Source organism: Leucopleurus acutus (assembly GCF_964270905.1).
Source record: "Leucopleurus acutus genome assembly, chromosome: 6".
In the NCBI taxonomy this organism is placed as follows: Eukaryota; Metazoa; Chordata; class Mammalia; order Artiodactyla; family Delphinidae; genus Leucopleurus; species Leucopleurus acutus.
In genome coordinates this window covers 58,404,787-58,462,808 of record NC_139149.1, presented here as the reverse complement: position 1 = coordinate 58,462,808, position 58,022 = coordinate 58,404,787, and the positions used below count along the sequence as shown (strand labels likewise).

The window sequence follows — 58,022 nt, the reverse complement described above, 5'->3', positions numbered from 1 at the left end:
GTTTCAGAAGGACTCTGAACTGGTTCATTCAATCTGTACAAGTTATGTACATGTATATACTCTTTCAGAAATCAACAAATTTAATCTATATGTAAGCTTCTGAGATGAGATTGCCTGAAACGTTTGCAACACTCTCATTTTAAGGGGATGGTTTAGTGCCATTGGTATGCTGATGGCCACAGCTATTTTGTGTCCAGAGGGTACTAGTCACTGTCCTTCTATGTTTGACAGATTGTACTGATGGAAGGCTGATCCAAGGATAAGACAGTGCTTGTCCAAGTTGGGATTTTGCCTTGAGCATTGAACACGTCAGATTTTAAAAGTAAAGTTCAACTTACATCTCATTTTTGATGTTATACAATACGTGGCTTACTGGCACACATTAAAAAATCAAGTTTTTCCTTTTTTTTTTTTTTTTGCGGTACGCGGGCCTCTCACTGTTGTGGCCTCTCCCGTTGCGGAGCACAGGCTCCGGACGCGCAGGCTCAGCGGCCATGGCTCACGGGCCCAGCTGCTCCGCGGCATGTGGGATCCTCCCGGACCGGGGCACAAACCCGTGTCCCCTGCATCGGCAGGCGGACTCTCAACCACTGCGCCACCAGGGAAGCCCAAGTTTTAACTTTTAATGACTGTATCAAGCAACTTATTTAGCTCTACTTCAATAAAATAAAGACTATATTAAGCAATTTATCATTACTTTGTTTTTTTCCTTGTTGGACTTCAACATCTTGGTAACCTTATATCAAATCACAAGATATATATACCTCATTTTACACAAGATATATTTCAACAATGGTGTGTAAACTGGATTTATGAACTGATTTCTATCTTATTATTTATAAAATGTTTATGGTAACTTCCAAATTATCTTCAATTAATATTTGATGCCAAACATTTAGGTTTTAGGCTGTATTTAGTTTCCCTTCTATTACCCGCCCTACTCCCAACAAGTGGTTAATAGTTTATTTAAAACAACTCTACACTAGGAACGTTTCCTACTTAGAAAAATCACAGAGTAAGACCAAGAGTACTAGGAAGACCTTAAAGAAATGTGTTTTAAAGGTGCCAGATGTAAAATCTTAGAAGCAAAGTGTGGGAGGAATTATAGTAAAAGCTTAAAACCTAACGTTTTTTAACAGGACTGAAGAAGTTTATCATAAGTATTTAAGAATCATATCAGTACACATTAACATATCACAACTAAGCATTTATTACACTGTTTAAGAAGGGAAGCAAGTGCAGTGGTATTTTAGAAGCTATATCTTTTTTTAATGTAATATATGCTCATAGACTCTAAACAGTATTTTAAAATATACAATCTCTCCAAAAGAAAATATTTAACTAAAGATAACTTTTAATGTAAGTAAAATGTTACAAGATTTTAAAATTAAAGTCATCATCTGATTTTTCACAACACATGTACAGAAATTTTTAAACTTCCTGTACAGAGAAGTATAACCTCTACTCTTGAGCAAGGCGTTCAATAACACGTCGATAATCTTCCACAAGTTCCTGAAAGCTTTCTTCCAGCTGTTCATGTTGCATGCTTATTTCTATTTGGTTCATCTGGTTTGTCAGTTCTTCTGGTCTGAGACATTTTCTCATTTTAGCAAGATCTCTCTGTTTTTTCTAAGCAACAAACACAATTATTGGTTAGACTAAGAAAGCTAATAAAATTCTAATATAAAGAAATATAAGTCTCCAATGTTAAAAATAATAGTAGAAGGAATATGCCCAAATTTGTCCCATACATTTTTTCTTAAGGAAGCCTAAACATAATGTTAACCGTGAATTATAAACTCTCTAAAAGGAAGGTTCCAGAAGACATGTAATTTGTGTCAATTAATGGTAAATATAGATATGTGACTAACAGCCCCCTCTCCAAAGCATAATAAAGAACTGGCCAGTATAGACACTCAAATACTTCTTTAATAAAAAAAAAATATATTAACTGAAGAAAGACAACTGAGATTAAGTGCTATTATTTCATCTCACTATTTAATCATTAATTACATTAATTTTCATTCCAAACTGGCTTCTGCCACTAGGCTCATTTATGAGTTCCCTTACCCAGAGATGTATTTATGGACCACATGTTAATTTCAACATAAATTGTTGGAAGAGTTTCAGAAAGATGAGCCCAAAACTGTCACTGTCTTTTTTTTTTTTGGCGGTACACGGGCCTCTCACTGTTGTGGCCTCTCCCGTTGTGGAGCACAGGCTCCGGACGTGCAGGCTCAGCGGCCATGGCTCACAGGCCCAGCCACTCTGCGGCATGTGGGATCTTCCCGGACCGGGGCACAAACCCGTGTCCCCTGCATTGGCAGGCGGACCCTCAACCACTGCACCACCAGGGAAGCCCTGTCACATTTTAAAAATCAATATTAACTAGCAATCACTGAGTCTCTACTGTCCAGACATACATTATCTTATTAAACCCTCTCCATTTTACTGAGCAGGAAACCACCATGCTGAGGAGTTTGCACCACACTGAGGGGCTGGTAACAACTTTTAAACAGGACGCTGTATCAGAACAATACTGTTAGTAATGCTGAGGACAGGACTGGGGGACCAGGTCAGCAGCTCCTGCAGCGCTTCAAGTAAGAGATGATGAAAGTCTAGACCAAGTCAGTAGCAGCAGAGATGGAAGGAACAGAACAGATTTAGGGAAGAAAACACTGGGTGATGTGGGGAAAGAAGAATGAAGAAGGACTCCAAGATTCCTGGGTGGGTGGCAACACTGCATTATATAAAACACTGTAATATATGAAACCTTCATACATTTTGGATAAACTGTTCTAGATTATATCAATCCTCTTTTATTAAAGCATATAACGAAGAGCTAACTCTACATAGAGAACAGGAGTCACATATATTAACTCATGTAATCCTAACAACTCTATAAGATAGGCACTATAATTTTCTTCAATTGATAAAGAAAAAAAAGGTGCAGGAGTTAAATAACTTAGAGGTAGCAAGCTGAGAAGCCAGGATTCAGCTCTTAATGATCTGCTTGGAAGTCTGTATTCTGAGTCCCTATATCTAACTGACTTCCAAAGACATTAAAAAAAAAAACCACAAAACCCTAAAAATGATATCTTAAATCCATCCTAAAAATATAAATGTCCCCTTAAAGGAAACCCTAATAATTCTGGAATATAGACATATACAGTGCTTCTCAAACTTAAATGTGCACAAAGATCACCTGGGAACCTTGTTAAAATGCAGATTCTGATTCAGCAGGTCTGGGGTGGGGTGAGATTCTACAGTTCTAACAAGTTCCCAGGTTATGTTAATGTTGCTGATCTCCCCCCCGACCCCTCCCCCGCAGCACGGCTTGGGGGATCTTAGTTCCCCAACCAGGGATCGAACCGGTACCCCCTGCAGTGGAAGCGCAGAGTCTTAACCACTGGATCACCAGGGAATTCCCAATGCTGCTGATCTTCTAACCACACTTTGAATATTCTAGAGAAGTGATGAAAATTCAAATTTATTGCTCCCAAGGCCTGGAAAGACAGTATATTTCTTACTCTTCAATCATGTGGATGATAAATGCTTTGTTTCTGCGGTAAAAGTTATTTTTTCTGCCAAGAGGCACAACTGCCCTATATGAGAACATCTAAGTTAAGGAAACAGCTCAGGAACTAAAGGGTTATGCATCCAAAAATTATTGTGGTATGTGGTAGGAATAAAAGCTATTTTTCTAAACTGCTAACCAGTTATAACATTTATGAAATAATCTAACCATACTACTTGAATATGCCTCCAATCATATTAAATTCTTATATACAACAGAACCATCATATTAATTCTTAAATATTTCTTGACTATCAACTGTTCCAAATAACCTATAGAATGAATCATGTGCCAGTAACATACTGTTTTAAATTATCTTGTTTTTAAATCTCTAAGAGTGCTTGCTTCCCCAATTTATCTCCCCCTTCCTTGCCACCTTCAATTTCTTCATTGTCAGTTTTTTTCAGATGGATGTCACAATCTCTATTATAATTTTTATGGGCATGGCAGTACATCTCTGAATTAAATTTAAGAGTTCTAAGTACCTTGAAATAAAAACTACATGTACTAGCTTTATGGAAAAATGTGAAACTATTATATAGAAGCTCCTCATGAGCATGTAAACTGTGGTTCAATTTTTAAAATAACTTGTTTACTGTTCAGGAATATTAAAATAACTTTAATATTCCTGAAACTATATATACACAACACTTTGTATATGTATGAAATATTACAAATTAATCTTTTAAATAATGTGTTTAAAAAAAATTTAAAAAAATAAACTGGGACTTTTCTGGTGGCGCAGCGGTTAGGAGTCCGCCTGACAATGCAGGAGATGCGGGTTTGACCCCTGGTCCCGGAGGATCCCACATGCCGCGGAGCAACTAAACCCGTGCACCACAACTACTGAGCCTGCGCTCTAGGGCCTGTGTACCACAACTACTGAGCCGACATGCTGCAACTACTGAAGCCCACGTGCCTAGAGCCCGTGCTCCATAACAAGAGACAAGAGAAGCCACTGCAATGAGAAGCCCACACACCACAATGACAAGTAGCCCCTGCTCGCCACAACTAGAGAAAGACCACACACAGCAACGAAGACCCAACACAGCCAAAAAAACCCCCAAAAAACAAAAAACTGATTTGGGGCTTCCCTGGTGGCTCAGTGGTTGAGAGTCGCCTGCCAATGCAGGGGACGCAGGTTCGTGCCCCGGTCCGGGAGGATCCCACATGCCGCAGAGTGGCTGGGCCCGTGAGCCATGGCCGCTGAGCCTGCGCGTCTAGAGCCTATGCTCCGCAACGGGAGAGGCCACAACAGTGAGAGGCCCGCGTACCGCAAAAAACAAAACAAAACAAAAAAAAACTGATTTGGGGAACACCTCTATCCAGCAAAGTGACATACATTGGGAGTACAAATTAAATACTGAAAGACAGAACTCCTTAAGATTGAAATAGACCTCCTGTAGGCTCAGAATAATTCTCACCCTCCAAAAATAAAAGGTTAATTCCTTCATAGATTAGGGCTGTTGCTAATTTTAATTAATGCAGACAAATTAAAGATGGTATTAGTGTCAATTTATTTATGTTAACATTTGGCTTTAACACATGTAATGTGTTAAAGGTCCAGAAAACAATTCTTCCTTCTTGCCTAGTTTTCACAGGTTCCAAGAGGGTTTACAAATATAATCTCAAAAATGCCACCACTTCTAAGGGTTCCTTAATTTCTGTCTGCTGAACTAGTCTCTTTTGTGAACTAAAGAGATAAGGTTCTTTAGTAAGAATTTAAAAATAGTAATGGAGTGGAGGCATTGACGAGTCCTAAGACTTCTCAAAAGATTATCTTTAGGGCTTCCCTGGTGGCGCAGTGGTTTAGAGTCCGCCTGCCGATGCAGGGGACATGGGTTCGTGCCCCGGTCCGGGAAGATCCCACATGCCGCAGAGCACCTGGGCCCGTGAGCCATGGCCGCTGAGCCTGCGCGTCTGGAGCCTATGCCCCGCAACGGGAGAGGCCACAACAGTGAGAGGCCCACGTACCGCCAAAAGAAAAAAAAAAAGATTATCTTTAAAAACATGTACAATGCATTGTATTTCTTTCTCTTCAGTTCCTCACTATGGAGGCATTTCCGTTTTAGAGAAGCCTAATAGCCAGACGTTAATAAGCTGTCGACACACACACAATTAGTAAAAGGTAGAACTAGACCTCAAAATGGAGTTTTCTGATTCCAAATCCAATATTATAAAAATGATTCTAAATTTTATACTTGTAAACCAATTATGAATTAAAATATGCCCATGAGGGCTTCCCTGGTGGCGCAGTGGTTGAGAGTCCACCTGCCGATGCAGGGGACACGGGTTCGTGCCCCGGTCTGGGAGGATCCCACATGCCGCGGAGCGGCTGGGCCCGTGAGCCGTGGCCGCTGGGCCTGCGCATCTGGAGCCTGTGCTCCGCAACGGGAGAGGCCACAACAGTGAGAGGCCCGCGTACCGCAAAAAACAAAACAAAACCAAAAAAAACTGATTTGGGGAACACCTCTATCCAGCAAAGTGACATACATTGGGAGTACAAATTAAATACTGAAAGACAGAACTCCTTAAGATTGAAATAGACCTCCTGTAGGCTCAGAATAATTCTCACCCTCCAAAAATAAAAGGTTAATTCCTTCATAGATTAGGGCTGTTGCTAATTTTAATTAATGCAGACAAATTAAAGATGGTATTAGTGTCAATTTATTTATGTTAACATTTGGCTTTAACACATGTAATGTGTTAAAGGTCCAGAAAACAATTCTTCCTTCTTGCCTAGTTTTCACAGGTTCCAAGAGGGTTTACAAATATAATCTCAAAAATGCCACCACTTCTAAGGGTTCCTTAATTTCTGTCTGCTGAACTAGTCTCTTTTGTGAACTAAAGAGATAAGGTTCTTTAGTAAGAATTTAAAAATAGTAATGGAGTGGAGGCATTGACGAGTCCTAAGACTTCTCAAAAGATTATCTTTAGGGCTTCCCTGGTGGCGCAGTGGTTTAGAGTCCGCCTGCCGATGCAGGGGACATGGGTTCGTGCCCCGGTCCGGGAAGATCCCACATGCCGCAGAGCACCTGGGCCCGTGAGCCATGGCCGCTGAGCCTGCGCGTCTGGAGCCTATGCCCCGCAACGGGAGAGGCCACAACAGTGAGAGGCCCACGTACCGCCAAAAAAAAAAAAAAAAGATTATCTTTAAAAACATGTACAATGCATTGTATTTCTTTCTCTTCAGTTCCTCACTATGGAGGCATTTCCGTTTTAGAGAAGCCTAAAAGCCAGACGTTAATAAGCTGTCGACACACACACAATTAGTAAAAGGTAGAACTAGACCTCAAAATGGAGTTTTCTGATTCCAAATCCAATATTATAAAAATGATTCTAAATTTTATACTTGTAAACCAATTATGAATTAAAATATGCCCATGAGGGCTTCCCTGGTGGCGCAGTGGTTGAGAGTCCACCTGCCGATGCAGGGGACACGGGTTCGTGCCCCGGTCTGGGAGGATCCCACATGCCGCGGAGCGGCTGGGCCCGTGAGCCGTGGCCGCTGGGCCTGCGCATCTGGAGCCTGTGCTCCGCAACGGGAGAGGCCACAACAGTGAGAGGCCCGCGTACCGCAAAAAACAAAACAAAACCAAAAAAAACTGATTTGGGGAACACCTCTATCCAGCAAAGTGACATACATTGGGAGTACAAATTAAATACTGAAAGACAGAACTCCTTAAGATTGAAATAGACCTCCTGTAGGCTCAGAATAATTCTCACCCTCCAAAAATAAAAGGTTAATTCCTTCATAGATTAGGGCTGTTGCTAATTTTAATTAATGCAGACAAATTAAAGATGGTATTAGTGTCAATTTATTTATGTTAACATTTGGCTTTAACACATGTAATGTGTTAAAGGTCCAGAAAACAATTCTTCCTTCTTGCCTAGTTTTCACAGGTTCCAAGAGGGTTTACAAATATAATCTCAAAAATGCCACCACTTCTAAGGGTTCCTTAATTTCTGTCTGCTGAACTAGTCTCTTTTGTGAACTAAAGAGATAAGGTTCTTTAGTAAGAATTTAAAAATAGTAATGGAGTGGAGGCATTGACGAGTCCTAAGACTTCTCAAAAGATTATCTTTAGGGCTTCCCTGGTGGCGCAGTGGTTTAGAGTCCGCCTGCCGATGCAGGGGACATGGGTTCGTGCCCCGGTCCGGGAAGATCCCACATGCCGCAGAGCACCTGGGCCCGTGAGCCATGGCCGCTGAGCCTGCGCGTCTGGAGCCTATGCCCCGCAACGGGAGAGGCCACAACAGTGAGAGGCCCACGTACCGCCAAAAAAAAAAAAAAAAGATTATCTTTAAAAACATGTACAATGCATTGTATTTCTTTCTCTTCAGTTCCTCACTATGGAGGCATTTCCGTTTTAGAGAAGCCTAAAAGCCAGACGTTAATAAGCTGTCGACACACACACAATTAGTAAAAGGTAGAACTAGACCTCAAAATGGAGTTTTCTGATTCCAAATCCAATATTATAAAAATGATTCTAAATTTTATACTTGTAAACCAATTATGAATTAAAATATGCCCATGAGGGCTTCCCTGGTGGCGCAGTGGTTGAGAGTCCACCTGCCGATGCAGGGGACACGGGTTCGTGCCCCGGTCTGGGAGGATCCCACATGCCGCGGAGCGGCTGGGCCCGTGAGCCGTGGCCGCTGGGCCTGCGCATCTGGAGCCTGTGCTCCGCAACGGGAGAGGCCACAACAGTGAGAGGCCCGCGTACCGCAAAAAAAAAAAAAAAAAAAAAGCCCATGAAACACTATAAAAACTTTAATGCTAAAAATCAAGCAGCTGTACCAACTTTTCTTTTTTTTAGCCAAATTGTTCAAATTTATTTTTTGAATACCTGAAAATTACTTCTGTACTAACAGAGTTTCTTTTTGTGCTTTTAAAAAATGATTCTAGTTAATACAGATTATTTTTATCCCTTCTTGGCACTGATACAAATGAATTATCAGTGTTTACAACTTTTAAAGTAAGGTACAACTACTTCTAATAGCTACCCAAAACATTTCTTAGTGGGACAGTGTGATTAAGCTGATACAGAAACTTGAGCCCTCAAATAAAGGCAGCGCAGAACTGGTGGACTTTGCTGTCAGTAAATAATTTCATACCTCAGTAATAACTTACGACAATCTAAATTATAATTTCTTTTCATAAAATGTGTTGAAGTAAAAATGGAAATTCTAAACTCCAAACTTTCCCCATTTGGCATACATTTTAAGACCTAAAAAAATTTGAAACCACACTCAATATTAAGCAATTTTACTTTATTCTTAAATATAATTTTGCATTTGAGAATGCTGTGATAGCACAACAAAGTATATGAGTATCAACTTGGAATGACAAATTGGAGAAAATCACTTGCGTACATTCAACAAAGAAATCTTATAACTCTTCCCATGCCTATAGGGCATTCAACTATTTCTAGGCTTTTACTAAGTTTGTGTTAAGTTTTCAACCACATTGTGGCTATCAACCCAACGTAGGGGAGAGGACCCTCAAGATTTCTTGGTTTTCTCAATGAGAAAGAATACTGGATAACTAAACTCATTAAACTGTGCATACTATAACTAGGGTTTGAGCAAGTATCTGAAGAATTTATAATTCGTGTATGAGCTTTACTGCAAGGATGGTGATACCCCTTTTGGCTGTTAAGAATTTACAGAGTTTAATAACCAGTCTTTGGTTGTCTTTTAGATAAGGTGAACTTACTAGACAGGTGAGGATACTTAATATAAAAAAAAATCATCATTCTTTAAGAGTAGACAATACTTGCTTTTATGAACTACAGAAATTCCCATTGTTTGGCATAACTTCATGACTACTATATATACTTAGAATTCATTCTCTCTCATTTGCTACATCTGCCTATATAAAATATCACAAGTATCTGAGATGCATAATTCAATAAATTACTTTACTAAAACAGTTTTAATACTCTTAAATGTTGTCATAACACCTAATTATATTGTTCTACATGCCTAATTTCATCATAAAGAAATTTTCTAGCTAACAAATTAATATTAAAGATCAAAATCTTTGGAAAGTACCATTTCTACCAATTTTCTGATGTTTCTGAATTGATAAACATAAGGATTGATAAAGAATAAAATGTTACTTCAGACAATTTTTGGGAACAGAGACCATTATAATTTATTACAACCTGTTATATGCAGATGGTAGTTCATAAGACAGAAAATCAATCCATTAAATTGCTTAATAAAATGGCACTATGAAGAAAAAAATATATATGAATTCGAGATACAAGGATTTATAGTCATAGGCAAATAATTATTTTTATATTCAGAATGTGATATGTTTAGAATTACAATAACAAATTAGGAAATACGGTTGCACTGCAAACAAGATGTGATAAAGGAAAAGAGCTGGGATTCAACGAGTAGTACGACCTATATACCATCAACATTCAAAAGACTGGCTCTATAAAGCAGAATCTATGATAAATAAAACTTGGATTAATTTAGAAAAATCAGGGACTTCCCTGGTGGTCCCATGGCTAAGACTCTGCGCTCCAAATGCAGGGGGCCTGGGTTCGATCCCTGGTCAGGGAACTAAATCCCACATGCTGCAACTAAGACCCAGCACAGCCAAATAAAATAAATAAATATTTAAAAAAAAGAAAAATCAGAACTATGTGTACTTGATACATTAAGTACTCATTATTAATTGACTTTCTCTTTCAATCTTAAAACAGATTCGAATTTGTCATTTATGTTCCCAGCTACTGTGCTGTATAAGCCTCTAGGTATAGTGTATTCAAATGCAGCAACCACATGTCAGGTGCTCAATAATTAGTTGTTGAATAAATAAATGAATATTCTCTCCAATCAGATTACTGCCCAGCTACAAGAATCACAGCAAATCCTCCTCCACACAAGCTGGCATGGACAGTATCTACCTTAATAACGGCCAAATGATGATGAGGCCAGACCTGATCTAGGAGGGGAGATTTTTGAGCTAGAGGAAAATAAAGGAGATGAAAAGAAGAGGGGGGAATGGAGCAAGAATAACAACAACAACAATAACAAAAAAAGAGGTAAACAACACTAAGTTGCAATTTCAGCTATGGTCAAATATAGAGGTTACAAATGGCAATCAAGGCCATATTTAGGAAGAAAGGAGCAAAGGTAAACAGAATATATATGACAAATGGGAAGACAATTAGAAAAAACTAACAAGATAACTTTGTTAGGGAAGATTCTGGGCATTCAGTTTTTAAAAAGATGCATACAAATGAAAGAAAAACATAATCATGAGTAGACTATCCTTGGGATTAATTTTTAAGTGAATGGAAACAGATTTATAGCTTACATTGGAAAATTATGACAGGGAGAATTCTTATAACTAACTGGAAGAATATTTTCACTTTTGTAAAAGTTAATTTAGCAAAACGATTTGGACTCTCCCATACATTGGGTTTTGCTAGATTTTCTTCTTTATTTTAAACAGTGACAAGAATATGTTTAAGACTCTTGAAAGTCCTACCTTATATGGGCTAATTAGTCTTCTTTTAATATCCAGTCTATAGCTTCTGTATTGTTCAGCATCACTCATGTCAGTTACCAGTAGTCGAAGAATTTCATAAACCCGTCTGGCATGTTGCTAATAAACCAAACAAAAGGAAAATATGAACATTTCAAATTACAAAATAGTAACACTTTCCCAAAAGAACACAGCATATATTGAATATCTGTCATAGGCCAGAAATTGTGCTAGGTGCCAGACAAAAAGCAATAAAAGATATATAATCTCTGTCCTCAAGGAGCTAGCAGTCTAGTGGGTAACACAAATGACTAAGGTATGGTTAATTTAATGATAGAAATATGCATAGGATATTATGGTAGCACAGCCTGGGAATGGGGGAAATGTTAGAAGAGGATTCCTGGGGGAATAAAACCTGAGTGAATCTTAAAGGAACGGGAACATGCTATACTTGAAAGAGGCGAGGGCACTATGTGTGTGTGCATGTCGCATGCACACACATGCAGAAGCAGTCTGACACTGCTCGAGCACAAACAAAAAAAACGCGAGGAGCAGCAGCAGAGTGAGGGTGGAGCAAGAGCACTGAGCCTTACATACTGGGTTAAAGAGCTGGGTTTTATCTAGTTGGTAACAGTGTGAGTTTTAAATAAAGCATTTTCTCAGCTACATAAAAATGGTAGCAAAAGAAGGGGAGGGAGACCAATTAGGAAGCTCAGTTATTAAATCAGGCAAAAAATGATGAGGTGGCGCAGTGGTTGAGAATCTGCCTGCCAATGCAGGGGACACGGGTTCGAGCCCTGGTCCGGGAAGATCCCACACACCGCGGAGCAACTAAGCCCGTGCGCCACAACTACTGAGCCTGCGCTCTAGAGCCCGCGAGCCACAACTACTGAAGCCCGCGTACCTAGAGCCCGTGCTCCGCAACAAGAGAAGCCACCGCAATGAGAAGCCCGTCAACTAGAGAAAAGCCCACATGCAGCAATGAAGACCCAATACAGCCAAAAAAAAAAAAAAAAAGACAAGGGCATGAACTGAGATAGCACAAACAAGAATACTAAGGGACCAAGGATTCTAGAAATATAGAAGAGTTAAGACTGGCTGTGGAGGAGGGTATGGAATAACAGTTTTCAGAGTAGGATTTAGGAGGCAGCAGAACATATAAATCTGAAGAAAATTCTAGTCTAAGGGTAAGGATTTAAGCAATATCAGTATACAGGGCAAGAGTTCAAACCATAAGACTAGTTAATGGTTAAGATCACCCAAGGAAAACATACACAGTGAAGACAGGGGAGAGGTCAGAACCCTGTAGTATAGTGACAGTTAAGGAGCAGACAAAAAACAGAGAAAAACAGTCAAAGAAATATGAGAAGAATCAGGAAGTTTGGGTAACACTGAAGCCAAAGGAGTAGGCCTACAGTTCTCCTATTTCTGTCATTTCACTTACCTATTTATTGGGAGTGGGGAAGAGGTCAGGTATATAGAGGTTGAGAAGATAACATTGAACTTTCTGGAAGAAACGAGCTGAGCCTGAAAAAATGAGTACTATCTGGCCAAGCAAAGATGGAGGAACAGGAGAAGGGGAGTATAAGGGCAAAGGGAGCAGCTTATATACAGGGACATAAAAGGAGGAAAGTTGTAGCATAGTTGGGAAATGACAAGAAGTTCAGCAAAGCCAGAGCATGTGGGAAAGCAGTAGGAAGCTGAGGCTAGCAAGGTAGGCAGGGGCCAAATTATGATGGGATCTGTGTGCCATACTACTGTGTGCCCAATAATGTGCTCATATTCTCTTTCTTTTAAAGGCTGAGCTATTAAATAAATTCTCATTAATAAAGGTTTAATACAGTCTGGAAATATAAATTATTTCTAAAATCACATTTTATCTTAAAGCCAGGAAGCCATTAAAGTGTTTTTATGCAGGAGAAGATGGAAAGTTTCAATTTAAATTAAGTTTCTTGTTGAAGGTCAGTGACTAGTAAACTTTTGGTATACAGTTTTGGAGCTCAGGAGGAAAATTTGGATTGAAGATTTAGATGAGCTCTTCCAGGTAGAATTAAGTAGAATGAGAAGAAATGAGGATTGGATAAAAAACTCTGGGGAAGAATTATATTTAGGGAGCATACGGAAGAGTAGAAGCTAGTAGACAGTATCTCAAAAAAAGATGAGCACAGTGGTTAACTGGAAAACCAGGAACTGTAGTACCTTAGAAGCCAAGGGAGGGGAGGTCAATAGTATCAAGTGCTAGTCCTTTTTTTTTTAATTTTATTTTTTTACACAGCAGGTTCTTATTAGTTATCTATTTTGTACATATTGGTGTATATATGTCAATCCCAATCTCCCAATTCATACCACCACCACCACTAATTGCTACTCCTTATTACTGGAATACTCTTCATCCCTCATACGTTTATAATCCAAAACCTACCCATTCTTCAAGGCTTAGATCAAATGTATCCCTTCTATGAAATACTCTGATTTCTTGCTTACATAAATATAACAAATTCCTCTGAACTCCCATATTATTTTTTCTGTACTTAAGATATTTACTACTTTAAAATTCAAACAAACATATATAGAAGTATAAAAAGTGAAAGTTAAGTGTTTTATTCCAACCCTCCTCCCCACCAATACAGTCTCCAGGGGCATTAACTACTTTACCAGTTTAGATAAACATTTTCTTAAAAAGCAAAAATAAGATCCTACTATCCATCTTTGTTCTCCTTGTTACACTTAATATAGCCATGAAATCAATTATCTTTCCATTCTATTAATGAGAAAATTGAAGCACAAGGAGGTAAACTAAATTGCCCTAAGAGCAAGTGGTGAAGCCAAATTTGACCCCAGGCAATTTGGCTTCAGGGCCTGTATTCTTAATGTATTTGCAATGTTTAAATTACATATGTACTTAAAAAATTTTTTTTTCAAAGTTTGAATGTTTTCCTCCTACAGACTAAAAGTACCTTATTTATTTTGAACTTCTGTTGAGCCTCTATTGCCATATCTTCACTGAATCCTTGCATTAACTTTTCCCGGGAAAAACAGGGCAAATCTTGACAAAGCTTCACAAGCACAAAGTCTCTTAATTTCACATAGCTTTTGGATGGATCTTCCGCTAAAGAAATAAAGCAGAATAACATTTCCCTTACCTAACATAATTTCTTCATCATTTGCAACCTCAATATACATGCTAAGCTTAGAAAAGGCAAATATTCTTAAAAGAATTATATATATATATACAAAAGTTACAACGTGAAAGGATTATTCCTTATAAATCAAACAAGAGCACTATTATCTTTGTCAAATAAAATTATAGATGCAATCCTTTTGCAAATACATACATATTATTTGTGAAATTAGACCTACTCCTTTTCAAATGTAAACTTTTTGACTGGTTTGTTATCATATATATGTACCTTAGTTTTATTTTCAGTTAAAGCAGCTGTATAAACAAGAGATTCAAGTTTGCATAATCAACTCCAAAAGCAAGTATTTTCTGATACCTAAGGGTTCCAAAGCTCAATTTATAACTCCTTTACTTTAATAAACTTTATAGTCTGCTAGGCTTCTTTCACCCAGTTAAAAAAATTCTTCCTTTTACAAAACAAATCTTTTTTATTTAGAGAATAAAATGAAAATATGATTTTGATTCTTTCTTCATTGCATCTGGATAGCACAGATGTTCCTTTATGTTTGTCTATGTTAGCTACATTAGACTAAGTAGTGGACAAGGAAAATATCAAAACATGATAGGTAGAAAAAATACTGCAGCCAGAGAACATGTGTTTGAGTCCCAGTTCTGTCATTCACAGATGTAGGACTTTAGGCAAATTACCTCACTTCTCTGAGCCCTCATTTTCTGATCTGTAGAAGACTTGAAACAAAGAATGTTAACGTCTGAGCTAGTTCATAGTTCACAAGACAGTTTTGTTACAATATCAATACTCTACAAATTATTCAATGCAATCCCTATCAAAATCCCAGCTGGCTTTTTTGTTGCAGAAATTAACAAGCTCATCTTAAAACTGATATGGAGATGCAAGGAACTCAGAATAGCCAAAACAACCTTGAAAAAGAACAAAAGTTAGAGGACTCAGATTTCCTGATTTCAAAACTTACTACAAAGCTACAGTAATCAAGACAGTGTGGTACTGACATAGGATGGACATGTAGATCAGTGGAACTGAGTTGAGAGTTTAAAATAAACCCATACATTTATGACCCATTAATTTTTGAGAAGGGTGCCTAGGCAATTCAATGAGAGAAAGAATAGTCTTTTAACAAATGGCACTTGGACAACTGGATCTCCACAGCAAAAAGAATGAAGTTGGTTGGATCCCTTTTCCTCACACAATACACAAAAATTAACTCAAAACGGATCATAGACCTAAGTGTAAGAGGTAAAACTACAAAGAGGAAAACATAGGAGTAAATCTTCATGACTTTTGGTTAGGCAATGGTTTCTTAGACAACAAACCAAAAGCAGAAGCAACTAAAGAAAAAGTAGATAAACAGGGCTATATCAAAATTTATAACTTTTGGGACTTCCCTGGTGGCACAGTGGTTAAGAATCCGCCTGCCAGTGCAGGGGACACGGGTTCGAGCCCTGGTCCGGGGAGATCCCACATGCCACGGAGCAACTAAGCCAGTGCACCACAATTACTGAGCCTGCACTCTAGAGCCCATGAGCCACTACTACTGAGCCTGCGAGCCACAACTACTGAAGCCCGCATGCCTAGAGCCTGTGCTCTGCAACAAGAGAAGCCACCGCAATGAAAAGCCCGTGCACCACAACAAACAGTAGCCCACGCTTGCCACAACTAGAGAAACCCTGCACAGAGCAACGAAGGCCCAACGCAGCCAAATTAATTAATTAATTAAATTTAAAAATATTGTACACTTTAAATAAGTGGATTGTATGACATGTTAACTATATCTCAATAAAGCTGTTTATAAAAGCGTCTGAGCTAAGGGTAATGTTTTATGATTGAGTCATTTATTCATTCAATCCATATGTACTTAAATACCATCTTTATGCTTCTATGCAGCACTTCATATATATGTAATTATTAGGTAAACATTATATGACCGTGGCTTTAAGGTGGTAAAGTGAAATTCTGTCATGGCATCAGTTTGTTAGGAAATTATGATCTATCAGGAATGTACAGATAATAAAATCAACAGTAAACAAAATAACAAATGCAGATCTACAAAGAAAATCACCAAATAAACATAAGATTGTAATGTAATTAGTTACTTTATCTCATTCTTCAGTCTTTTCCATATTAATCTGGTCACACCATGGAGTTATACAAGCCACCCAGAAATCTGAAGGACATTCTGATTCCTCTCCTATGTGATGCCACCAGTGTTTTTTTCAGCAACTACAATAACCTCCTCACTTGTACTCTGCAGCTTTATAAAATGTAAAGGGGACTGACATAAACCTAAATTAAAACCATTCAAGTGTACCAACATAACTGTAATCTGTGTCTCAAAAAGAAAGATGAGAGAAAGAGACAGAAAGAATAGTTGAAGAAATAATGGCCAAATACTTCCTAAATTTGATGAAAAACCTTTATCTATACATCCAGGAAGCTCAACAAACTTCAACTATGAAAAACACAAAGAGATCCACATCTAAATACATTATAATCAAACTGTCAAAAGCTAGAGACAAACAGAAAATCTTGAAAGCCGCAAGAGGAAACAACTCATCAGAAACCATGGAGGCCACAAATCAATGGGGTGATATATTCAAAGTATTGAAAGAAAAATACTGTCAGTCAAGATTTCTATATCCAGCAAAATTATCCTTCTAAATGAAAGTGAAATAAGGACATTCCCAGAAAAGCAGACTGAAGAAATGTGTTGCTAGCAGACCTGCCTTTCAAGAAATACTGAGGAAGTTCTTTAGGCTAAAGAAACATGGTACCTCAAGTCCACAAGAAGAAATTGAGAACACCAATATTATGAAGATAAATATAAAAACTGGAATAAATATTTTTTTTTCTCTCAACTGGTTTAAAGGACAATTACATGAAAAAATAATTATAAAACCAATGTTTGGCTTACAAGATATAAAGAGGCAATATCAATTTACGTAACAATAATAGCACAAAGGAGGGGAGAGAGAATAACTGTGATGGAACAATTCATTTTACTGAAATTAAATATTAATCTGAATAGACTGTTATAAATTAAGATGCACATTGTAATCCCCAGAGCAACCATTAAGCAAATAACTAAAAAAAAAAAAACTTCAATAAAAATGAATAACAAAAGGGAAAAAAAGAAAACAAATAGCAAAGTGGCAGGCATAATTTCAACCATAGCAATAATTACATTAAGTGTAAACATATTAAACACTCCTATCAAAAGGCAGAGATTGTTAGACTGAATAAAAAAGGATCCAACTATATGCTATCTTCAAGAGAAACATCATAGATTCAAAGACAGGCTGAAAGTCAAGGATGAAAAAAGATATACCATGCAAACAATATGAGGTCTGGAGTGACCATATTAGTATCAGGCAAAATAGAGTTTAAGACATTACCCACCCCACCCCACCCCCACACAAATTAGGAAAAAATAGTTTAAGACAAAAAGATTATAGGAGAAAAAAGGGCACATTTTATCACAAGTTAACTCATAAAGACAACATTAAAATTATAAACAAATACACAACTAATAAGAAAACCCCAAAATACATGAAATAAAAGCTAACAGAATTAAAGGGAGAAACAGACAATTCAATAAAAATAGCTGGAAATGTCAACACTATCCTCTCAATAATGGATAGAACAGCTTGAACAGCTCTATCAACCAACTTGAACTGATACTTATATAACATTCCACCTAACAAGAGCAGAATACACACTCTTTTCAAGTACATGTGCAACGTTCACCAGGATAGACTATATGTTGGGCAAAGGGTCTATAAACTATGGCGCAGTGGTCAAATCTCATCCATGGCCTGCTTTTGTATGACATGTAAACTAAGACTGGTTTCTAAATGGTTGTAAAAAACACAAAAAAACAAAAAACCAGTAAGACTGTGCAACAGAGAATTTATGGGGCTTGCAAAGCATAAAATATTTATAACCTAGTCCTTTAAAGAAAAAGTCTGTGGCCCCTACGTAGGCCATAAAACAAAACTCAATACATGAAAAATAACTGAAGTCATACAAAGCATGTTCTCTGACAATAATGGAATTAAATTAGATATCAACAACAGAAGGAAATATGGGAATCCACAATATTTGGAAATTAAACAACATGTTTCCAAACAACCCATGGGTCAAAATGAAATCACAATGGAAATTAGAAGATATTTTGAACTGAATGAAATGAAAGCACAATTTATGAAAATTTATGTGATCAGTAAAAGCAGTACTTGTGTTTATATATAAATATATATTTAAGTATTATTTAAATGTCTATATTAGAAAAGGAGGACATCAAATCAATAACCTAAGTTTCAATCTTCACTAGAAAAAGAACAAATTAAACTCAAAGAGGATAATGAAAATTAAAGTGGAGATCAACGAAGTAGAAAACAAATAGAAATGTTTATGAAAATATAAGGGATCCTGTATAACAAAACAATTTTGAAAAAGAACACAGAGGACTTTCACTTCTCAATTTCAAAACTTAATATAAAGGTCGAGGCTCTGCTGCCACTGGAGCCAGGATGCCCAGAGGGCAAAAGGGAGACCACAAAGGCTGGGCTAGGCAGTGTTTGAGTCCCAAGGAGACCGACAAAGAGCTCCAAGCTGAAAAGCAGGCGACCAGGGAAGAAGAAGACCAAGGAAAGCGGGTAGAGATGGGGCTGCAGGTGACTCCAGAAAGAAGAAATCTCTAGCCTCAGAAGACAGTGAGGATGAAGCTGACCACCAGCAAAGGTGTAGGAGGGCTCATTAACATCAAGAACCCCAACCAGGTAGCACAGACAATCAGACAGGTCACGCAACTAGATCTAGATAGGCCAAAGGAGCTTTCAAGGAGAGAAGAAGATGACATTGAGAAGAAAAAGCAGAAGAGCATTACATGAAAATGTATTTAGCGGGGGAAACGGAGCAGTCCAAGGCCACCTTGCCTGGCTGGTGATCGATCATTCAGAAAGAGCAGAAAGCAAGAGGCGCAGGAGGTTGCTAGGAAGAAAGAGGAAAGGAAAACAAATGATAATGCAACTCTGTCAGGAAATGAATGCAGTTGCTCACCCTGAACAAGTAAGCATGGCTTGTAGGAAGAAACACCAGGCAACTGGGTCCCACTGCCAGGACCTCTGCCCTGTCTTGCCCGCCCTACACCCTGGCACCACTGTAGTAGCCCCTCACAGCTAGGAGCCTCTCACTGCATGGGGCTTCCTCTTCATTATCTTACATGTAAAATCATTTGGGGGAAAAGGGGGACTGTGCTTCGGTGAGGGAACAGCTGCTACCTTTGAGACAAAAAATGAAGACTCTATTTCTTCTGGAACCATTTGAATGTTTTTGCTGCTTTTAGAATCTGGAACCTTTTTGGGACGGGCGTTGTGTGTCTGAGAGGTGGGGTAAGAAGAGTTTCCACTGGTCACATAGATTGCACCTCCGGGGTGGCTGTACCAGGGTCAGCTGCTGATGAGTTTGCGACAACCAGCCCTAGTCTGTGTCGTCTGGGTGCTCACTCAGAGAGGGACTATCTTCTGGGAGCCTGTGCCTCTGGGTCCCTGAGGGTCATGGCTCGTCCCAGGCCAGGCCCCTCTGACTGAGGCCTCTCCTCTCTGCTCCATTCCCACCCACCTGGCCAGGGCCAGTACCCATTTCTAACTCTACTCGTCAATCATTTGAAGAAACGTCTGTTTATTCTACAGCAACCAGGCTGAACATGCTCCACAAATTCAACTTACATATTTAACAGGTTAAACTTGACATTATCATTAAGGCAAAACATACACACACGAAAAAAACTCATATATAAAGCTACAATAAAAAATCAAGACAGCATTCTGAATAAACAGCCTCTATTTCTTCAAAAAAAAAAAAAATTCAAGACGGTATGGTACTGGTAGAAGGATAGACATAGATCATTGAAGAGTCCAGAAATAAATTTTACATTTATGGGCAACTGATTTTCAACAAACATACGAAGGCAATTCAATAAGGGAAAGGATAGCCTTTTTAACAAACTGCTGGGAAAACTGGATGGCCATATGTAAAGAAGATTAATTTAGAAACTTACCTCACATAATGCACAAAAATTACCTCAAAATGGATCACAAACCTCAATACAAGAGACTGGGGATGGGGACTGACTGCAAATGGACAGGAGGGAATCTTTTTACGGTGACAGAAATATTCTAAAACAGGTTGTAAAACTAGGCGAGTGTACTAAGAATACTGAACTGTACACTTAAAATGCATGAATTTAATGCTATGTATATCATACCTCAATAAAGCTGCTTTAATTAAATCTCTACTAAGTGACAAACTCTTAAGCAAGCATCTCTTAAAAAAAATGTTTTTAAGTGCTAATAGTGAGGCACATGCTTATTCAATATCAGTTTTTCCGGGGCTTCCCTGGTGGCGCAGTGGTTGAGAGTCTGCCTGCCGATGCAGGGGACACGGGTTCGTGCCCCAGTCTCGGAGGATCCCACATGCCACGGAGCGGCTGGGCCCGTGAGCCATGGCCACTGAGCCTGCACATCCGGAGCCTGTGCTCCGCAATGGGAGAGGCCACAACAGTGAGAGGCCCGCATACCAAAAAAAAAAAAAAAAAAATCAGTTTTTCCAAGTCCACCTCTTCTTGAACTGGTTTAGAAAAAATAACTGTGCTGCTAATATCAGTTTAAAATAAAATTGCGTATGAGTGAAAGCTTAAGTAACTTAAGTAACTTATATACCCCCAGAATTTTAGGAAAAAACACATCAAAGGTAAAAGAATTACAGTTGAGAAAAATCTAAAAAATCTCACTCCACAGTCTTATCTGAAATTTTCACATATATTAAAAAACTGTGCAAAAAAATTTCCACTTAGCTTTAAATAAGCCATTATAGACTAACAATATTTTGTTTGCAGCTTAATATAAGGGGCCAAGTCACCACTCAGTCTTTCAGCACTTTAACTAAAGGTGTCAGCCTGAAAATGAACCTAAAATGGTAACACCCATTAATCTGTGACATCCTTCACAGATGAGTGACGCATTTAAAAGATGAAATTTGCTTGGATATAAATCTATAGTGATACGTGGGATCAAAACTTGAGTTTTTTCCCAAGTTAAATACATCATCTACCAACATAAATGCTCTTCTATCATTAAAAAAAAAACCTTCATATTATAAAAAATTTATAGATAACACTCTAAAAAGCCATGTAACATATTCCAGTACTACAAGGAACATTTAAAGGACAGATATAATTAGCTCTTAATATACAACTAATAGATTAATAATAGTGAGATATATTCTAGCCCAAGATCAATTTCTATTGCCAAATGCAACTCTCTTCATAATTCTGGAAGAAACAAATCACCAATTCTATATGTAAGGTCATACAACTGATATGTATTCAAACGCTGTATATCTTATGAATACCGACATCCTCAAAAGGAAGATGGCACATGATATAAAGAACTGTTTTCCAGTATTTTACTTTAAGTGCTTAAAAAAGGGAATTCCCTGGCAATCCAGTGGTTAGGACTCGGCTCTCTCACTGCCAGGGCCTGGGTTCGATCCCTGATTGGGGAACTAAGATCCTGCAACCCAAGAGGCGCGGCCAAAATAAAAAAGTGCTAAAAAAAAAAAAAAAATGGGTGGCAATTACACCATAAACACCTATCTATCCTGTAACATAGGCCATTGATGGTTAAGTGTTAATTTTTACTATATCTGGCTATATGTCAGGTAAGCAAAAGGCCATCTCAATATAAAGAATATCCTGGATTGCAAAGGGAAATTCAGAGCCTGATAAAGATCCAAAAAGTTTAAAAAATATACAAAATAATGGCGCTATAGGCAACTAAAACAACCAAAGAGTGGAAAATTCTGTACTTTTCTTTTTTTAAAGGACTGGGTATGGAAATTGAGGAGGAATATCTTAGAACAGCTGATAAGGCATATTTAGTCATTTATAATGCTAAGAAATGTTAACACTGAAAATAAAGGCCAATACCCAGTTTTCAAATTCACAAGTCCTTTAGCATGTTTAGCATTTTCTCTTTAGAGACTTCAGTTTGCAATGAATAAAGGCTACCATTATTGATGACTCTTCACTGAGATTTAAGAAATAAAATTCTTTATCTGCTAATTGGTGCTAAGTATCAAGGACTTTATTGGTTGGAGTAGACAGAAGAAAGTGGTTAAGAGGCTTCAGAGAAACAACCCCTGCTGGCACATTACCCACTAGAGAAGACAAAGACTACTTATGTGAACTCTTAAGTCTCTAGATTAAAATCACCAAAAAAGTCCCTTCATGTAGTACCAAGTCCAAGCTCTATAAGTAAACAGAAGCTAAACAATTTTGAGCTTAGCTAAAAAGAAGTGTTATTGTTTGTATTATGTTTCTATAATTTTGCAAGTCACTAAGCTAGTGAAGGTGTCACTTAAACAATTTATAAATTTTGATATAAACTAACTTTAGTAATTACTTCTGTATCTCCCAAGTTTCCAAATCATTTAACAGTAGCAGTAAAGTTAGATGAAAAGATACATCAATTTTATAAACTGTCTGCCAAATAAACTGAAAAAATAAGTCATACCACACTTGCAACATATATATGCCTAAGATTTCCCATTATATATTCAATTCATTATCCTCAATTTGTTCAATTAATGAGAACCTCATACTCAGAGATGCAATCCAATCCCACAAAGGCTTATGATTTAAAATGTAACCTTAAGCCATTTTTAAACAGTTCCAAAAAGACCTCAGGAGACTGCTGCTATTTAAAATAAAATAGTTATTTCTGACAAAACCAAAATTAGTAAAGAAGAGATTTTTTAGAAAGGCTCTTTCAACAAATCAAAATTTACATACCTGTAATATCAAGAACAGAAGGAGATGCAATGTAGTATCTATGAACTGTTTCAAGAAGTTGAGCACCATGGCCTTGACCTTGAAATGGAGTCAATATCAGCATCTGACTATAGTAAAGAAATTATATTAAAATATCACAACATGACTGGTTTACAAATTGCAAGTCACTATAGTAATATAAACACTTTAAAGTTTGTGTGATTTTTTTTTCAATCCACCTTCAAGAATTCCAAAAATTATTGAGATACTCAAAACTGTAAACATTCAATCTTCCACGCTGTTTCAAAGGGAACAATGAAATAAATCAGTACATAGCCAATGAATAATGGTGATTTTTTTAAAACAAATCAACACTATTATAAAAAGTATTGGAAACTTCAGCAGTTCCTTCTTCTGAAATAAAAGACAAGGCACGTGTTATACTGCCAATTACCTTACACGTGGCCGGGTTTTGTCTGGGTACACATAGTAATTATAGACTGTCATGTAGCCTACGGTCGCAAAGAGTGTAGCTCCGTCCTTATTATACTTCTCAAATCTGCAGATAAAACAGAAAGCCAAGCAGGTCAATTACAGTCGCGCTCCCATGCAGTGTCCATTTTCTTTTCCATTCTCTGACTGAATTTTCAGTGTCAGCAAGCTACTCTGTGAGGGCCCAATGGGTACACCTGCTATGTTCTGAATATACAATTCACTTAATTGGTGTGCAGCAACTTGGATAAATCAGACCTCTTTACATCACTTCAGTGCACTTGCCTATTATAAAGATGAATAGGTGGCAAGTAAAAGAAAACACAGGCAAAGCTCGTTTTACTGTTTAAGCCTACATTCAGGGCCCTAACGGACAACAGCATTTTATTCAACTCTATTCTCAAGGTCTCCCAAAGCATAATGAAGGAAAACTCAAGCCTCATAAACAATAGATTTTCTTTCCTGGGAAAAATATCATTATACTGTCCTAATAATTGGGCCGCCACAATTAAAATGCTGGCTTTGTGGAGGTAATAAGGTCTACTGTTGCTTTAGAACTGTACTTACACTAGAAAGTAGTGCCATCTTTCATCATCCACGTCAATAAAGCTAGCAGTTTCAATAAACCACATCAAAAAGGTCTGAAGCCTTTCATGATATTCTCGAAAGCCTCTACATGTCATGTCAGCCTAGGGAAAAAGCCAGGAAAAGTCAGGTGAAACTCATCACAGAGGTAAGTGAAAGTCTGTAGAACACAAAACTATTCTGTGGGAAAATGTTTGGAAGTCTCAGACTAAGATGTGTACACAGACACACATACAAAACAGATCTTTGTTTTTAATGCTGACAAAGACTTGTTTCCTGAAGTTACAATAAATCACGGAAAAAAACATCAAAACAGGATACAGGTTCCAGGCAAATGAGGTACTTTCACCCAGGGAATATTTAGATTTATCTTTACCTTATAAATCTGAAAGGTAAAGTTTTCTCCTCCTGTTGGACTGAGAACAGAGTATGTATGAAGTAAGGTTCCAAATGGCTTGAAATCAACTTCTTTTTCCAGCAAGGAAAGAAAATCATTCGTGTTTGTGCAAAATCCAGGTGGAATGATTTGTCTAATTTTGCCCTCAACATCATCTGCCTAAGGAATGGAGATTAAAGGACACACAAAAATTAATAAATTTGACTTAGTTGAACATGCTTAGTTTTTCTTAGTTTTTCTTCAATTCACTGTTAAACTGAAGGTACAAACACACGGCGAACTGGGAAAGGATGAGTTTCATGTGTACAGGATGCTGCCACAAAAATGTCAGATGAACACAAGTATAACACAAATAAAAAAGAGGAGGTGGGTAGCCTGAAATCAACTACAAGAATGAGGGCAATCCTATAGAAATTTCTAACATCATGTAGAAAATGCTATGTCCCTTCAAGACAATTTAAACTGGCCAAAACAAAAGGCTGCTTATTATTTTACACAGCTGCTTATTATGTTACATGTGTCAAGGAGAGTATATTATCCAAGACATGAAAGGATCACCAGCAGTAGTGAGGTGAGGCTAGGGTCTGACCAAACAAATGGCAACCTCACAATAAGCAAGTAGGTCATAACTCCCTCATACACGAAACTCAAAATTAAGATAACTTAAAAAATATACCCACTTAGGAAATACATAAATTATATGAATGGATATATTATCCAATCATCCTATAATGTGGCACAATTTTTATAGAGTTGGATTTGTGACAGTAAAAAAAGGCAAGCCTGGACAACAAAATTAAACTCAGAGATTAAAATTATCCTTGTTAAATAACCTCAATGAATGTTAAACTATCAGCTGAGCAGACTTCATAATCCTTTTCAAAACCCCAAAGACCACTTGATTGAATACATTTACTACTTCTCTTTAACCATGAATATTTGATGAAGTCTTACAATAAAGTATTACTGCTTCTCACCAGGCAATAAAACTTAATGAATTGGTCTCAACTTAACAAAACCTTATCCCTCAATACAGTCCCTAAAAGCCTGACATTACATTCAACAAAATGAGCTTGCATTCTATTCAAACTTTTTCCTGAACAATGAGGCCAGGTTTTTACTTAATGGAGTTTGCCGTGAGTTCAGCTGTAATGTTTGTATTGTATCTATTTCCACAAGGACTGACACAAGAACACTTTGTGTTAACTTACTAAGCAGCTCTTTCATACCGTTTACATGCATGATGGGTATTAGTTCTAAACCAAGACCCTTGCTACTTAGCATTCAAAACAGGGAAATTAAGATGCTTAGGACAAAATACACTACAAAAGGCTAATACAACATGCTACTAATTCCTGTCCTTTCAAACATCTTTTAACTAAGCAGAAGCAATGCACCTGCAGATGAATAGCACTTTATTATCATTCAGTTACATTTTCGGATAGAGAACGAAGGATGGAATTTATCACAAACAAGTTTTATTTTCAATGCTCTGGTACTACCAACATTTATATATAACTTGTTTATAGCTATAAAAAAAAAGCTATTATTTAAAAATATAGCTCTTCGACATTTTGCCCAACAGCTTATTTCTAATATGTGCACCAGTCCTTACAATCCATTCACCCTCAAGATCAAATAAACTGCATTTGACAGAACCACTTTTGCTTATTTTTAAAGTACTATTTGATAAATTATTTTTCCTTGATACTGCTATTTAATGTGAAGAGACCATCTTAAACATATTTTATAGAATTTGTACAAATTCAATAATTACAAGAGGAAAGTGTAATAATAAGGGATAGGTTTAATAGGTCTGTTGTGTGGCAATTAAAATCCAAAGTAGCGATGGGTAAAGTAGAATTAATTCAAGTTTTAAAAAGTCAAGAAACACTACTTTTAAATAAAGAGGTTTACAATCTATCAATTTAAAAGAAAACACTTCAAGGCATGTACAGCGTATATAATTTTAACTTTAAAAACTTTCCCTGTGTCCTGTCTTCTCAACAAGGCATTGCAAAGCATGATCAAATAACTTCACATATCAGGCACCAAATGTACTTCAAAGATTTCTCAGAAACTCTAAGTTTCAAGTAGCAGTTCAGATAGCAGATAAAGCAGCCAAAGATTTGAGCTCAACGAAGTTGAAAGAGAGTTAATGTTTAACTTTCAGCCTTCAGAGGATACCTATTTATTGTAATAAATATCTTCAAATAAATATTTTGCTCTGGGCAAGTTTACACATTAAGAACTTTTACAGGGGAATAAAAGGCCAAGTTTAAAAACAAGGAATCTGTTACATATAATACATTAGAGAAAATGTATATGTATTACATAAAATACGTAACATAAAACCAAACAGCTCTTCAAACCCAGAATTCAGAACTTTGCACCACTAAAGGAAAAATGCCTGCATTTCTCTATTAAATGGATTCTGCTTTAAGAAAAAAAAAATCCTATAACTGTCATGTCTTACAGATCTGTACTCTTTTCTAAAAGAATAAATATATTTTAGTTCAGTCAAATATTCATTTTTCATATTGGATTACTGGCCAGACAATACAATTACCACTAGAGAAAACCCCCATATACTCATTTTCAATTTAATGTAGAATTAAAGATTAACTGAAACCTTATAGTTCCAATGCTTGTGGCTAAACGTTTAGATTCTGTTTCTGAAGATCCCTGAAAAATTCCCTATCTTCAAGAATATTCTAAACTTTAAGTAAAATTATGTAAAAATACAGTTCTAGAAAGAATAAGAAATTAAGCTGACTAGATCAAGAATCTAGAATACAACCTGATATATTTAATAAGGATATGCCTTACAAATGTTTTCCTAACCCTTGGCAATATCTTTTTAATAAGGAAAGCATAAAAGTAACTCTTCTATTCAGGTCTTCTCTTAGGTGACTCAAGATGAAATATTTTAGATTGTATACTTTCTGACTATGGTCATCTCAATTTCCAATGTTCTGTACTTTGTTACACATGAGATGTTTCCATGAAGCAATTTTTACTATCCTTCATCACTGCATAAAGCAATGTACCTGAGACTAACTGGTAGTCTGCTGTAATACAAATATGTTAACACTTGTACACGTGTACTTATCACATTCGAAAACCAAATTACCTCTTTAGTGTCTTATCTTAAACAGCAGCATTTGTCTAAATTTGTCTGTGGTGCTTTATTTTTGAAATAGCAACTTTAGAGGCATGTTAAATAGTAGTACATGCTATCATTTACTTGGCTGAAGTGGTGAAGACTTAACATTAACTATAATTCTAAGAATATGCTATAAAACAAGCAAAAAAACTCCATATCTACATAATTTGCTCAAGATATGCTACAAAAACAAGCAAAAACACTCCGTATCTACATAACGTGCTCAATCTTACATTCTCTGACTGTAGAAATTTCCATTTTGTTAGAGGAGTAGAGAAAAAGCGTGAATATTTCAACTACTGGAAAAACAAAGGTCGCATTATGTTAATTTATACTGCATTAGTGTTTTGCAACCTAAACTCACAACAAAGTTCCAAGATAAAAATCTAAATACATAATTTTAAAGCTTTTTATGATACTTCATATAAAATTACTCATTAAGAATGCTGACACCATTATCAAAAAAAGAATATAGTGGAATATACTGAAATATTAGTCTACCAAAGAGTTATTTTTTTGCTTCCTCAAGATTAAATTTTTATAAGTACACAGGATTTTTCTATTTAAAAAGCCCTAAGGAATCCAGAAAATTTTAAAAATCTGCTCGCATCTACTCTCAAACTCAATCCATATTTATGAGAGACAAGGATAAAACAGATGACTGAAATTCACAGATAATACAAACCTTATCCATGTACTTCAACTTTCTCCAACAAAACTTTCCCTAAAATGTTAGCAGTTAGCAAGACTGAACAATCTTAGTTACACACCCTTCCACTAAAAAGCAATGAAATTACCTCAAGAGAGGGCAGGAGGTATTGATAAAGGCAAAGATCAGGGACAACCATAAGATGACCAAACCATCAGTGTCTGAATAATCAAGTTTATTGTATCGCAAAATTCAAAATAATTATGTTGTCTTTAAAGAGGATGGCTAGTGGAGATGTTTTACAGGCATCTTAATTGTAACTAAAAAATTTCAGGTGACACTGGAGAGCATGTAAAAGAAAAAGAATGGATGATGAAAGACTAATATAATGGCAAAATTTTAACAAGCAAATAACTTCTAAGCAGATTTGCTGTGGTTTCTGACCACCTAAAAGGCTATATTTTTCATATGCAAAAATAATGCCACATAGTAGAGTCTGCAAAAGCTCAATTATGATATATCATGTAATAACCTCAAAACAATACATCTAAAACAAAAATCTTGGGCTTTTTCCACTTAAATCTACTTTTCCTATCTTCCCCATCTCAGTGAATAGTACCACTACTGCTTAAGCAATGGGATCCTCCTCGTTCCTCTTTCCCTCATCAATCACATTTAATTCAACAGCAAATGCTACTGGCTCTACCTCCAAAGATATCCTTAACCAGACAACTAAATGCAGTGTGGCCTATAACACTGCAACATTCTGGTCTCCCTTCTTTCACTCTTGCCCCCTACAGTGTGTTCTCTGCACAGCAGCCAGAATCATCTTTTAAAAATATAAACCCTATCATATAACCCCCACCTACTTAAAACCTCCAAAGGCTATCAACTACTCTTACTCCGTATGACCTAGTTTCGCCAACCCCCTTCAACCATCTCCTACCTTTCTCTCCATCACCACAACAACTTAACAACAGTGATCTTTCTGGACAACAAAAATGCCAAGAATGTTCTCATTTCAGGGCTTCTGCATACATTGATCCCTTCAGATTATTACATGGCTGTCTCCTCTTCATTCAGAAACCAGCAAAATGTTTCTTCATACATTAACGTATTTTCATACATATTAATTTGTTTATTTAATATTTGTTCACTGACTGCTCCTCTTGGCAAGAAGGTAAGCTTCATGAGAGCAGTGGCTTTGCTTTGTTTGCCACTAGATTCCTGGCATCAAGAACACAGAAGGCATTGTGAAATGAACATTCGCACTGCAAACTGAGAAGAGGCAAGCCCATTCCTCCCACATCTGCTACCCATTCTTTTTGTATAAGGGGAAAAAGAGGTCTCTGCTTGAGCATGTAATTTAAATAAGTGATCTTCGACCATGAAGCAAATAAATAGTCCTACAAAAAGGCATTATAAAAGATGGATTTCTTACTCCTAACACAGTACTTCTAAATGGAGAAAGCTGGTTTTCAAGAATGGAACAATTAGAAGTCAATGCAAATACATAGCTATTTTCACTGCACATAATATTTGAAAGATTCATCAATAACTAAGTCAATTGTTCCTTTGGAAGAAATTCAGCACTGCCAGCCGAAACTTAAAAAAAAAACAAACAAAAAACCCCAAACCAGCAAACCCCTCAAACAAAAGTGAATTTTGTATAACACAAGAAAAAAACCCACCACTGCATTTTTTTTTTTTTTTTTGCGGTACATGGGCCTCTCACTGTGTGGCATCTCCTGTTGTGGAGCACAGGCTCCGGACGCGCAGGCTCAGCGGCCATGGCTCACGGGCCCAGCCGCTCCGCGGCATGTGAGATCTTCCTGGACCCGGGCACGAACCCGCGTCCCCTGCATCGGCAGGCAGACTCTCAACCACTGCGCCACCAGGGAAGCCCCCACCACTGCATTTTTAAAGAGTATCTAGCCGGGCTTGAAAGTTTAACAATCTAATAAGAAATATTTGATTATAAAAAGCTCCATTTTACTAAGTCTGTGTTAAATGCTAGTTTATCTAAGATTAAATCTTTTCAAGTATCAAATCACCACAACTACAGTATTATTCAGAATCACTTTTATATCTGCAAATTTTCAAAAATTTCCAAGGGACACAAACCACTGAATAAAACAAATGTTAAGTGCAGTTACATATTATTTATCTGACAAGCTTAGGCATCTCAAACAGAGTGGGATGGGAACAAAAAAAAGTAAGTGCTCAAAGTATTTCTGACACTGAAGTTTGAATAACGGATATAAGAGACTATTTTAGACCTCTTTATGCTATATATGATTCATGTTACAATTCCATTAAGTTTACTAATATGGTATTTTTTACCCATAAGGGGACTGTTTGCAAGAGGAAAGTCCCTCACACCAGCAGTAAATTGAGATCTAACAGCATAAAAGTATGGGAGCAGGCAAAAATAAATCCACATTGTAAAAAACAGAAATAAAAACTAATAAGCACAAGCGCCTGGGCCCATTTAGAACAGGTCATAAACAGTTCTATAATCACATCTTTTAAGAGGGTATTACTATATATTATGCATACTACGACTAAGTGATTCTTTCCCATGTACAATATGAATCATTTATTGATACTAGTTGTGGGACTTTGGGCAAGTTCTTTGCAATAAAAGAAAACCAAACAATAATAATAAGGGGGCAAATCAACAAATGCAAGTAATGAGAGAAGGTTTTACAATAAAAGGGTGGGGCACAAGGTTGGCAAAAGGCTTAAGTCAGAAATTTAAAGTTAGTTAAAGCCTTGAAAAAGTTGGCTTCAATATCTTTAAATAGGAATGCCCAGGAACAGAACAAGTCTAAAATATATAATTTTTTGGGACTTCCCTGGTGGCGCAGTGTTTAAGAATCCGCCTGCCAATGCAGGGGACACGGGTTCTAGCCCTGATCTGGGAAGATTCCACATGCCGTGGAGCATCTAAGCCCGTGCGCCACAACTACTGAGCCTGTGCTCTAGAGCCTGTGCCCCGCAACAAGAGAAGCCACCGCAACGAAGAGTAGCCCGCGCTCGCCTCAACTAGAGAAAGCCCACACGCAGCAACCAAGACCCAAGGCAGCCAAAAAAAGGGAGAAAATGGTAGGAAGAAATAAGTCACCAGTACCAAACAATTTCAAAATCCAGCTAATTTAATCCATATTCCATTAGACCTGGGAATACTGTGGCCTGTGGGTCCATCCTCTGAGCCTGAAGCTCCACCTTCGAAATTGTTCTTCCTTTTTCTTGAAAGGTAGCACATGTTTGCAGCTGAATAGTGTTATCAGCCTGTTTCCTGCCTATAGAACTTTAGAAGTCCATTAGCCTTCCCTCATTCTGTCAGTCCAAACTGGCCGTGTTTCTGCTGATATAACACTCGCGAAAAACCTTGTGGGTAATCTGTGTATACCATGAAGGTTCATGTCAATAGACAAGACAGTCCTCCACAGATGTTCCCTGAATTCATATCATAGAATTCAATCCCTATTCCTGGCTTTGTTGAGATTACTGAGGAGAACAGTGAGTCACATGCCTATCTCTTCAGCAAAACAAGATTACTTAGCCATACTCTTGGCTTTCTCCCCACAGCACACTTGCCTGATAATGAATCTTCTAATTTTAGTGTCTTCAGAACAGGCTGAGAATCTCCGAAATCATCAAGTCCTAGATCTTTTTTGCTTAACAGTTCTTCCCTCAATTTCTCTCTTTCCTCTCACATTTTACGAAAAGCAGGAAACCAGGCCAAAGCTTCAATACTTTGTTTGGAAAACTACTCAGCTAAGTATTCAAGTTTATTGCTTACAAGTTCTCCTTTCCACATTAATGCAGGACACAATTCAGCCAGGCTTTCTGGCATTATACAAAAAAGATCTCCTTTACTCCAGTTGCCAATAACATGTTCCTCATTTCCTTCTGGGCCCTCACCAGAGGCACCTTTTACTGGACTGTTACTAGTACTAGAAGGCATTCCTATTTCTATCAACATTCTCTTTTATAATGATATAGTATGTATTCTCTAAGATGATAAAAAAGTTTTCTCTCCCATGGTCCTAACTTTGCTCTGAGTCCTCACCAGCAGTGCCTTTAACATCCATATTTCTACCAACAGTTTGTTCAAGGCAAACTTGCTTTTTCTATCATGTGTCTCAAAATTCTTCCAGTTTCTACCTATTACACATTTCTAAAGACATTTCTACAGTTTTAGTTGTTACAGTAGTATCCCACTCCCTGGTACAAAAATCTGTATTAGTTTCCTATGGCTGCTGTACTAAATTATCACAAACATGGAGGCTTAAAACAACAGAAACGTATTCTCTCACAGTCTAGAGGCAAAACCTAAAATCAGTATCACTGAGCTGAAATCAGGGTGTCATCAGGGCCACACTCCCTCCAGAGGCTCTGAAGGAGAATCTGTTCTTTGCCTCTTCCAATTCCTGGTGGCTACTAGCGTTCTCTGGCTTGTGGCCACATTACTCAGCCTCTGTGGTCACGCTGCCTTTGGTGGGGCCATAATTCAGCCTGCCACAGGTGCATACGCTTCATACTCTCTGCCTTTACCCTCTTTTGGTTCATTTGCTTCAAATAGTTTTATAATGTAATCAGCTTAATTATCCATGTTCATAAAGGAATATATATTAGGAAATTTGGGATTAGAAATATGGCAAGAGAAATTTTAATAAGAAAATTGTACATGAAGTAAATGCAGAAAATTTAGCTAGTTCCCTCCATCTTAACTTTGGGGAAAATAAGTACTTTTAATGTTCAAAATAAAAAACTAAAGTTGGTAAATAAAATGCAACTCTGATCAAGTGAAGGGTTTGTTTTGTTTTGTTTTGTTTTGTTTTTGCGGTATGCGGGCCTCTCACTGCTGTGGCCTCTCCCGTTGCGGAGCACAGGCTCCGGACGCGCAGGCTCAGCAGCCATGGCTCACGGCCCAGCCGCTCCACGGCACATGGGATCCTCCTGGACCGGGACACGAACCTGTGTCCCCTGCATCGGCAGGCGGACTCTCAACCACTGTGCCACCAGGGAAGCCCAAGTGAAGGTTTTTATGGAAAAGGTCCACTCAGGAAACAGATCAGGCTAAGGATCATGATCACAGCGTTAACTGGAATGACAGGCAGACAATCATCTCCATGACTAAATATTAAATATGTGGTTTTAAAGCTGCTATATAACAGATTCTCTCCTCCCTCAAACCTTTACATCTTATACTCTGTTTTATACTCAATTGGAAAACAGTTAAAAATAAATTTATTTCTGTTCTTACCTCTACACAGTCAAAGTTCTCATCAACTTTAGATGCATATTCAACACGGAACATCGTTGACAGGCTACCAGCAATATAATATAACAAGATCTTCAGACCCTTGTAACCAAAAGCAGTTTCACTAAAAGGGGAAAAACAGCAGTAATCTAAGACCCGAAAATGAATCTTTACAAAGTCATGACAAAGTATTAACCCTACATATAAACAAGTTTAACTTCATGGGTAGTTTCGAGATTTTAAACTATACTTATTAAAAACAAATACACAAACGAACCATACTGAATGAAACTGGGCCTCCGCTTTCCTCATTTATAAAGTGAGAGAATAATAACACCTACCTCAAGGATGTTTTATGGGTTAAATGAACAAGTTAATACATGTAAACTGTGTATAATATTGACTGTCACATTGTACAAGTATACTACAGCTACTGTTGCTACTACTAGAAGGCATTTCAAATCAGAGACAAGCAATGTCAAATTGATTCCTGGCTAGGCAAGCGGCTAAGATGTAGCCTTAGCCCAGTGCTTCCAACTTACCACTTGCATCCATCACCAACATCCAGAGCTGCTGAAAGTGGTGAGTGATAGTACCTGTCTGATCACACCCCACTTACGAACTCAGAAAGCAGATCTAGAGCTGCTGCTATTTTTTTCCAACCTTGCTCCCCGCTACCCATCTACGCCTTGCTATTCCCTTTTTCAGCTTAAAAAAAAGTCTTCTGGGACTTCCCTGGCGGGCCAGTGATTAAGAATCCGCACTCCCAATGCAGGGGGCATGGGTTCGATCCTTGGTAGGCAGAGATCCTGCACACTGGCCAAAAAAAAAATCCAGAATAGGTAAATTTATAAAGACAGAAAGTAGATTAGTGACTACCCAGGGCTAGGGAGGGCAGGGGAAAGAGGGAACAACTGCTAATTGGTCACAATGGGAATTTTGGTGGGAGTGATGAAAATTGGCAGTGGCAATGATTGCGCAACTCTCAATATGCTAAAACCCATGGAACTTTACACTTTAAAAAGGTGAATTGTAGGGCTTCCCTGGTGGCGCAGTGGTTGAGTCCTCCTGCCGATGCAGGGGACGCGGGTTTGTGCCCCGGTCCGGGAAGATCCCACATGCCGCGGAGCGGCTGGGCCTGTGAGCCATGGCCGCTGGGCCTGCGCGTCCGGAGCCTGTGCTCCGCAACGGAGAGGCCACAACAGCGAGAGGCCACAACAGCGAGAGGCCCGCGTACCGCAAAAAAAAAAAAAAAAAGCCTCTATCATACAATTCAGCTTTTTTTTTTTTTGCGGTACGCGGGCCTCTCGCTGTTGTGGCCTCTCCGTTGCGGAGCACAGGCTCCGGACGCGCAGGCCCAGCGGCCATGGCTCACAGGCCCAGCCGCTCCGCGGCATGTGGGATCTTCCCGGACCGGGGCACAAACCCGCGTCCCCTGCATCGGCAGGAGGACTCAACCACTGCGCCACCAGGGAAGCCCAGAGGTTTTTTTTTGAAGGTGAATACTGAAAGAGTGGTTAAAAGAAGCAGTGTCATTTCCAGATTTCTGTCTAGGCTACCAAAACAAAATATGAGCAGTGTCCATTCTAGGACTCTGAAAATTATATGTAGTAGAAAGGAGTGGCAATGACACTAGGATCAAGATCAATGTCATGGGTCCCAAGATACAGAGTTATCATGATTATGTGATTGTCATCTGCCTACCTTAGAGGAGGGGTATGCAAGCACACCACTTTTAATGACATGCAAAGTGAGTGTGCAAAATGCCATTAAGAAGCAGTACCTGTGAAATTAGATCCTACTCACTAAGATATTACCATAGAAAGAGATTTTAAATAGCAGTAAGAGGAAGAGAACAAAATAAAAAGCTCCTTAAAGACAGAGATACAAAGAGAAAGCATTCTTATTTTTATGGTATAATAAAACCTGTTTAAAATATGAAAGGCTCAAATTTTGGCACAAATCAATATATAGTAAAATTCAGTTATTAATATTTAAAAGCACATAAAATGCCTAATCTGATGTATTCATAAGAAATTCTCAAGAAACTTGTTCCATGAAGAGACATTTGTCAATTTAAAAACACATTAAATAAATATGTCCAAAATGTTGAAATAATGCATAGAGAAAATAGCAATAAGAGGGAATATTTTAAATGTCAACTATGTCTAAACACCCTTTCCTACTAAAAAAACCATGGTTCCTTGAGAATATGCCCGACTCCAGAACTAGCAGAGGAAGTACAAGGTGAACGTGGAACACCTTATTGTATCACAAGGTAACATGTCCTCAAAATGATGACGATATATCAAAAGGACTCAAAAAGCCAGTTTGAAAGAGCCACTTGTTGAATCTGTGATAATTTGAGCATCAAATTAATAACAATAAAAGATTATAACCCATTAAGTTAAAAAAAGAATCCCTGAGTCTATTCTGATATAAACAATACACAAGGGGAAAAAGAGAAGCTGTTTTTTATAGTAGAATGCAAACTAATAACTGCTGAAGGTGTGGTAGAGTTAGAAAATCGCCATTTTACAATCATAGTAAAATACTGACAGGAATCATTAACAGTTTTAAAACTACTGAGCGAAAGTTTGATGGGAAACAGGATATTTTCACTCTCAGACTATCTCCCCACAGATTACATATAAATAACAAAGAAAAGCCCAATAACCTTTTAGTGGAGAAATCTGGCAGATACCTCGAAACTTAATGACCCAAGTTAGCTTAACCAACAATGGGACAAACTGACCTCATGGACTTTCTGATATGACACACTGAGAAGGACATATACAACTTCTGTTGTGGTACTACAAAAATATGCATTATCTGAATTTAATCATGAAGAAACAATCAAATGAGTCCAAAATGGTTTATAAAACTAGCCTATTCTCTACAAAAACGTCAGTGCCATGGAAAACAAAGCCTGAAGAACTGTTTCAGACTAAAGGGACTAAAGAGAGATGACAACTAAATGCAATACGTGATTCTAGATTGGGTCCAGGATGGGGAAAATTGTTATAAAAGAATTACTAGGAATCAACTGGCAAAGTTTGAAATGTGGATTATATTTTAGAAAACAGTACTGTATCAATGTTAAATTTCCTGAGTTTTGATAATTCTACTATGGTTACTGTCCTTGTTTTTAGGAAATACATACTAAAGAATTTAGGAGTAAGAGAAGATATATCTGCAACCTACTCTCAAATGGTTCAACAACAACCTATCAATATATTTATATAAGAGAATGATTAAAGCAAATATAGCTAAATGTTAAAATAACTGATGATTGTAGATAAAGGATATACAGAATATTATTCTTGCAACTTACTGTAAATTTGAAATTTTCTTCAAAATCAAAAGTTAAAAAAACAAAAGGTGATGGACTATTCTAATAATGTAATGAAGGTATAGGAAATTAAAGAATTGTGCTGAATAGCCCAGGACGTATCTTTAAAGTTGCTTCTAAAAATAAATTTCTCTTAATTGCTTATTTACTTGTCCCAGAATAAACTTAAGCTTTCCAGATTTAGGGGAGTGTTTTCTAAAAGCAGTATAGCAAAATGGTAGGAAAAAAGGAGTAGTTATGAATATGGGCTCTGCAGTCAGACTGACTAAATCTGAACTTCAGCCATTCATATGTCCTTAGGCAACTATCCAATCCCACCAATGTTAATGTTACAAATGATAATACCATTGCTAAGATTATGAGAATTAAATGAGATAATGCACCTATAGCACTAAATGATAGGTATTATATAGTAGATTGGTGTCTCAATGTAAAAAATGCCATTCTAATATATATTTTAAAATAAATTACATGAAAAATAACAGTAAGGAAAATAAATTCTCATCTCTAAATTAAAAAAAAAATGTTTTTGCCATACTAATTTGACAAATATCTTACTAAGTTACTTACTCATCCCCAAAGAGTTGATGGGTATATTCAGGAAAGAAAGTTCTAATGTCATTCTCAAGATCTTCAGGAAAACGAACTGTTTAAAAGAATAAAAAATATAGAGATATTAACAATATTAAAGATGACAGGTATTTCCAGTTTAAGAATTTCAGTATAACTAGGATACAGCCAACATTTTTCTTACTTAAAATGTCACTTTTCCATTATATGATTTATACTGGATTCTCATGAGGAAAACAAACAATGAAAATCAGAATATTACTTAGAGTGCTTCAGCGTCAAAACCCTACTGATTCTAAGAATTAGAAAACTAGGCATGACAGAGGCATCTGATTTAATTTTTACTTTTCTGGTATGTTTATACACAATGCAAAGAGTAAAAGGAAACAAAACCAAAAAAGCACTTTGAGATGAGAAAAGCTACAGTACAAAGGAAACAAAAACAAAGTGCTATAAGAAACATTCTGAGAACAAGAACAATCTGAGTTTGATGAAGCTCATAGCATCACATCATTCTTTATGACTGCAAGATGATGATGTTTATGTTGTTCCTAGATTTCTTCCTTTTCTTTTTTGCTATTAAAAGTAACGCTGCAATGACATCCTTAACAGTGCTATACTTTTAGAAGTATACATAGAGTAAATTCCTGGCAGTACAAGTGCTGAAAAAAGTACTGAAATATTTTTGCAAATACTGCTTAAGTGCCCTTTAAAATACTGTAAATACACACCAGCAGCTACTTAAACTCCTTTGTTTCTCCCATATCCCTGAGAATACTCTGTACCCTCAACTTTAATTTCTACCAATCTAAGATGGAAATGGGTATCTTGTTATTTTTATTTGCATTTATTATGAGTACTGATATTACTGGACTTTTTCCCAATATAATTTATCTTATGAAGAAAAACTACCAAAAAACCCAAACAAACCCTTAAGCAATTGAAGACTGAAAAGATAACTGCAGATGAAAAGTTTCTAAAACTGTCCTTGTAGAGCAGGTCATTCACAGGGTGCCAAAGTTATCAACTAGCAGCTTACTGATGTACAAAAGGAAAGAGAATCTTTTCACTGTAGAGATCTGGTGGTCACCATCTTTCCAAGTGATCTCAAACTTAGAATCACTCATTGTGGGACAGACCAACAATATGTGCCTCTTGATTCAATGCAACATAATGCATACAGTATCACCTATGAAGTTTTCTTACTGAAAAATTTTATCCTAGCTCGAATCCAGCTTTATATCTTCCAATTTACAATAGAGAAGAGAACAAATTAAATACCAGCAAAAGGAAATAGACAAATCCAGAATGCAGATTTGTTTAATAATTCTATGTAATGACTTTACTCTGCCTAATAAATCAGTGGCATCGGGAGGGAAAAGTTCCATGGGTAGGAGGGACTGTTCTGGATTAAAAGAGATTAAAGAAATACCCAACACAATGCATGATTCTTGAGGGGATTCTGGTTTAAATCTTTTTTCTTTTTTTAAGCCACTGAAGACTTTCCAGAACAACCAGGGAAACCAGAAAATTTCATGATACCAAAGAATTACCACTAATTTTCTTAGGTGTAATAACTGTGTTGTGGTTATATATGTGCATACTCATATATTAGGACATGTGCTATGAGCAAATTCATGATGTTCAGAAAGCTACTTTCAAATAATTCAGCAAAAATACACACACAATAAAGCATATATGGAAAATGTTAATTGTTAAATCTAGGTATAGGATATACAGGTATAATCCTATTCCCTCAATTTTTCTGTGTTTGCAAATTTTCGTAATGAAAATTGAAAGAAAAAAAGGCCTGGGAAAATACAGCAAAATGCTACGATTTGAAAAAGCTGAGTGATGGAATCAGAGATATTCATTAGTTGCTTGTAATTTTTGCATGTCTGTAATATTTCATAATAAGAAAATAAAGTAGTCCAATATGTCTAGACTCATTAACCTAAAAATTCCCAACTGCTGCATCTTTAATACTTTAAAATGTCTTGAAGTCTCTAGAAATTATTAAAAAATAATTTAAAAAAAAATTAATTTCAAGCTACTGCTTCTAATATGTATAGCACTTTGGTAATGATGGGTAGAGACATGGATAGAGAAAAAGACAAGTAATGAATAGGAAAAGTGTAAGGTTAGTTATGATAACTATTTCTATAATTTGGATTGGACTTCTTCCAATACCCACTCCTGACATCCAAATTAGTGAGGTTTTACTATTTTAGCATGGAGTTTAGTCCACAGAAGATAGGAACTAAAAGAAAAAGTAAAGTGATGAATCTTTTAGTTAAAATGAAGTAAAACTTGGGCTTCCCTGGTGGTGCAGTGGTTGAGAGTCCGCCTGCTGACGCAGGGGACACGGGTTCGTGCCCCGGTCCGGGAAGATCCCACATGCCGCGGAGTGGCGAGGCCCGTGAGCCATGGCCACTGGGCCTGCACGTCCGGTGCCTGTGCTCCGCAACAGGAGTGGCCACAATAGTGAGAGGCCCGCATACCGCAAAAACACAAACAAACAAACAAAAAACAAACCAAAAAAAACCCCAAAATGAAGTAAAACTCAAATAGCTTAAGGCAAATATATACTTAAATATTTATTGGCTTGAGCAGATTTGATTAGATTTTAAATATACGAATCCAAGAGAAACTCTTTAAAACCAGTGCTGTGTAGTTAATAAAGGATTCTTTTACTATCCAATAAGTGAAGTTTTAATATCAGTCCTTATCGTGAAACTTGAAATATGAAAATTTGTTCACTGTACGACCTTTAACCACACTGGGCAGATTTCTAAAAAGTTGCCTAAAAGTTCCTGGCATTACACATTGAGAAAATACCATGGGTTAAATTTGATTGAGATTAGAATGAAAGTAATCTCCTCAAAAGAGGGTTTTTAAGGTAAAAAGTCCTGGGCCTTAGACAAAAGGAACCAACAATTGGTGCTAGGGGCACAAAGAATGGAGGTTAGTCCTTTTAATAGACAGGACAAATGTGAGTTTTCTATTCTCATTTTAAAAACCCTCAACACTTATACAAATGTAGTAATTACTATGAAAGGGATGAAACCAGATCTCTAAATCTGCCTACTCTGGGCATATCAAATAAACAGAGTTATAAAATATGAGGGCTTCTGTGTCTGGCTGCTTTCACTTAATATGTTGTCACGGTTCATCCATGTTGTAGCATGTACTAGTAGCTCATTCCCTTCTCGTGGCTGAACATTATTCTACTGTACAGAGGTGCCGTATTTTGTTTATACACTCATCAGTTAACGAACATTTGTGACTATTTGAATAATGCTGCTATGAACGTGTGTGCACAAGTTCTTATGTGAAAAACATTGTTATTGGATATACATTTAAGGAGCAGTCACACACAAAATAATAATGTTATTAATAATATTATTACTTGTCACTTGAACATTTACTGTGTGTCAGGCAATTTGTTAAGGATTTTATAAACATTATTGTAGTTAATCCTTGCAAGAGCTGTACAAGGTAGGTAACATTACTGCTTCCATTTTACAGATGAATAATGCAAAAAAGAATAATTTGCTCAAGGTTACAAAGTCGGTAATAGTGAGTTTAAGGCTGACTCAATCTGACATATATATATGTACATGAGAACACATACGAAGTGCTGTTACGTCAGTAAAGCAAGAGAGCAAGCAAGCAAACCAAATATCAAGCAATAGGAGAATGATTAAATAAATTATATAAATGTGAAATGGTTTATATAATCACTAAACATCATGTTACTGAGATATTTGGTGACAGAGAAAAATGTTCACAATGTACCTACAGTTAAGTGAACAGAACATGACACTGTGACCTGAATTTTATAAAAGAGAAATAATATAAGTGAATATATAATTTAAAAAACTAGAAAGAAATATCCCAAATTACAATACTGAAGTAGTTATTCTGGGTGACAGAATTACAGGTTTAATTTTAATTTCTTATATTCTTCAGCACTTTTTAAAATTTCTGCAAAATATGCATTATTCCAATAGAGAGACAATATAAAAACTGAAATAATTTAAAATAAGCACTAAAAATTTTCTTTCCAAGAAAAATTATGTCATTCACATCTGTGGAGACAAATGGAAGATCAGGGCCTGAAATACTAAATGGCACCTTATTGCCAACATAGGACCTGCAATCAATTTTCTTTTTGAATATACATCCTATTGTTTCTACTCCTATATATATAGTTCCTGTATTTCCTAGTTCTCCGAATCACTTCTGTAATTTTTGGAGGGACAAAGAAGCATAAAAGAAGATACATTACATCTCCGGGCTACTGTAAATAGAGCTGCAATGAACATTTTGGTACATGACTCTTTTTGAATTATGGTTTTCTCAGGGTATACGCCCAGTAGTGGGATTGCTGGGTCATATGGTAGTTCTATTTGTAGTTTTTAAAGTGTCCATCATCAGATGAATGGATAAGGAAGATGTGGCACATATATACAATGGAATATTACTCAGCCATAAATTGAGCTATTTGTAATGAGGTGGATGGACCTAGAGTCTGTCATACAGAGTGAAGTCAGAAAGAGAAAGACAAATACTGTATGCTAACACATATATATGGAATTTAAGAAAAAAAATGTCATGAAGAACCTAGGGGTAAGACAGGAATAAAGACACAGACCTACTAGAGAATGGACTTGAGGATATGGGGAGGGGGAAGGGTGACAAAGCCAGAGAGTGGCATGGACATATAAGCTGTGACAAAGCCAGAGAGTGGCATGGACATATATACACTACCAAATGTAAAATAGATAGCTAATGGGAAGCAGCCGCATAGCACAGGGAGATCAGCTCGGTGCTTTGTGACCACCTAGAGGGGTGGGATAGGGAGGGTGGGAGGGAGAGAGACCCAAAAGGGAAGAGATATGGGAACATATGTATATGTATAACTGATCCACTTTGTTATAAAGCAGAAACTAACACACCATTGTAAAGCAATTATACTTCAATAAAGATGTAAAAAAAAAAGATACATTCTACATATGTCTTATTAGCCAAAAACAAAATTAAGAAATCACCAATGCATGTTAATCAATTATTAAAGTTTAATTAAATACTTAGGCGTTTAACATATGTACAACCCACTAACAGGTGCTCATATTGCAGATATAATGGGTTCTAGCTCTCAAGCAGCTTCAGAGATGCCACATATTCCCCACTGTATCTAGTTGTACTCTAGACTATAAGTTTATTCATAACCCTGTGTTCTTTAAATAACTGAAATCTTAAGTGCTCTGGCCAACATATATTTTCCTGAGTATACTAAATTCCAGCGCTATGGCAGAAATAACACATGAGCCTAGAACATCTTGTTCCAGAAAGTAATCAAAAAACGAAGTAATCAAATAATAAGGAGGACGTAAAAAAGACACAGAAGCCAACTTGATCTGGCCTCCCACTGGTCAAGTCAGGGACAAATTGACCACCAAAATAAATGATAGTAACAGGTTATAATTCATTAAATAAAATAGGAAATAAATGAAAGAATTGAAAGTTTAATGAAAAACTGATAGGATGCAATGAAATCTGCACATCACTTCTGTGATAGTCCTAACAAAGATATACAATCTGAAATAAATGATACGCAAACATGTGCCAAACCCAAATTGAGGGACATTCTACATAATAACTGGCCTGTAATCTTCAAAGTGTTAAGGTCAGGAAAGTCAAGAAAAGACTGACAACTGTTCCAGTCTGAAGGAGACAAAAGAGACAGCCTGGAACACTCCTTGAGATATCCTTGAGGTATCTACACGATTCACAGATTCACTTTACTTAGCATCTACTCAAATGTCACCTTAGTTGTAAGACCTGATCACTCTCTATTTTCTCCATAACACATATCACATATCACAATGTGTCATGTATTTAATATGTCTGTTTCTCATAATGAAAATGTAAGTTCAATGAAAAGAGGGACTGTTTGTATACTGCTCTACCTCTAGTGCCGAGATAAGTGCCTGTCACATAGTACACCTAAATAAGTATTTGCTGAATGGTAGTAAACTTAAAACAAAGATCATATCAGTAGAACTAACAATACACTGTATTTTTATAATTGGTTATATGGTTTTTTAGTAGAATTTAAAAGAGTATACTGGAGAGTAAGGGATAAAGGAAAACAAAACACACACTACATAGGAAAAGAGGAATGAGAAAGTATAAGGAAGCAACAGAAAAAGATGACAAAAGCAACAAACAATAAATGTAACGGAGATATACTGGTTAGATTAAAAAAATTTTTACAAATCAAATTCAGTATGTTCTCTATAAATGACATGCCTAAAAGGAATGACAGGTTAAAAGTAAATGGAAGGACAAAAAAATGTAGCCTGTAAAACACAAAACCTGAAAATGCAATCTAAATTGTATTAAGGCAAGAAAAGCATTAAATGGCCTAAGAGGACAATCTCTTCAAAATGATTAAGGTGAATTATTTCAAGCCTTTAAGGAACAAGTATACCTAATGCTTTAAAAACTGCTGAGAGTAGGAATGGTAAAGTGGGAAGGCCATGAGAAATAGTTACAAAGAGTACAAAAGCTGACCTTCACCTTCCCTAAAAAGAAAGCCTTGAGGAGAAAAACACAGACCAAGATCATCTATAAACAATAATGTAAAAATATTTAAAGATAATATAGTCTTCATCAAAACAAAATATCTCGAGGTACTGAAATGCAAGGATGGTTCAAAATCTAAAGATTAAAAAATAAAATTATTTAAATATTATGTTTTACATTGTATATAAGATAATATAATAAAAATTATTTCCAGGGAAACCAAAATGGCACTCAATAAAGTTTAATATGCATGTTTGAATAAAAACTCTTTGCCAACTGAAAAATACTCTCCAATGTAATAAGCCAGGATCATGTTTAGTGGAGAAATAACAAGAACCATCATCATTAATTTAAGGAAGAGGAATGACGGCTATCATTTTTTAACACTGTTCTGAACGTGCTAGCCAACGCAAATTGAAAAGAGAACAAAGTAAGAGGTATATATAGAAAAGAAAGTGAATTTACTAAAATGTTCAGATGCTATGATTGCATGCTTGAGAAAAACAAAGAAAATCAGCTGAAACCACTCTCCACAACAGTAGAAGAATCCAGTAAGATTATCTGTTTTTAAAATATATTAAAACAACAATGACAACAAAAAATATATTAAAGACAAAACTCAATGAAAAAATATGCAAAGGATCTGAACAGATACTTCTACAAAGAAGATACACAAGCAGCCAATAAGCACATGTAAATATGCTCAATGTCATCAGTTATTAGGGAAATGCAAATTAAAACTGCAGTAAGATGTCATTTCACACCTACTAAGATGGCTATATATAAAAAAATAGTAAGTGCTGACAAGGATGTGGAAAAAGTGAAACTCATACATTGCTGGTGGGAATGTAAAATGCTGTAGCCACTATGGAATATAATTTGGCAATTCCTCAAAAAGCTAAACATAGAATTATCATATGACCCAGCAATTCTGTTCCTAGCTATATGGCAAAAGAACTGAAAACAAGGACAACAGACAACTATATCTCGATGTTCACGGCAGCATTATTCACAATTGCCAAAAGCAGGAAACAACCCAAGTGTCCATCAACAGATGAATGAATAAACAAAGTGTGGTATACAACAGAATATTATTCAGCCATTAACAGGAATGAAGTTCTGATACATGTTACAACATGAAACATTTGCTAAGTAAGTTGAAAATATTATGCTAAGTAAAATAAGCCAGACACAAAAGGACAAATATCCCACTTAAAAAAATATCTAAAATAGGTAAATTCATAGAGATAGAAAGTAGATTAGAGGTTACCAGGGGCTGGAGGGGAAGGTGAATGGGGAATTACTGCTTACCAGGAATATAGAGTTTCTGTTTGGGGTGATAAAAAATTTTGGAAACAGTGGTGATGGCTGCACAACACTGTGAAGGTAGTTAATGCTACCTAATTGTATACCTAAACATAATTAAAGTGACATATAGAAAAAAAGATTCACTCTTTCTACAGTAACCTACCCCCAGAGCACTGGACCCATGTGGGAAAAGTGTGCCTATCAATCCCTCACACACAAACTGAAAATAGCTTGCTATGGGAGAAGAATCTTGGGATAAACCTTAGTGTAATTATTGGTATGCAGTCAAGAGTTAAAGTTATCCCATGTGTCTAGTACAATGCCTGTCACATGGTAGCTTTCAATAAACATTTCTCCAGAGAAAGTAGAAGGGGAAGGGAAAGAGGGAGATAGGAAGAAAGGTTGTTTTGAGGGAAGCAAATTATTGCTGCTGACTGTAAGAGATTAGACTGACCAAGTAACCCAGTCAACTTTAGTTCTGTCAAATATGTATAAAATTTATGTAAACTAGATTTTGATGTGGGAAAAAGATATGTGTTAAGAATTATTTTCCATAGTTCTCCCATACACAATAAAGATAGAAAATATAATGGACGAGGAGATCCCATTTATAATAGCAGTAAAATAGATGAAATACCTTGGAATAAACTTAAGAAATGTATATCATCTGTACATAAAATTTAAAACTCCACAGCTAGACATAAAAAAAGACCTGAATAAATAGAAAGATATTCTTGCTATTAGAAAGGAAGATTCAGCAATGTAAAGATGTTGATTCTCCCCATACTAAACTTAAATTTTAACAGGATCTCAATTTAAAAAAAATCAACCAAACACCTCTTTGGAACCTGATAAAATGTCCACCTAGAAGCAGACATTAGAGAAAACTCAGGAAAACTCTTAAAGAAATGAGTGGGACCCAGTCACACCATATACAAATCACAACATTTACTGTAACAGTACACTAATGGCTCAGGGGAAAAAAAAGGCCCCAGAGTAAACCCAAGAATATATATAATATTTTAGTATGATTAAAAAAGAAATTTTAATTGTTGAAGACAACAAATCAGCAGCTAGATAACTGACTAAACCATCTGGAAAAGTATAAAGCTGGATTCCTACCCTATGCCTCATCAAGATAAAGATTCAAAGGTTTCAATTTAAAAAGAGAAAAAAAATCGACAAATTATTAAAAGAAACAATAAATAAATCTTTTCATAATCTTAGAGTAGGAAGGACCTTTTTATAAGACACAGTGAAAACTCATAAAAGAAAAAGAAATTTCCCTAGATAAAAAATGTTAACTTCTACATAACAAACTCACCAAAACTCAAAACAGGGAAAAAAGTACTTGCAACATATTACCAAAGAAGGGCTGATTCTTTTAGAATATAAAGGATATACTTCTCTTAGGATTAAAAATCAATTTTAATTATCAAATCAAAAAATGGTCAAAAACTGTGGGGGGAAAAAACCTCAGAAAATAATGTGTTGGTAAGGATGTGGAGAAATTGGAATTTTTGTGCACTGTTGGTGGGAATGTAAAATGGAGCAGCAACCACTATGGAAAACAGTATGGAGGTTCCTCAAAGAATTAAAAATATAATTACAATATGATACAGCAATCCCACCTCTGGGTATATATCCAAAAGAATTTGAAGCAGGATCTCGAAGAGATATTTGCACACCCCTATTCACAGCAGCATTATTCGCAATAGCCAAGAGGTGGAAGCAACTCAAGCGTCCATCAACGGATGAACAGGTAAACAAAACGTGGTGTATACATGTAATGGAATATTATTCAGCCTTAAAAGGAAGGAATTCCTGCCACGTGCTACATGGATGAATCTTGAGGATATTATGCTAGGTGAAATAAGCCAGTCACAAGAATACAAATACTACATGCTTCCACTTATATGAGGTATCTAAAGTAGTCAAATTCTACAAACAGAAAGTAAAAAGGTGTTAGCAAGGGGCTAACAGGAGGGGGAAAACAGGGATACAGAGTTTCAATTTTGCAAGATGAGAAGGTTCTGGAGATCAGCTGCACAATAATGTGAGTATAAATGCTAAACACTACAGAACTCTACACTTAAAAAAGGTAAAAAATAGTAAATTTTAAGTTATGTGTTTTTCACTACAATTGCAAATTAAAACAAGAAGCTATTTTTCACCCATCACAGGGGCAGGGTGTTCTGCTTTGTTTTTTTTAATGATAATATGCAACACTGACCAGGGTAATAAGTAAAAAGGCAATCTCAAATTCTGGTGTAAGCACAGGTACTTTTTTGGAAGGCAATTTAGCAACGGCTACTAAAGTAGAATATGTTTGTAACCCTTTGACCTAGCACAGTGGTTCTTAAACAGAGACAATTTTACACACAACCCTCAGGAGATGTGACAACGTCAGAAGACCTTTTTTTTTTTTTTTGCAGTACGCGGGCTTCTCACTGTTGTGGCCTCTCCCGTTGCGGAGCACAGGCTCCGGACACGCAGGCCCAGCGGCCATGGCTCACAGGCCCAGCCGCTCCGCGGCATGTGGGATCTTCCCGGACCAGGGCACAAACCCGTGTCCCCTGCATCGGCAGGCGGACTCTCAACCACTGCGCCACCAGGGAAGCCCCAGAAGACATTTTTGATTGTCACAACTGAAGGAGAATGTTACTGGCATCTGGTTAATAGACAAAGAATGCTGCTAAACATCCTACAAAGTACAGAATAACAAAGAATTATCTAACCCAAAATGTCAATAGTGCTGAAGCTGAAAAACTCTGATCCAGCATTTCAATTTCTAGCCACACACTCTACAGATCACTCACACAAGTGGGTACATACATATGCAACGATATTTACTGGAGAATTACTTTTAATAGCAAAAGAGGAGAAGCACATCTCCCGACAGAGAATACTTAAATAAGTTATGATACAGTCATACTATACTACATAATTTAAAAGAATGAGGTAGATCTATATATAGTTACAAGGAATGATATTCAAGATACTATTAAGCTAAATAACAAAACAGCCTTACAACAGTATCCTGGTTTTAGAAAACTAATGTATGTACAAGAAAAAAAAACTTAGATCAGTATTATCTTTTTAGTGAGGCATCAGGGCACCATTATCTGTCACTTTCTTTATATTTCTGTTATGTTTGTACTGTTTTAAATAATAATAGCTAATATTTATTGTGAATTTCTAAATCAAATTGTTTAAGCACTTTACTTGTATTTAACCTCATATGTAATCTTTACAACCACTATACAGTAAGTAATATTAACTCCATTTTAAAGATGAGAAACCTAAGGAATGGAAAGTGATGGAACCAGAATTCATGAGCTTATAATTATTTCTTAAATAGCTTTATTGAGTTATAATTTACATCCCATAAACTCAACTGCTTTAAGTGTTGTAGCATGTATCAGACCTTCATCCTTTTTATCGTCAAATAGTATTCCATCACATGGATATACCACACTTTGTTTAACCGCTTACCAGCTGATTGATATCTGGGCTATTTATTTTGGCTATTGTGAATGATGCTGCTGTGAACATTCATGTACAAGTTTTTGTATGGACAAACATTTTCATTTCTCTTGGGTAGATACCTAGGAGTTGAACTGTTGAGTCATATTGCAAATATATATGTTTAACTTTTTAAGAACCTGCCAAACTGTTTTCCAAAGTAATTGCCTCATTTTATGTTCCCATCAGTAACATATGCAAGTTCCCCACATTCTCCCCAATACTTATTTTCTATTATTTTTATAAGCAAATAAGTAAAAGTAAATACTTTTAAGAGGCTGAGACCACTTATACCTGTCACTTTTTGCCACACTGAACTTTCTATATGTAAACTCTGCCATCTCTCAAACATCAACCCACACCATGACATAAACCAAGACTTAATAAAATCTGAATGTGTTCAATAAGTGTAGAAAACTAAACATTAAATTGCAAAAACAATACAATAACTATACAAATGTCTGCAATAAAATGCTCTTACATAAAATTCTACTTCAAATTTAAAAAGAAAGATTATATATACACACACAGTACACACGTAATACTACTTAGAAAAGGCATACATACCTAATTTTAGTTCAATTGCTGTGTTGGTGTTACATTTGTACTCTGCCAGTTTCTTCTCAACTGCACTCTTGTATTCAACCAAAAATTTCTCCATAGCACCAAATCCTAAGAAAAAAGGTTTTTAAAAAGTCTAGGTGGAAGTGGTTTAATTAGTCAAACCTACAAATAGAGTTCTTATTAGAACTGGAATAAAGGTAAGACTTACAACATGCTAGCAGATCATAGATCTCCATATACTCCTACATAAATGTACTGAGTATGACTGTCTCATCATAAAACAGAAAAAAAATTACTTTTGAGATAGAGGCTTGTGAATTAGACCTGCTTTACATAAATGAGTAAAGCTGATAATTAAAATGACAGACTATTGACACTTCTGAATATTTAATATTAACATAAATTACCTGCTAGGATTTATACCTAAGTAGCCTTTTTAAAAGAAATATAAAAAGGATGCTACTGCTCCGCTAAGAATCAAGGTGAGAATGTCCTTTGATAATTACAGGATAGCATTTTATTTCTAATACTGAAAAAATTCTACCCAGAGTACTTCCAGATCAACTATTAAAAAAACCAACAACAGAAGGCAGGCATACAGGGAACCTACCTCAACATAATAAAGGCCATATATGACAAACCCACAGCCAACATCGTTTTCAATGGTGAAAAACTGAAACCACTTCCTCTAAGATCAGGAATAAGACAAGGTTGCCCCCTCTCACCACTATTATCCAACATAGTTTTGGAAGTTTTAGCCAAGGCAATCAGAGAAGAAAAATAAATAAAAGGAATCCAAAGCAGAAAAGAAGAAGTAAAACTGTCACTGTTTGCAGATGATACGATACTATACATAGAGAATCTTAAAGCTGCTACCAGGAAACTCTAATCAATGAATCTGATAAAACAGCAGGATACAAAATTAATGCAGAGAAATCTCTTGCATTCTTATACACTAATGACGAAAAACCTGAAAGAGAAATTAAGGAAACACTTCCATTTACCACTGCAACAAAAAGAATAAAATACCTAGGAATAAACCTACCTAAGGAGACAAAAGACCTGTATGCAGAAAACTATAAGACACTGATGAAGAAATTAAAGACGATACAAACAGATGGAGAGATATACCATGTTCTTGGATTGGAAGAATCAACATTGTGAAAACAACTATACTACCCAAAGCAATCTACAGATTCAGTGTAATCCCTATCAAACTACCAACAGCATTGTTCACAGAATTAGAACAAAAAATTTCACAATTTGTATGGAAACACAAAAGACCCTCAATAGCCAACACAATCTTGAGAAAGAAAAATGGAGCTGGAGGAATCAGACTCCCTGACTTCAGACTATATTACAAAGCTACAGTAATCAAGACAGTATAGTACTGGCACAAAAAACAGAAATATAGATCAGTGGAACAGGAAAGAAAGCCCAGAGATAAACCCATGCACATATGGTCACCTTATCTTTGATAAAGGAGGCAAAAATATACAATGGAGAAAAGACAGCCTCTTCAACAAGTGGTGCTGGGAAAACTGGACAGCTACATGTAAAAGAATGATATTAGAACATTTCCTAACACCATACACAAAAATAAACTCAAAATGGATTAAACACCTAAATGTAAGGCCAGACACTATAAAACTCTTAGAGGAAAACATAGGCAGAACACTCTATGACATAAATCACAGCAAGATCCTTTTTGACCCACCTCCTAGAAAAATGGAAATAAAAACAAAAATAAACAAATGGGACCTAATGAAACTTAAAAGCTTTTGCACCACAAAGGAAACCATAAACAAGACAAAAAGACAACCCTCAGAGTGTGAGAAAATATTTGCAAATGAAGCAACTGAGAAAGGATTAATCTCCCAAATATACAAGCAGCTCACGAATCTTAATATCAAAAAAACAAACAACCAAATACAAAAATGGGCATAAGACCTAAATAGACATTTCTCCAAATAAGACATACAGGTTGCCAACAAACACGTGAAAGGTTGCTCAACATCACTAATCATTAGAGAAATGGAAATCAAAACCACAAGGAGGTATCACCTCACACCAGTCAGAATGGCCATCATCAAAATATCTACAAACAATAAATGCTGGAGAGGGTGTCGGGAAAAGAGAACCCTCTTGCACTGTTGGTGGAATGTAAACTGATACAGCCACTATGGAGAACAGTATGGAGGTTCCTTAAAAAAACTAAAAATAGAACTACCATATGACCCAGCAATCCCACTACTGGGCATATACCCTGAGAAAATCATAATTCAAAAAGAGACAGGTACCACTATGTTCACTGCAGCACTATTTACAATAGCCAGAACATGGAAGCAACCTAAACGTCCATCGACAGATGAATGGATAAAGAAGATGTGGCACATATATACAATGGAATATTACTCAGCCATAAAGAGAAACAAAACTGAGTTATTTGTAGTGAGGTGGATGGACCTACAGTAAGTCAGAAAGAGAAAAACAAATACCGTATGCTAACACATATATATGGAATCTAGAAAACTGGTACTGATGGACCTAGTGGAAGGGCAGGAATAAAGATGCAGACGTAGAGAATGGACTTGAGAATGTGGGATGGGGGAAGGGTAAGCTGGGATGAAGTGAGAGAGTAGCAATGACATATATACACTACCAAATGTAAAATAGCTAGCTAGTGGGAAGCAGCTGCATAGCACATGGAGATCAGCTTGGTGCTTTGTGACCACTTAGAGGGGTGGGATACGGAGGGTAGGAGGGAGGTGCAAGAGGGAAGGGATATGGGGATATATGTATACATATAGCTGATTCACTTTGTTATACAGCAGAAACTAACACAACATTGTAAAGCAATTATACTCCAATAAAGATGTTAAAAAAATACTAATAATGCATAGAAAGATTATCTCAGGAAGGATACACAAGAAACTAGTAACCACTGTTACTTCTAGGATAAAGAGAAGGAAAGGGGACAGGGTTAGGAAAGAAAATTTTCACTGTATTAGCAAAATTTTTGTAACCATGTGCATGCAGTCATAGGCTACTGGAATAACAAAATGGTTTTAGTACAACGTGGCTACCCATCAATGTATATAATAATTAACAATGGAAGAAACCATTATGAAGAGAAACTTTCAAGCAAAGATGACAATAAATCTCCTGACAAAATGATCATAAAAATTAGGAAAAATTCAGGGAAAAAAGTTCATGAGCAGAAATGAAAAATGGGGTACAATGACATGCCGCAAACTTCAGTAAGCGGTTAAAACACACATATACACAATGTGTGGAACACTTGAAGCAGTATAGTTTAATGGTTTGGAGTCAGAACTGCTGGATTCAAATCCAGGCTTCACTATTTACTTACTAGATCTGTGAACTAGAGCACATTACTTGGTTTCTCTGACCCTACTGGATAAAAATGGTATAATAGAACCCATCTCAAACATCATCTATAAAAGTGAGATAATAAAACCCACCTCAAGGCATTTATGTACAATCTAAGCAACAAATCATACATTAGTTTAATCCCCACAATTCTATAAGACAAGTAGATACTTTATCAGCCCTATTTCATATTCAAAAGCTCAGTTAGAAAGAGGTTTGGTTGGGCTTCCCTGGTGATGCAGTGGTTAAGGATCCGCCTGCCAATGCAGGAGATGCGGGTTCAACCCCTGGTCCGGGAAGATCCCACATGCCACGGAGCAACTAAGCCCGTGTGCTGCAACTGCTGAGCCTGCGCTCTAGAGCCCGCGAACCACAACTACTGGGCCCACGTGCCACAACTACTGAAGCCGGCGCACCTAGAGCCTGTGCTCCGCAACAAGAGAAGCCACCACAATGAGAAGCCCACACACCGCAACGAAGAGCCAGCCCCTCCGCTAGCCGCAGCTAGAGAAAGCCCACACACAGCAACGAAGACCCAACGCAGCCAAAAATAAATAAATAAATTAAAATTTAAAAAAGAAAGAGGTTTTACTCCTTAAAGGGCACCCGATTACTAAACGGTGGGACTGAGATTCGAATTTAGGTGTAATTCTTATAACACTACACCCTGTGCAATACACGTGTCCCCCCTCTTTTATAGTACCAGTGTACCCCCAAATCCTACAGTCTCTATTTGGTAGAAGAGCCTTTCCTTAAACACCTGTAGAGCTCATGCTATAGCCTATGTATCCAGCACATCCATAAAAGTGTACTGAGACTACTATAAAGGCAATGGGGAAAAAGAAAAGAAAAAGAAACTGTCCATTACTTCAAAAGATATGTAAATGGATTAAAAAAAGCATATATTCAACCCAAAACAATCTTTATAAACGTACAGAATAATGGCAATTATTAGTTATTAAATGTTGTGAACTGAAGAGACTCAATAAAGAAGAGGTGGATAGAATAAACACAAGAAAATTAAAATAGACACCCTCTAAAAGAGAAGTTTAGATTAAGGAAGAATGTTTCACTGTCTCTCTCTCAAAGGAAATCTAAATAGATCTTAGTAATACTAAAGTGTGAGGCATTAAGGAGACTATTACGGAGTCAATCAAGATTCAAATGAGAGCCCTAGTGCAGGGCAAGACAGCAATGCGCTAGCTCAGAAGTTGACTGTAGTGGAAGGCGAAGAGAGACCTGGAAGAGAAGAGTCTGAGCATTAAAATCAGCTGGCGGGAACAGAACCAGACTAGTGGATGAGGCAGCAGTCGGTAAAGGGAACGAGAAGAGAAACAGGCGTCCAGGCACCTGGCACCTTACAAGCCCAAATCACGACGCTTTCTCCTGGCCTCTTCGGCCCTCCTAAGGGCCAAGTTCCCCGCAGAAGGTGCAGAACCCCGAGCCGTTGGGGGCGGGGGCACGAACCTCGGCGGACAAGGAGCTGAGCTGAGAGTTCCGCGTTTCCAGGCTTAAACAGGCCTTCTAGAAACCAGGCTGCAGCCCGAAAGTTCCAGGCGGGCACTGTCACCACCGTCTCAGCGTTCTTTCCCAAACCTGCCCGCCCCCTCCCCTTGGTAAACTTTTCCCGGGAACTTACCCGCCATTTCCGAGCTCCGAGCACCCGCGGCCGAGGAAGGACGAATCAACCCGCGCGCTCCCTAGCCGGAAGTGAGCACACTTTCTGACGCATTTCCCCCGCCCACCCCTGGCCTGGTGCTGGCCAATGAGAGGAGGGGGTTCGAGGCGCGGGGTGGTGGAAGCGCCTCGAGAGGCAGGGCTAACACGGCAGGGAAGGCTCGGACGGTTGCCTAGCCACGGCCAGCGCAGTCAGCCTCTTTGAGGCTTGAATTGGAGGAGGAGGCCGCAAAGGGATATTCTCTGTTGAGATGCTCGCTGACTCGAGGAGAGTTTCTTTGGGGGTGATTTGCATAATATACATACCTCTGGCAGTTTTCTATTCCCCCTAAACGATGTTTTGGAGACTGTTAGAAAAACTTTTCCCTTGGCCTGGACAGTAGATCCAAACACCTGAGGCCTAGTTTTACAGGTAAAATATAGGGATTGAGTTCTAGTTGCCAGAGAAATTTTCCCATATTTATTTGTTTCTATTTTTGCGGTAAATAGTTGTTTAACATCGTTTTTCTTTTATGTTTTTTTAACAGTAGGTATACGGTGTGATATCTTAGGCACTCGGGTTTCGCATTTTAAGGTTATGAGGCAACAATTTAGTGTAAGGAAATTGCTACCTAGTAATAATTTAGGTGACCAGAACTGTTCTGGTTCTACATCTCTCAAGTCCTCGTGACGTAACCACATCACAGGATGCTACCTGATTTGGGCCATAGGGCTTGTTAGTGTTTAGTAGCTGCTGAAACTGTCCCAGAGGATAAGCCACTGTTTAGGTATCCACAAATACTCCCATGATGTCTGTACACTAGAATGCCTTGTCTCAACAAATGTTGGTTAATAGGTTTTACAATGATGATACGAGAGCTAAAATGGACCCTTGAGATGATAATCTAGAACTAACACACTTCCTCGTTTTAGAGATGCGGAAGCTAAAGCCCAGAAAAGAGAAATTACCCAAATTCACACTCAGTGTACAGCCTACACAAGAGCCCAGTTCTCCAGATACTCAGCTCAGTATTTGACTACATGGAGATGGCCCTCCTGAAGATAAAGATCAGAAAAGGTACTGAGAATGCTCAGATCCTTTTTCTTTAAGCTTTATTGGAACATAAGAAATTACGATCATAATGTTAAGAAGAAAACTGAAATCGTTGTCACTAATGACATTATAGATCAAAAACGGAAAACAATCTTTTTATATAATTGTTCTTTCAAAATGGCAAGATTTAGCATTTCTTTCCAAAACCACCTTACCTGTAGATTGGCCAATAGCTGACCAGCAATTATGATCCTTAAAATAAGAAATCAAGAGGAATTTGTCTTAACTGCCGCAAATCTGAAACAGATTTTATGACTTTATGTGACTTTACGGTTGGTTGTAGGGAATATGTTGAAACATATATGATAATATGAATAAGAAATAAGATGAATATGAATAAGAAATACGATGAAACCTATATGTGACTAATATTTCATATGATCTGCTTGCAGAATTGAGGTTACAGTTTTAAATTGTCCTTGTCTTAGAACTCTTCACACATATTTATTAAAAATGTCACAGAATACATGTTTAGCTAGTTTATCTAAAACCTAAATGAATGACTTCTTTCAGAAAGGTAAAAATAAAATTACCAAAAAGGAAAAAATATTTTTGTAGGGTTTTCCCACTCTTTTCAATTTATATTTTACCTTATTCTAAAGGGGATTTAGGAAGTGAATGTTACCACCATAGAATACAATTTCTACAAAAGGAATCTGCTGTCCTCATGTATAGGAAGGAGGCAGCATAGTGGTGTGGAAAATTCAGTGCCCTACTAGTCTCAGTTCTACTACTTCGTGATTGTGTGACCTCTATTAAGTGGAGATAAAAACCTTCCCAGTCATTACATTGAGTTGTTGTGAAAATCAAATGGAAAAATTTAGGAGAGAGCTTTGTAAATTGTAAAATTCTATATTAATATGAGGTGGTATTAGTATGATACCATTCATTCTAGAATAGGAAATTTGGAAAAGGCATTTTTCTCCATAGAAAAAGGCCATATTACACTGTTAGGAATGAACTAGCAACCTGATGTTTGGTACAGGTTCAACTGCATATGGACTAGTAAATTTTGCCATCATGTCTTGAAACCTCCGGAAGGGATTTTTTTTTTTTAAAAAAAACATGGTATTAAAAAGATGGTTATCAGAAAGCGGATGTAGGAAATTTGAGATCCAAAAGAAAAATGCAGGTACTTGATGTGTCTTTAATTCAAAATACATACGTCTCTACAGACAAATAAGAATAGCTAGTTAACTCATTTGTTTAGCTCATAGTGCAAATGGTGGGGGTGTGGTGTATGAGTTTCAGTTCCCAGAACAATTATCCAGAATCCCCTATCCAGCTAGATGACTTTCATATAGGATAAAAGAAAGAAAATAAAAATAGGCCAGCTCATATTGAAAACTACTGTTAGAGGAAGGTATGTATATTATTAAGATGCACAACACCAACAGTTTGCAAATTCCATATTTCAATTCTCATACACTACCCATAGGTGTGTAAACTAGTACTTTTTGAGAAGCAATTTAGCAATTTAAAAAATTTAACATGTTTCTATTTGTACATCCTTTGAGGTAGTAGTTCCACTTAGAAGTATTTGTCCTACAAAACTATTTGCACAAGAATGCAAAGATAAATGATCAAAGATGTTCAAGGCAGCATTAATTTTACTGGCACATTGGAAATAGCCTAAACATTCATCAAAATGGGCTGGCTAATATGTACTGACTTGGGAAAATACTATATAATAGGTTAAAAAATAAGTTAACAACATTATAATGTTATTTTACTTGTATAAAAAAAGTGTATTTTGATATAAACATAGAAAACATCTGGAAGCATAACCAGCTAGTTTAACTGTGGCTCCTTCTAGGAGAGGGAATTTGGAGATGGGGATTAATCAGGGATTTAAAAAAAAATGCTGTTTGCTTCTTTTAATGAGGATGTATTGGTTTCTTTCATAACTAGAAACTTATCAATCTTTTGGAAGTTTTTAGACATGGTGGCTAACTCTACACTCTACATTCTATAAATTGTGATACATAGAATTAAAGAGAAGCAGCTTAACTGGTACAAGGAACAGTTAATTGAAAATTAATATTTCTAGTTTTGCATTCTGTCATTATTTACAAGCAAAGACTGGTCAAAATGAGGGAAGAAGACTATAATTGCTTATTCTTATTTACAAAATGACCACCCAGTGATGCCCACTTTACTTTTTGAAACTATAGTTTGTAAAAATGGCTTTAATTATGTATGTCTACTTAGGGTGACTATAACACAATAATGCCTATGATATTTCACATTTCATAGTTAAAAATTACTTCAAATATTAATTCTTTTTTCCATTCTAGCCAACAGAAAAATG

General features: G+C 36.8%; 1 protein-coding gene across 1 annotated transcript; it reads right to left on the bottom strand.

The window, feature by feature from the left end:
* Nucleotides 1-1,211: 1,211 nt before the first annotated feature.
* On the bottom strand, nt 1,212-54,673 carry HAT1 (histone acetyltransferase 1; the record flags this gene model as incomplete). The annotated part of the gene is given in 12 exon segments (XM_082841041.1): nt 1,212-1,629; nt 11,090-11,206; nt 14,044-14,195; nt 23,096-23,202; nt 23,529-23,633; nt 24,134-24,255; nt 24,528-24,707; nt 33,639-33,759; nt 37,558-37,633; nt 49,552-49,656; nt 54,581-54,631; nt 54,634-54,673. Coding segments are annotated over 12 exon segments (1,344 nt in total). The 3' UTR covers nt 1,212-1,461.
* Nucleotides 54,674-58,022: the final 3,349 nt, after the last annotated feature.